The 72089-nt window shown below is 38.5% G+C and overlaps 1 long non-coding RNA gene across 1 annotated transcript; it reads right to left on the reverse strand.

Moving 5' to 3' along the window:
* Positions 1-47408: 47408 nt before the first annotated feature.
* LOC140179813 (uncharacterized) lies at positions 47409-50261 on the reverse strand. The gene is made up of 3 exons (XR_011873632.1): positions 50061-50261; positions 49839-49900; positions 47409-47514 (listed from the first exon to the last, which is right to left on the reverse strand). It is a non-coding gene; the product is annotated as an uncharacterized lncRNA (long non-coding RNA).
* Positions 50262-72089: the final 21828 nt, after the last annotated feature.

Consider the following 72089-nt stretch of genomic DNA (forward strand, 5'->3'; position numbering starts at 1 on the left):
AATCAAAAAGAGATGAAGTGAAAAAGAAATTCACTAGCATTAATCCATCAAGTACAACAGAGCTCCCTCCCCCAATGAGAGGGAGTTTAGCTACTCATAGCTTAGAGAGAGTACAAGAGATGGAAGAAGATGAAAGTAAAGTAAAGTGGAGTAAAAGTTCCAAACCCCTTTTCAGTACTCTTCAAGGGGTATTTATACTTTTCCTATTCTAGAAATGAAAAATTACAAAAAGAAAAGAAAATTACAATTGAAAACTAAAGGGAATAACCATTCATTAGAGGCATGTGAGGGGCGAGTGAGTGGCGTGCCATGCCCAAAAGGTGAAGCTGGCCTGGCGTGCCACGCCCAAATCTCAAGTGGCACGCCCTATAGTGAAGCTGGCTTGGCGTGCCATGCCTAACTCTCAAGTGGCACGCCCATGATGATGATTGGCCTGGCGTGCCACGCCCAAAACTCAAGTGGCATGCCCCATGGTGCTGTCTTCCATCTTCTTCTCTGGAAATTTGAATTGGCGTGCCATGCCCAGACCTGGCATGCTACGCCCTCAGCAAAATCTTCATTCTTCTTCTCTTGAAGGTTGGCTTGGCGTGCCACGCCTAGGTCTGGTGTGCCACGCCCTTTGTTGGTGCACAAACATTCCTCTCTGGTCCAGTAAGCTGGCGTGCCATGCCCATGGTGCTAGCAAGGTTAGCGTGCCACACCCAAGTCCTAAGTGGCACGCCCATTGATAGTTATCTTGTCGTGCCACGCCTAGAGTCTCAAGTGGCATGTAACAACCCTAGTTTTTGAAAATCAAATAATTAGTTATTTGTGATTTATTTTATTTGTTGATAATTTTATTTTAAGAAAATTATTTTACTAAGGGTAATTAAATGGAGTTTCATCATAATTGAAGTTTAAATTAATTAGAATTTTTATATAATCTTTATTAGATATTTGGTATAATTGAAATTATAATTTTGATAATTGAAAAATAAGAAGAATTGTATAATTTAATTTAAAAAAATTCTATTTTGAATGAATTGTTATTAATTTGAACTCCTAGAAATTATTTTATTAGAAATGATTAGATTGATATTTATAAATACTTTAAGTTTAAGTCAATTAATATTTATGTACAATTTATATTATAATATTTTATAAATTGAAATTAAAGTTTCAGAGATAGAAAAATAATAGAGATTTGTATGATTTAATCTAGAAAATTGATATTTGAATTAAAATTGTACTTCACAAAATATAATTAACTTGTTCATTTTATAATTTAAATTAGAAATAATTGATTGAACTTAGCAATATGTTGATAAATAATGTTCCTAAATATTTTTAATAGAGAGCTTGCTCATCGCAGGAAGCATAGCCACGCCATCGCTGTTGAGCCTAGATACCATCGATGGAAGCCACCGCTGCCGCCTGAGAAGAACCCGCAGAGAGAGAGGGAGCCCGAGAGAGGAACGCAAACCTCTGTATTGCGCCGTCATTCTGTCGCTGTTCTGCTGGGTTGATGCCGCCTTTGCTGTCCAAGCTGTCACCATTGTAGAATACACACAGAGGAGAGGGAGAAAGGATCTCCGCCGCTGTCAAGGTCGTTGGTGAGTCTTGTGCCACCATCAGAGTTGCTGTTCTGCCACCATCAAGTTTGGAGGAGGACGCTGCTACTGTCACCATTGAAGCTTGCCGGGGAAGGAGATATTGACAGAAGAAACTGCTGCTGCTTGGCTGAAGCTGAGACCTTTCACCATCGCTGGAGCTGCCCATAATCATCATGGTAGCTGCTAAGAGAGCAGAACGGATGTTAGAACTGCCAATGGTGTGTTGTTATGAGTGGGTTTCTCTATGGTGTGTTGCTAGCCCTCCTTACATGCTCCAAGGCCTTCAAAAATGGACCAAAAGCTTCCCAAAATGCGAGCCACGCGACTTTTTAATAAAGTCATGCGCAAGGACTTGTTCGTACGCACACATGCTGATTTCCTCTTGTTCGTACATACAGAAAGTTGTGCGTACACACAGTTGGCTGTGTGCTTCTCCTTTATTAAATGTAACACTCTAATTAGCCTAAGCTTTACCTCACGTCGTAAAGCAAAGGTTAATCAAAGGATACGACAGTTCTAAGCTCGTACATATAATATATACAAGAAATAATATAATCTAGAAGCCCGATGAAAGATATAGCTTAAAAATAGGATTTGAAAAGCGCAAAATGTACTAACGGAGCTACCAGATTAAAGCACAAGATATATATATATATATATATATATATATATATATATATATATATATATATATATAGCAAAAGATAAGAGTATAATATCATAAGAATCTAGCCACGGCTTGCGAAGTTTAAGCCGGCTATCCATACACAAACTATACAGAAACTCGACAGTAAAAATCAGCTTATACAAGTTTTTCTCTCTTAAATACAAGCCTCTAGGCAAAACAAAATACAAAATGAGAGATGTATAAACAAAATAAATCAAAAAGATTCCAAGAGTAATAGGAACCTCCGCTTCTGTCACCATCCAAGCAACTCACCGAGGTGGGTTGCGACCTGCATTTGAAAAATACAACAGAAACATGATATGACAACCCGAGGTTTTCAGAATGGTAACAGTGCCCAGTGATGTAGGATATAAGACCCTGGGATGCCAAAGGCAATCCTAGACTTCATATCCATCACAAGATCTCATCTTAAGGCATAACTTAAACGATAAGGCATATATATAAACCTTAACATAGCTCAAAGCCTTAGCAGTACAAAATGGGTATTCTAACTTAAAGGATTCTCTAGTCTAACAATTCTCCGCTGTCCCATAGCCTTCACCAACCTATCCTCCATGCGATCCCATCACTGCGGCCTTCCGAACCTCCTCAATCCCAGCAGAAAATACAATTATATACAATGCAAGTAAGACACAAGTAGAAGCATATAAAGCAAGTAGTCAAGTAAGCAAGTAGGCATGTTATTCAAATAGGCATACAATTTCAAGTCGGCAAAGCAAACAAACAGATAGAAAATGCACAAGATGAATGCCTGCATTACTGGCTGTGATATCACATTGTCGGTTCAACTACCAACCCAACACATCTCCATGGAAATGTCGCCCTTCGGAATCGTCATTGGGAACCCCCGAGATATAGTGCTCGGATCACTGTCCAGGGTTTTGTACCTGCACACTCTATTGATCCGAAGGGATGCGAGCGGGATACTCTTGCCTCAGACCTCACATCTCAACGTAAGTAGGATTTAACCACCGTCCTTACGCCGCCACCGCTACCTCAACAGGCGGGATCCAACCGCCGTCCCTGCCGGACGCATACCGTCTCATAATCTCAATATAAAATCGTAGTTCAGTGGTTTTTAGAAAATATTTTCAATACATCAATGATTTATCATTGCACATTCGAGTCCTCGACTCATCTCAACCACTGTCACATCAACATTTTCATTTTCGAGTCCTCGACTTATCTCAACTACCGTCAATTCACATTTCAGTTCCGAACTCAGCAGTTCATCAGTTCTCATTGATGACATGTCACCATGTCATGTTTTTCTATGCTTTTTCATACAAGAAATTGATGATTTGTGCTTAAATATTGAATTCTTTTGTGCTTAAATGTTATATTTCTTTGATCTTTTAATTTTATAAATCTTGTAGGAAATAAGAAGAAAAAGAAGCAAAAAGCACAAAATAAGCTAAAAAGGAGAAAAAAAAAAGAGCTTTGGGGCACACTTTGAAAATTGGAGCACACTTTGGAGGCTTAGGCCACACTTTTAAAAGCGTGGCCCATGACCAAATTAAAGGAGATTGGCAATCAGCACACAAAGCTCAGCTCTTGCCAAGAGCAGAGCTTTATCGTGATGCAAAATGAGCTTGGAAGCAAAATTTTCGCTAAGTTAAAACCTGGGCGCTCACAGCATGACTATGCCTCCTTCAAAGGGCCATAACATGAGCTACAGACGTTCGATTGATGTGCTTCCAGTTGCGTTGGAAAGATGACATTTAGAGCTTTCCAACGATATATGGAAATCAATATTTGGCATGAAATTGAGGCACGAGTGAAATGCATCTTTAAGGGTAAAAAATAAGCAAAAAAATCAGCCAATGCTTCCACCAAGGTTCGAAGCTGGAGCCTCACTCCAAAGCAAAGTAGCGCTCACTTGGAGAGCACAACGCTCTCTCGGAGAGCATTGTCGTGCTCTCTCCCAAAGAAAATGCAAGGAAACTAAGCCAATATGGCTTCACTAGGATTTGAACTTGAGGCCTTCCACTCAAGGCAAGGTGCTACCTCTTTTTGCTTCACAAATAAATTGCTCCCCAAATGCTTTCACCAAGGCTTGAACCTGGAGCCTCACCAAGGAAGCAAGGATGCTGCACTCTTGGGGAGAGCTGAGCGCTACATTGAAGAGCTGCCCAACAAAAACCTTGTCACGCACCAAAAGGGCCAAGGAAACAAGCACTAATGCTGCGCTCTCCCCATGAGCCGAGCATTGCCCTGGGAGCAACACCCATATGCAAAAATTCAATAAAAATTCCATTTTAATTCAATTCTTCACCAATTGAACCAAGGCCATCCAGATCCACTCTTCCTTAAATCCAAAGCAAGCTAAGCCCATTATCATCACTCAAAGGAACAAGGATTAGTTAGCTTAGGAATTTATTTTTTAATTGTAATTTGTTTAGAATTTCAATTTCATTTTTTCATTTTCATTTTGTAAAGCCTATATAAGGCATCATTGTCATTTTAGAGAGGAGGCTAGCTCTACTAGAGAGCACTAGGGGGAATTGGGATTGAGAGCTGAGTTCTCTCCTACTTGTTCTTGCTTTTGCATTTCTTACTTTTTGTTTTGAATCTTGGGTAGAGAATTGAAGAAATTATGTTTCAATCTCACATTGAATTCTCTCTTGCTCTCTTACTGCATAATTCAAATTTTCATTGGCTGTTGTTAATTTTCTTCTTCTGCAACTTATGCTCTTCTGCCTTGGATCTTGAATTGAGATTGAAGAGCTCCATTGATTCAAATTCTGAGAATCATCTTTCACTCTTCCTCTCAATTGATCTAAGGATTTGATTTTAATCTTCTCTGCTATTTTTAAACCTCATTTTCTTCTGCAATATATTTTCTGACTGAGCAAAGGAGAATAGAGATCCAGATTTGCTTTCTGAGTTCATTGCTCTTCTTGGATCCTCAAATTCTCTTTTAGATTTTACAATTGAGCTAAGTTTCTTTCTGTCTTGTTCTTCAAGCAAATTTTCTTTTCTGTTTGAATCTGCTGCACTTACTTCATCTTTTACTTCTCTGCTTGATTGCACTTTACATTTTCTTGTTGAAGTTTTAATTCCCAGCACCCAATCCCTTTTACTTTTCATGCAATTTACTTATTCTGCAATTGTTCTAAGTTCTGCTTATTGCTTTCCTTTAAATTTTTTGCACCCAATCCCCTTTATATTTGATGCAATTTACATTACTTGTCATTTAAGTTTCTGCAATTTATATTTCTTGCTCTTTAAGTTCCTGCCTATTTACATTCTGCAACTTTAAATTCACTGCTATTTACTTTCTGTTGGCTACATTACATCCAATTTCACTTCAATGTTAGCTTGACTAAACTAATCACCCACTAAATTTTCTTGATCCATCAATTCCTGTGGGATCGACCTCACTCTAAGTGAGTTTTACTACTTGATGCGACCCGGTACACTTGCCGGTGAGTTTTAGGTGTTGGAAATCCATTTCCAATCCATCAAGTTTTTGGCGCCGTTGCCGGGGATTGATTTAGATCAACAATGATTAAATGGGTGAGAAGTCTAGATCAAGCATTTTCTTTGTTTTTGTTCTCTGTTTTAAGTTGATAGCAAGGTGTTTGAGCTATTGCCTCACTTAGAAATTCTTTCTCTGTGACATGAATTTCAAATTTCATTGATGTTGCCTTTTACAAAATTCAAATGTAGTTCAACTCATCTTATGGTCAAACAAAATTTTATGGGATATTACCCACCATCACCAATCTCTAATGGTAGCTAGGAATATCAGCAAGAAAATACAAATTCTAAGCACTCCAATCCATGGAGATTTGCTTCAGAGACACAAGATGAGCAAGAAAATCATATGAGATATTTCCCTCCACCACAAAATGATGCAAGTCATAATTCTAATGGTGGCTGGGAAGGAAATTCTAATTCTCCATATGATATTCATCCAAAGATATCATCACTTGACCATACTTCAACAGAAAGCCCCTTTCAAAACTTACCACCCACACAAACTTCCAGGAGCCAAAGGCTCTCAAAGCTTGAGTCCATGCTCAAAAGATATGAGCAAAAGACAACGAAAGTCTGGAAAGAACAAGAGAACTCCCTCAAAAACATGGAAGTGCAGGTAGGCCAATTGTTGAATGCAAGGAAGGAGGAAATGGAAAAACAAGAACACAAGGTCCCTGTGTCAAGTGAAATTGTAAAAAAGGAAGAGGTGGTGGAAATATTTGAACCTGAAACTGCACTTGAGATGACGAGAGAACCTGAACACTCACAACCTCCTCAAACTCCCCTGGACCAAAAAGTCTCAACAATTGAATCTGAGATTAAAAGATATGAAGAGGAGATGAAGAAATATTGGGAGGATCAACAAACCTCCTCCATGAAAAAGCTATTAATTCAAATGTTGAGTGCAAGGAAGGAAGTGGAAGAGCAAGAAAGTGAGGAAGACAACCAAAGAATTCTAAACTCAAGTGAAGCAGAGAAGTACATAGAGGAAAAGCTCATGGAACCACCAATTCAAAAGGCTCTGTATGAATATAAAACTCCAATAATCACACAGCAACCATGTCTTGAAATCAAAGAAGTGAAGGCAACTAGCAAGTGCACCAATTCTGTCCCTAATCCAGCAAGCAAGCTCAATCAACCCATTTGCAAAAGGAAGCTTGCTGAGGAAAGGCCAAGATAAGGGACAGTAGCTGAATATTCTCCCCCCTTGAGGTCATTCCTCTTAACAAACTGTAAGAAGAGGAAGAAAGTGAAGAATAACATGTCAACAATAGGTAATATTTCTCTTCTTTCCTTTGTTTTCTTTCTTTGCTTTGTTTAAATTCAATAAATTGGCATATGGTTACATTCTAAGTTTGGTGTTACCCTGCAACAATTGTTTTCAATCCCTTTGGATGATTGCATCAATTCTACATGGAAGTGTCACACTAAGATTCTAAGTTTGGTGTGCCACTTATTTTTTCTATGCAAGTCATCCAGCAGCACCACTTGTCTGCTTAATCACAATGCCTCTGCAATTTTATCTTTCTTTTGGTTTAACATTTTAGTTTTCTCTTTGTTTTAGTCATTTCCTTGTTTTAATGCTTTCTTCTATTAACTGTTTTTTAATACATCACCAAGAGATCCTTACTCATGACAGATTCTTGGCTTGGTGATTGTATTTAACATACAACAGTTTCATTTAGTCCTAGTTCAAATAAAATGGACATATGATTGTATTCTAAGTTTGGTGTTGCTATGCAACAAAAATTTGCTTCCAATCTTTACTGGATACTTGCATCAATTTCAAGTGTAAGTGTCACACTAAGTTTGGTGTGCCACTTACTTTCTTTATGCAATGTATTGTGCTCACCTTCTTATGTTTGCAATCAAAATATCTCTGTCTCTTATGCCTTGATTGTTATCTTTAAATTTTGCTTACTTAGAACACATGTACTACTAACTTTTCATTATGTAAGACATTCATGATCCATCTTAGCCCCAGAGCCATTGTTCTAATTGTTGCTTGAGGATAAGCAAACATTCTGAGTTTGGCAAGGGAAAGAGGAAGAATAGAGGAAAAAGGACAACAATAATGAAGATGAACTACAAGGTTGTAGAGTTCCTTTTCTTCTCATTTATTTCCAGCACTTAAATTGCATGATTGTCTTCATCTTCTCTGTTTACATGTGTGTATGAATAAAGCATAGCTTGAATCTTGATTTGTAACATGTTGCTGTGGCATTATGACTACCAACTTGAGTTTTGTAAGTTCAAAAGCAATAAAGCATCATGATCATAAACAAACAAGGAATTAAAGAAGAGTTTAGCATGTGCATACAAGTATTGGAAAGCTAGTATGATTAATTGTTGCTCAATTGCATTGGATTTTATTTAATTGAAATTTTCATCTAGGACATTTTATGAAATCTTTGGAAATCATGAAAACCTTGAAAAAGCAAATGCAAATTAAGGCAAGAAAAGAAAAAGGGAAAGAATGAGAAAGCTGAAGGCTCTATGTACCAATGATAATTCCATTGTTAAGTACTTATGGTGTTTATGTATCAAGCAAAAAGCTTGAAAACAAAACACTTAGAAGTCAAGGTTAGGCTCAAAGTGCAAAAGCACTCCCTCAAAGCTCAAGGCTTTGAGCATCAATGATTAGAGAATCAAGAAAAGAAACAAATGAGCTTAATGAAGTCCTCTAATTAAGTGCTTGTGGTGCTTATGTATCAAGTGGTAATACTTGAAAACAAAGCATTTAGAGTCATAGCTTTGTTATCAACTCATGGGGCAAAGCACCTAAAAGGAGAAGCTAATAAGAAAATCAAAAGCCTGTTTCAAGGAAGAAATATAAGAAAAAGATTTCATAAATTGAGCTAGATAGAAACATCAATCATTTACATTTCTTTTGTGATCGTAGCATGCTTAGAAAACTAGCTTAACATGAACATTGAGTTGCTATTCTTCTTACCTTGGATTGTCAATCTTAATTGCATGATCTTTTCTTGCTTGGGGACAAGCAAGGTTTAAGTTTGGTGTTGTGATGACATGTCACCATGTCATGTTTTTCTATGCTTTTTCATACAAGAAATTGATGATTTGTAAGTGAATTTTACTACTTGATGCGATCCGGTACACTTGCCGGTGAGTTTAGGTGTTGGAATTTCGGTTTTAACCCATCACTCATCTCATGTTCCAATCTACCTTCACATATCATCAAACCCATCCTCAGTACACCAGAAACCAAAGCCTCCATTTTCTAATTTTTCATAATAATATCAACTAAAACTCTTAAATTATTTTCCATGTTCTCATACTCAAAATTAAGCCCAAAAGTCTTAAAATGGTGTCATAGAAGCTTACAATCTTGTTGGAAAGGTGAAATAGTTGAAAACAAAAAAGTTAAATTTGAGAAACATGACATATGCGTACGCACAGGGGTGTGCGTACGCACGCCCAGGAGATTTTTAAAAGTGTGCGTACGCATAAAGGTGTGCATATGCATAGGTACCAAATTTTACAAGGTCTGTTCGCTCGCACAAGGTGTGTGAGTGCCCTCAACAGACTCCCCCTCCCAACTTGTGCGTGCGCACAGGGCTGTGCGTGTGCACAGGCTGCAAATCCTCGTTGGTCTGTGTGCTGTTGTGGGAAATCGTGATTCACACTTTTCACAACTCCGCACAACTAACCAGCAAGTGCTCTGGGTCGTCCAAGTAATAAACCTTACGTGAGTAAGGGTCGATCCCACAGAGATTGTCGGCTTGAAGCAAGCTATGGCCATCTTGTAAATCTCAGTCAGGCGGATTCAAATGGTTATGAGGTTTTGATAATTAAAATATAAATAAAACATAAAATAAAATAAAGTTACTTATGTAATTTATTAGTGGGAATTTCAGATAAGCGTCTGGAGATGCTTTGTTGCTTCTGAACCTCTGCTTTCCTACTGCCTTCTTCTAGTCATGCGTGCTCCCTTCTATGGCAAGCTGTAAGATCCTCTCAGTGAAAATGGTCCTCTACGGTTTCTACACGGCTAATCAACTGTCAGATTTCTTGTTTCGGATGAAAAATACTAGGCACAGCTACCGCATGGCTAATCATCTGTCGGTTCCCGCTAGCGTCGGAATATAATCCATTGATCCTTTTGCACATTATCACTGCGCCCAACATTCGCAGGTTTGAAGCTCGTCACAGTCATCCATTCCCGGATCCTACTCAAAATATCACAGACAAGGTTTAAACTTTCCGGATCCCAAGAATGCTGCCAATGATTCTAGCCTATACCACGAAGATACTAATCTCATGGACTCGGTCCGTGTATTAGATATCCAAGAGATACACACTCAAGCTGTCGCCCAATGACTACGTTGAGCTCAAATAGAACGGAAGTGGTTGTCAAGCACGCGTTCATAGAATTGAGAATAATGATGAGTATCACGGATCATATCATTCTCTAAATTTAAGTACGAGTGAGTATCTTAGAATAGAATTTCTCTTATAAAAATAAGGACTTCCTTGTAAGCATAGCTCCAAACCAACAAACAACTCTCACATCAAATTAAAATATGGTGTTGTCACAAGTACAAACCCCAATAAGAATTAACCGAAGTATTTGAACTCCGGGTCGTCTCACAAGGAATTGCAATGAAGTGCTCAATTATTGGCTATGAAGAACAATGGGGGTTTGATTTTAAAGTTTGACAAGAAAAGTAAATGACAAGAAGGTAAAATGACAAGAACTAATAAAATAAAGGAAAAGAGCTCTTGGCTAGACATAGGTAATTGAGATCACCATCCTTGTCTACAAACCATATATTGATAATTATGAGAGGCCAACCTATTAAGTCTACTTCCAAAGCCTTAAGTACGTAATATCTACTCCTAGGCTTGAGGTACGTCAAATAGGCTTGATCACATCAACCCATAAGTCCCAACCTACCTAATAATTAGACTAGTAGTGGGATGGCATCAATGAGTATCAAATTGGTCACCAAGGGTTCTCAAATCACCAATTCAATAAGACCCAATGACTCAAGGTCACTCAATTCCCTTAGCCTAGGACAAGAGTCAACAAAACTACTCTAAAACTAGAAGAAACATTTTAACAAACACTTAGAGTGCAAGAAAAGTAAACATCATAAAATGCTAGAATTAGTGAAACCCATGACTACCACAAACAAGAAATCAACAATAGCAATCAAGATCAACATAAAAGATATATGGAAACATAAAATTGCATTAAAAGAAATCAAGATTCAACAATGGTTCATAAACATAAAAATTGAAAAAAAGGGAAATTAACAAGAAGAACTAGAAGAACAAAGGTGTAATAACAAGAAATTAAGAGTGAAAGCTTAATCAAAACAAGAATTGAAAATTGGATTTGAGAAAATTAAACCTAAACTACCCTAAATTCTAGAGAGAAGGGAGAGCTTCTCTCTCTAGAATTCTACCTACAACATGATAAAAACTAAACTATGACTACTTGGTTCATTCTCCCCTCAATCCTTGGGTTCAATAGCATCAGAAATGAGTTGGATTGGGCCCAAAATGAGCTAGAAATCGCCCCCAACAAAGTGCAAAAAGTGGACCCACGCAGCTCCATTGGTGCGTGCGCGCCCCTGAACGTGAAGCAACATATGGCAAATTTCATATCATTTCGAAGCCCCGGATGTTAGCTTTCCAATGCAACTAGAGCCGCCTCATTTGGACCTCTGTAACTCAAGTTATGGTCGATTGAGTGTGAAGAGGTCGGGCTTGACAGCTTTACGGTTCCTTCATTTCTTCATGAGTTCTCCCACCTTGCATGCTTTTCTCTTCACTTCTTCCATCCAATACTTGCCTTATGAACATGAAATCACTCAAAAAACATATCAAGGCATCGAATAGAATTAAAGTGAATTAAATTTAGCTATTTTAAGGCCTAAAAAGCATGTTTTCACATTTAAGCACAAATCAAGGGAGAATTGCAAAACCATGCTATTTCATTGAATAAATGTGGGAAAAGGTGATAAAATCCCCCAAAATAAGCACAAGATAAACCACAAATAAGGATTTATCAAATCTCCCTACACTTAAATCAAACATGTCCTCATGCTAAGAATAAAGAAGGACAAGAAGAGGGTATGAACATTTATTCAATGCAAATAAGTTATATGCACCTATCTTCATGAATGCAACTAAATGCAAAATGACTCTACCTACTTGGTCAAAAGCAAATCAATCTCCAAGAACATGTATGAACAAGTAGGGCTAAGATCATACGATGATTCATGAGTCCAACCAATTCAAATATTAAAATGAAGTTCAAATAGACTTGCAAGAAGAACGCTCATGAAAGCCGGGAACAAGGAATTGAGCATCGAACCCTCACCGGAAGTGTATCCGCTCTAGTCGCTCAAGTGTATAGAGTCGATTCACTCAATTCTCTTCTACTCATGCTTTCCAAGATTTGTTTTTCTTCTAACAATCAACAATTATTCAATGCATGCATACATTCATCATGAGGACTTATTCATAGGTTGTAATGGGGCTAGGGTGAAGGTAGGGATGTATATGGTCAAGTGAGCTTGAAATTTGAATCTTTGATTAACCTAAGCTCTCACCAAACACATATGACAACCTATACAATTCTAATACACAACCTAGCTACCCATGATTCCCACTTTTTCACATGCTCATGCATTCTTTTTAATTCACAATCCATATGCATTGATTTTTATTGAACTTTTCTTTGGGGCATTTTTGTCCCGTCCTTTTTATTTCTTTTTCTCTCTTTTTTTTATATATTTTTTTCCTTTTATATATATATATATATATATATATATATATATATGTTTTTTTATTTTTCTTTATCATTCATTTTTTTAAAGTATATACAAACGTATCAATGCATATGGTTTTACATATTTAATGCATAAGCGTGTACCCAATCCCTTATATTTTTAACAAAAATAAAAATTACACTTTTACCTCAACCAATGTCCCAAGTTTCCCATACCCAAATGATACACACCCTCACTAGGCTAAGCTAATCAAAGATCCAAATTAAGGACATTTATTATTTTTTCGCTTATGGGTAGTGATGTGCTACAATTAAGAACAAAAGGGATTAAATAGGCTCAAAAGTGGCTAACAATGGTTGATGAAAGGTAGGCTATTTGAGTAAGTGAGCTAAATGAAATGATGGCCTCAATCATATAAATGCATATATACATTGAATAATGGAATATAGAATTAAACAAATCAAAGATTACAATCATAGAAAGAGAATGCTGCACACAAGAATGAAAATAAGTGGTTATATGATGTAACCACACAATTGGGCTCAAAACTCACATGCTTGTGTTCTTAGCTCAAAAACCATGTTCCAAAATAAATTCTTCAACCAAGTTCATCACAAAAATTTTTTTCAAATTGGTAGGGTGCCCTAAAAACAATTTTTCTTGGAAAAGAAATCATCACCCTAACCAAGTAGTCCTAACATAAAAAGAAGTGGTAAAATATGTACAAATTCTAACTAACATGCAATGCAACAACTAACTAACAAGGACAAAAATTAAGAATTGGTGTTGAAAAAGGAAGTTGTTACCCATCAAGGACGGTCGGACGACCTCCCCACACTTAGAAATTTGCACCGTCCTCGGTGCATGCAAAGAAGAGCAAGGTGGACGGGTTGCTACAATTGATGAGCTCCTTCAAAAGGTTGTGCGGGTGAACTTGTTTGTTGCCCCATTTGAAGTTTTTCCATCCCTTTCCTTCTTGGGGGCCAACCTAAACGAAAAGAGAAAGAAAGGAAATTAAGCCTACAACAAAGATATCAAAGCAATAAAACATAGGCAGGGGCGAATTCCAAATAAGAGTAAGGTTCTCACTACATGGTAGCTACAACATGTGAGTAATAAAACAATATAAGCTAAGGCATATTATCTAACACTTGATGCAAGAGTAAAGTCAAAGCATAGGCAAATGACATGAAGAGCATGTTGCATCAAGCTTAATCAATAATTGACACAAACAAGATTAATGATACGCATGAGAGCATTTGGTCCCATCCTAACTCAATGATGATGAGGTATAAAAACAAGGGGTCATGAGTTAGGAAGGACTAAAGCACTAATCTTGTGTGTAGAGAAAATATCACAATTAATGTCAAACAAGTCACAAAGCACCAAGATTAACCAAGAAATTCTCAACAATTGAATATAAGAATCCAACACCATTATTAAAACAACGAACTTAGAAAAGAAAACATGAACAAGCTATAAAAACAAAATTAAAATGCAATGAATGATAATATGCAAATGCAACATATAAAAGAAGATGAAAATAAGAAAAATAAAGAGTGAAAATTTTGAAAAGAAAGTAAGAAAGGAAGAAGAAGAAGAAAGAAAGAGGAAGAAACTAGAAAAAAAGAAGAGAAGAAGGGAAAAAGAAAACAGGGTAGAACAGGGGAAAAATAGGGCACGGAGGGTGATGCGTACGCGCCACGCACGCGTGCGCGTGGGTGGGCAGGCGAGACAGGCGACGCGGACGCGCATAGCACGCATACGCGTGCATGTGAAGTTGGCGACAGACGCGGACGCGTCATGTACGCTTGCGCGTGGGTCGCGAACACGGAGTAGGCACAACTTTGGCATAACTCTCTGGTTTTTGTAGCAGGAGTGCGATATGCACCACCGTCGCGCGCGCGCATAGTGCGCTGGTGCGTGGATGCCCTTTTTTTTTAAGAAGCATAAAAATAGAATTTAACACTCTCCTAACCTATAAACATTCTAAAGCAACCACAAATTAAATTTAACAACAAATCTTTTTAGTTTTTGAAAAATTTTCAAACATACTAAAAACAAAACTTATACAACAAACAAAATGCAATCTAACAACAACTATTCTAATCAAAGCATGAATGCAACAAACAACCTATCAATAAAAGCAAAATGCATAAGAGTATAGAAAATAACAAAAACTACCTACAATGGTAACTCAAATCATTTATTAACCAAATCTAAAATAGAGTGGAAAGAGTTTACCATGGTGGGGTGTCTCCCACCTAGCACTTTTATTTTAAGTCCTTAAGTTGGACATTTAGTGGGGGTCCTTGCTAAGGTGGTTTATGCTTGAATTCATCCTTGAATCCCCACCATTGTTTGCATCTCCAATGTCCACCGGTATCCCAAATTAGGTGCACAAGGCCTTCAAGTAAGCTCAAGTGAATGATAAGACCCCAAGAGTGTTGAATGTTGAAATGGATTCCGGGGTCCCAAACCTTGTTCTTGCACCCATCTTTTCGTTGACTACCATAGTTAAATTTGGGTGATAAGGCTTGTGAATTCTCAATTAAGCATCCAAACATTCTCCTAGACCCGTTCTACACCAACCATTGTACTTAAGCCTTGATGACTCAACCATAATGAACCTTGGATTGTAATGCCTACCACCAACCAATTCTCTCCTATTCTTAACTCCACAAAGAGCTCTAAGTTTTCCATCCGTCTCAATTAAACCATACTCAAGTGGGAAAGTAAAGATTAGAGATAAAGATTTTACCCACTTGAATGTTATGTTGGATGGTGACTTAGGAAGGGACATCTCCAATGGTCTTGTAAGTTCCATTCTCTTGTGTTCTTCTTTGACTACCTCCACCTCTTGGCAAGCTTTTTCAACTTCAATTCCTTGCCCACCAACTTCTTTCACACATTCTTCATTGGTGGAGCTTGCCTCTTGATCATCCTCTTCCAATCTTTCATCATTCATACTATGCCTTGGAGGTTGCGTATTATCCTCCTCAACACTAAATTCAAACTCATTGGAAGAAGGTTCAACAACTTTCACAAAATCATCAACAATGTCACTTAGTGTGGAAGTGCTCTCAAGTTTGAAATCCACCTCTTGCTCAACTTCGCCTAGCTCTTCAACCACTTCTTCTTCTTCAACAATCTCTTCCTCCTCCACTTGTTGCAAGACATACCCCATCTCCTTATCCTCATGTTAAGATTCTAAAATCTCCTTCATGCTCCTTTCTTCGATTGATTTCTCACATTCATTCGTGGAGATGCTTTGCTTGTTGCATGAGTCCCATGAGTCCAAGTTGGCTTTAATTTTGGCAAGGTTAGCCTCAATAGCTTCATAATTCTTTTGGGCTTCCTCTTGCTCCTTTTGACGGATTATTGCTTGAAGCTAATCCATTGCTTCATTGAGACGATCCATTGGCTCTTGGATGGATGGGTATAGGTATTCTTCCATAGAAGGTTGTGGTGGAAAGGAAAATTCATTTTGTGGTTGAAAGTTATCATCCATGGGAGGTGATTCATCTTGGTGATAATATGGAGGTGGTGGTTCTTGAGGGTATTAGTGGTGGAATTGGGGTGGTTCTTCATATGGTTCATATGGTTCACAAGGTGGTTGGTATGGTGGATATGGGTTGGGGTCATATGGGGTGTTTGGTGAAAAGGGGCTTGTGAGTAAGGTGGTGCAAAATTATGTTGAGGAGGTGGTTCATAGGCATATGGTGGTGGTTGTTGACAATCACAATAACGGTCACCATATCCATTAGATTGATATGCATTAGGATGAGAGTTATACCCATAAGAATCTGGAGGTTGTTGTTGCCAAGAAGGTTGATCAATCCCTTGAGGCTCCACCCATCTTTGATTGTTCCATCCTTGATGCATATTGTCATTATAGTTTACATTTCCTACAACATAATTTGAGCCAAAGTCATAGCCAAAGGGGTGAGAATTCATAGTAACAAATAAAAGCAAAAGCTAACAAAAATAAGCAACAAAGTCCTAAAGCTAACAAAAACTAACAAATAAGCAAAACGCAAACATATTCACAATATTCACAATAGCCAATAATGTAACACCATTGCAACTCCCCGGCAACGGCGCCATTTTGATGAACTGACTTTTGTGTGGCCTAGAATTCCACTAATGAATTCTCATTGTAAAGTATAGTTTCTAAACCAAACAATAGTCCTTTCATACAAAAATTTGGTTGTCACAAGACAAACCCCAAATAAGAATTAACCGAAGTATTTAAACTCCGGGTCGTCTCACAAAGAATTGCAATGAATTGTTTAATTATTGGCTATGAAAGAACATGGGGGTTTGATTTGATAATTGGCAAGAAAATAAATGACAAGAAAGTAAATGATAAGAACTTAATAAAATAAAGGACAAGTACTCTTGGCTAGACATAGGTAATTGAGATCACCATCCTTGTCTACAAACCAAATATTGATAATTATGAGAGGCCAAGCTCATTAAATCTACTTCCAAAAGCCATTTGACGTACTTCAAGTCTAGGAGTAGCTATTACATACTTAAGACTTTTGGAAGTAGATTTAATGAGCTTGGCCTCTCATAATTATCAATATTTGGTTTGTAGACAAGGATGGTGATCTCAATTACATATGTCTAGCCAAGAGTACTTGTCCTTTATTTTATTAAGTTCTTATCATTTACTTTCTTGTCATTTATTTTCTTGCCAATTATCAAATCAAACCCCCCAGGTTCTTTCATAGCCAATAATTAAACACTTCATTGCAATTCCTTGTGAGACGACCCAGAGTTCAAATACTTCGGTTAATTCTTATTTGGGGTTTGTTAATTGTGACAACCAACTTTTTGTATGAAAGGACTATTGTTTGGTTTAGAAACTATACTTTACAATGAGAATTCATTAGTGGAATTCTAGACCACACAAAAGTCAGTTCATCAAGAATCAAGTGTGATTGAATAGAAACACAGTAGTAATTGCATTAATTCATGAAGAACAGCAGAGCTCGACACCTTAATCTATGGGGTGTAGAAACTCCACCGTAGAAAATATATAAGTGAAAATAGTCTAGGCATGGCCGTGTGGCCAGCCTCCAAGTCCAAGTCTCAGATCTAAAAATGATCAAAAGATGGTAAAGTCTTTCTCTAAAAGTAGTTTTTATACTAAACTAGTAACCTAGGTTTACAGAAAATGAATAACTAAGTGCAGATGGTGCATAAATCCACTTCAGGGGCCCACTTGGTGTGTGCTTGGACTTAGCATTGAGCTTTACACGTGCATAGGCTGTTCTTGGAGTTAAATGCCAGCTTGGGTGCCAGTTTGGGCGTTTAACTCCAATTCTGGTGCCAGTTTAGGCGTTTTACGCCAGGAAGTTTTAGGCTGGATTGAGCACCAGTTTGGGCCATCAAATCTCGGGCAAAGTATGGACTATTATATATTGATGGAAAGCCCAAGATGTCTAATTTCCAACGCAATTAAGAACGCGCCAATTGGGCTTCTGTAGCTCTGGAAAATCCACTTCGAGTGCAGGAGGGTCAGAATCCAACAGCATCTACAGTCCTTTTTCAGCCTCTAAATCAGATTTTTGCTCAGGTCCCTCAATTTCAACCATAAAATACTTGAAATTATAGAAAAAGACATAAACTCATAGTAAATTCTAGAAATGTAATTTTTGAATAAAAACTAATAAAAATATAATAAAAAGTAACTAAAACATACTAAAAACTATGTAAAAACAATGCCAAAAAGGGTATAAATTATCCGCTCATCAGAACACGAAACTTAAATTGTTGCTTGGTCCCAAGCAACTAAAAACAAAATAGGATAAAAAGAAGAGAAAATATAATAAATTCCAAATTTATCAAAGAAGATTAGTTTCAATTAGATGAGCGGGACTAATAGCTTTTTGCTACTGAACAGTTTTGGCATCTCACTTTATCCTTTGAAGTTCAGAATGATTGGTATCCATAGGAACTCAGAATTCAGATAGTGTTATTGATTCTCCTAGTTCAGTATGTTGGTTCTTGAACACGTCTACTTTATGAGTCTTGGCCGTGACCCTAAGCATTTTGTTTTCCAGTATTACCACCGGATACATAAATGCCACAGACACATAACTGGGTGAACCTTTTCAGATTGTGACTCAGCTTTGCTAGAGTCCCCAGTTAGAGGTACCCAGAGCTCTTAAGCACACTCTTTTTGCTTTGGACCACGACTTTAACCGCTCAGTCTCAAGCTTTTCACTTGACACCTTCACGCCACAAGCACATGGTTACGGACAGCTTGATTTAGCCGCTTAGGCCAAGATTTTATTCCTTTGGGCCCTCCTATCCATTAATGCTCAAAGCCATGGATCCTTTTTACCCTTGCCTTTTAGTTTAAAGGGTTATTGGCTTTTTCTGCTTGCTTTTTCTTTTTCTTTCTTTATTTTCTTTATTTTTTTTGGCATCTTTTTTTTCACAAGCTTTGTGTTTCACTGCTTTTTCTTGCTTCAAGAATCAATTATATGATTTTTCAGATTATCAATAACATTTCTCTTTTTTCATTATTCTTTCAAGAGCCAAAAATTTTAACATTCATAAAAAACAAATTCAAAAATATGCACTGTTCAAGCATTCATTCAGAAAACAAAAAGTATTGCCACCACATCAAAATAATTAAACTAATTTCAAGATAGAATTCGAAATTCATGTACTTCTTCTTCTTTTTCAAAAAACATTTTTTATTTAAGAAAGGTAAAGGATTCATGGAATCATTCATAGCTTTAAGACATAGATACTAGACACTAATGATCATGTAATAAAGACACAAACATAGACAAAACATAAAGCATAAGAACCGAAAAACAGAAAAATAAGAACAAGGAAATTAAAGAATGGGTCCACCTTAGTGATGGCGGCTAGTTCTTCCTCTTGAAGTTCTTATTGAGTGCTTGAGCTCCTCTATGTCTCTTCCTTGCCTTTGTTTCTCCTCCCTCATGGCTCATTGGTCCTCTCTGATTTCATTGAGGAGAATGGAGTGCTCTTGGTGCTCTATCATTAGTTGCCCCATGTTAGAACTCAGTTCTCCTAAGGAGGTGTTAATTTGCTCCCAGTAGTTGCGTGGAGGAAAGTGCATTCCTTGAGGTATCTTAGGGATTTCTTGATGAGGAATTTCCTAATGCTATTGTTGAGGTCCATGAGTGGACTCTCTTGTTTGCTCCATTCTCTTCTTAGTGATGGGCTTGTCCTCATCAATGAGGATGTCTTCCTCTATGACAATTTCAGCTGAATTACATAGGTTACAGATGAGATGAGGGAAGGCTTACCTTGCCAAAGTGGAGGGCTTGTCCGCCACCTTGTAGAGTTCTAGAGGTATGATTTCATGAACTTCTACTTCCTCTCCATTCATGATACTATGGATCATGATAGCCCGGTCTATTGTAACTTCAGACCGGTTGCTAATAGGAATGATAGAGCATTGGATGAACTCCAACCATCCCCTAGCCATGGGTTTGAGGTCAATCCTTCTCAGTTGAACCGGCTTGCCTCTTGAGTCTCTCTTCCATTGAGCTCCTTCCACACAAATGTCCCTAAGGACTTGGTCTAACCTTTGATCAAAGTTGACCCTTCTAGTGAAAGGATGAGGATCTCCTCTCATCATTGGCAAGTTAAATGCCAACCTCACATTTTTTGGACTGAAATCCAAGTAATTCCCACGAACCATTGTGAGCCAATTCTTTGGGTTCGGGTTCATACTTTGATCATGGTTCTTAGTGATCCATGCATTAGCATAGAACTCTTGAACCATTAAGATTCTTACTTGTTGGATTGGGTTGGTGAGAGCTTACCAACCTCTTCTTCAAATCTCACATCAAATCTCCAGATATTCACTCTTTTTGAGTATGAAGGGGACCTCGGGGATCACCTTTTTCTTGGCCACAACTTTATAGAAGTGGTATTGATGGACCTTTGAGATGAATCTCTCCATCTCCCATGACTCAGAGGTGGAAGCAATTGCCTTCCCTTTCCTCTTTCTAGAGGTTTCTTCGGCCTTTGGTGCCATCGATGGTTATGGAAAAACAAAAAAAAGCAGAGCTTTTTCCACACCAAACTTAAAACGTTTGCTCGTCCTCGAGCAAAAGAAGAAAGAAAGGAGTAGAAGAAGAAGAAATGGAGGAGATGGAGGGGAGTAGTGGTTTCGGCCAAGGGGGGTTAAGTGTGTATGAAGTGTGAAATTGAAGGTTGGAAGGAGGGGTATTTATAGGGTAAGAGAGAGAGGGAATTCGGTCATGAAGGGGTGGGTTTGGAAGGAAAATGGTTTGAATTTGAATGGTGAGGTAGGTGGGGTTTATGATGGATGAATGTGAGTGGTGAAGAGAATATGGGGAAGAGGGTAGGATTTGATAGGTGAATAGTGTTTGGAGAAGGGGTAATGATGTGATTGGTCAAGGGTATTTGGGGAAGAGTGTTATGGAACGGTGTGAAGAGGAGAGAAGAAGAGGTGGGGTAGGTGGGGATCCTGTGGGGTCCACAGATCCTGATGTGTCAAGGAATTCTACTCCCTACACCATCCTGGCATTTAAACGCCCTCTGTGTGCCATTCCTGGAATTTAACGCCAGCCCTGCTACCTTTCCTGGCGTTAAACGCCAGTCTGTTGCCTCTTTCTGGCGTTTAACGCCAGCCAGACACCCTTTTCTGGCGTTAAACACCAGTCTGTCTGCCATTTCTGGCGTTTAACACCAGCCAGACGCCAGACACCCTTTTCTGGTGTTAAACGCCTAGAATGCTGCCCATTTTGGCGTTTAACACCCTGAATGCTGCCAGACTGGGCGTTAAATGCCCATTCTGCTATCCTTACTAGCCTTTAAGCCTGTCCTCTAGGGTGTGCTATTTTTAATGCTGTTTTTTATTCCGCTTTAATTCTGTAGTTGTTTTTGTGACTTCACATGATCATCAACCTAAAGAAAATATAAAATAACAATGGAAAATAAATAAATATAATTAAATAGCATTGGGTTGCCTCCCAATAAGCACTTTTTTAATGCCAATAGCTTGATAGTGAGCTCTTAGAGAGCTTCACAGAAACTCAGAGCTTAATGGTGGCCTCCCAACACCAAACTTAGAAGTTGAGTGTGGGGGCTCTGTTTTACTCTGCATTGAGAGAATTCTTTCATGCTTCCTCTCCATGGTTACAGAAGAAGATCCTTGAGCCTTAAACACAAGGTAGTCCTCATTCAATTGAAGGACTAACTCTCCTCTGTCCACATCAATCACAGCTCTTGTTGTGGCTAGGAAGGGTCTTCCAAGGATAATGGATTCATCTTCATCCTTCCCAGTGTCTAGGATTATGAAATCAGCAGGGATGTAAAAGCCTTCAACCTTCACTAAGACATCCTCTACAAGTCCATAAGCCTATTTCCGTGAATTGTCTTCCAACTCTAATGAGATTCTTGCAGCTTGTACCTGAAAGATCCCTAGTTTCTCCATTAGAGAGAGTGGCATGAGGTTTATACTTGAACCAAGGTAAAACAGAGCCTTCTTAAAGGTCATGGTGCCTATGATGCAAGGTATTAAGAACTTTCCGGGATCCAGGTTCTTCTGAGGTAATTTCTATTGAACCAAGGTATTAAGTTCATTGATGAGCAATGGATGTTCATCCTCCCAAGTCTCATTACCAAATAACTTGGCATTTAGCTTCATGATTGCTCCTAGATACTGAGCAACTTGCTCTTCAACAATATCTTCATCTTCTTCAGAGGAAGAATACTCATCAGAGCTCATGAATGGCAACAGTAAGTTCAGTGGAATCTCTATGGTCTCTCTATGAGCCTCAGATTCCTTTGGTTCCTCAATGGGGAACTCCTTAGGGGTCAGTAGACATCCATTGAGGTCTTCTTCACTGGAAATCACTGCCTCTTCCTCCGCTATAGGTTCGACCTCTTTGGTTATATTGATGGCCTTGCACTCTCTTTTTGGATTCTCTTCTGTATTGCTTGGGAGAGTACTAGAAGGAGTTTCAGTCACTCTTTTACTCAGTTGACCCACTTGTGCTTCTAAATTTCTGATGGAGGACTTTGTTTCAGTCATGAAGCTGAGAGTGATCTTAGATAGATCAGAAACTATGGTTGCTAAGTTCGAGAGGCTCTGCTTAGAATTCTCTGTCTGTTGTTCAAAAGATGATGAAAAAGGCTTGCTATTGCCAAACCTATTTCTCCCACCATTATTATTAATGAAGCCTTAATTCGGCTTCTACTGATCCTTCCATGAGAAATTTGGATGATTTCTCCACGAAGGATTATAGGTGTTTCCATATGATTCTCCCATGTAATTCACCTCTTCTATTGCAGGATTCTCAGGGTCATAAGCTTCTTCTTCAGAGGAGGCTTCTTTAGTACTATCGGATGCAGCTTGCATTCCAGTCAGATTCTGAGAAATCATATTGACTTGCTGAGTCAATATTTTATTCTGAGCTAATATAGCATTCAAAGTATCAATCTCAAGAACTCCTTTCTTCTGAGTCATCCCATTATTCACAGGATTTCTTTCAGAAGTATACTGAACTGGTTATTTGCAACCATCTCAATGAGTTCTTGGGCTTCTGCAGGCGTCTTCTTCAGATGAAGAGATCCAACAACAGAGTTGTCCAATGACATCTTGGACAATTCGGATAAACCATCATAGAATATACATAGGATGCTCCATTCTGAAAGCATGTCAGAAGGACACCTTCTGATCAATTGCTTGTATCTTTCCCAAGATTCATAGAGGGATTCACCTTCCTTCTGTCTGAAGGTTTGGACTTCCACTCTAAGCTTGCTCAACTTTTGAGGTGGAAAGAATTTGGCCAAGAAAGTGTTGACCAACTTTTCCCAAGAGATCAGGCTTTCTTTAGGTTGTGAGTCCAACCATATCCTAGCTCTGTCTCTTACAGCAAAGGGGAAAAGCATAAGTCTGTAGACCTCAGGATTAACCCCATTGGCTTAACAGTGTCACAGATTTGCAAGAATTCAGCTAAGAACTTGCAATTCTGTTGCATTAGAGAAACTAATTGAGGCTTAAGCTCAAAGTTGTTTGCTCCAATTGTAGGAATTAAGATGCTTCTTCCATAGAAGTCAGAAGTTGGTGCAGTAAAGTCACCAAGCACCTTCCTTGCATCTCCATCATTGTTGTTATTTTCGGCTGCCATCTTTACTTCATTTTTGAAAATTTCTGTTAGGTCCTCTCCAGAGTTTTGTGCTTTAGCTTTTCTTAGTTTCCTCTTCAGAGTCCTTTCAGGTTCAGGATCAGCTTCAACAAGAATGTTCTTATCCTTGTTCCTCCTCATATGAAAAAGAAGAGAACAAAAAAGAAGAGGAATCCTCTATGTCACAGTATAGAGATTCCTTTATGTGAGTAGAAAAATGGAAAAATAAGAAATTCGAACACAGAGAGGGGGAGATGGTTCGAATTTTTAAGAAGAGGGATGTTTGTGAATAAATAAAATAAATAGAAAGAGATGAGAGAGAAGGGGTATTCGAATATTAATTAAAATAAAATAAAAATATTTTTGTTTTTATTTTAATTATTAGTTAGAATTTGAATGTATTAAAAGAAATAAAATAAAATTAGAATTTAAAACAATTAGTTAATAAAAAAAGAATTTTGAAAAAGTTGTTAGTGGTTTTCAAAAATTAGAGAGAGAAAAGTAGTTAGGTGGTTTTGAAAAAGATAAGAAATAGAAAAACAAACAAAAAGTCAAGTAGTTAATTGAAAAAGATTTGAAAATAAATTTTGAAAAGATAAGAAGTTAAAAAAAAAGATTTTGAAATTAAGTTTGGAAAAAGATATGATTGAAATTTATTTTGAAAAAGATTTGAAGAAGAAATTTAAAAAGATTTGATTTTGAAAATTAAAGTTGAGTACTTGACTAATAAGAATCTAAAAGATATGATTCTAGAATTTAAAGATTGAACTTTTCTTAATAGGCAAGTAACAACTTGAAAATTTTTGAATCTAAACATTAAATGTTAGTAATGAATTCGAAAATCATGAAATAAAAGTAAGAAAAAGGTTTTGAAAATCAATTTTAAAATTTTTGAAAATATTAAGAAGAGAAATGAAAAAGATTTGATTTTTGAAAAAGATTTGAAAAGATAGAATTTTTAAATTGAAATTTTGACTTGACTAACAAGAAACAACTAACTTTTAAAAATTTTTGACTAAGTCAACCCAAAATTTCGAAATTTATGAGTAAAATAAGGGAAAGATATTTTTTTATTTTTGAATTTTTAATGAGGAGAGAGAAAAATAACATAATGACACAAAACATAAGAAATTAGATCAAAACAACTAATGCATGCAAGAATACTTTGAATGTCAAGATCAACACCAAGAATACTTTGAAGGTCAAGATGAACATCAAGAACATATTTTTTAAAATTTTTAAGAAAAGAAACACATGCAAGACACCAAACTTAAAAATTTTTTATGTTTAGACACTATGAATTCGAAAATGCACATGAAAAACAAGAAAAAACACAAAACAAGAAAATTATAAGATTAAACAAAGAGAATCATCAAGAACAACTTGAAGATCAAAGAAGAACATAATGCATGAATTTTCGAAAATTAAAGAAAAATTAAAACATGCAATTGACACCAAACTTAAAATTTGACACAAGACTCAAACAAGAAACACAAAATTTTTTGTTTTTATGGTTTTATTAATTTTTTCGTTGTATTTTTCGAAAATTATTTTGGAAAAAGAGAAATAAGAAATTCAAAATTTTTAATAAGAATTCCAAGATTCATGCAATGTTTAGTCTAAAGCTTCGGTCCAAAAGAATTAGACATGGCCAAATGGCCAGCCAAGCTTCAGCATAACCAGTACAGATATGTCCTTTCTGCAATGGAAAGTGGAATCCTCGGTCCAAAAGATTAGACATGGCTTAACAGCCAGCCAGACTTCAACATATCTCAAGAAGCTCTAGAATTCATTCTTAAAAACTCTGAAGAACCAATTTTTTTTTGAAAATTTTTATGAATTTTTTGAAAACTAGATAAATTTTTTTTTGTTTCGAAAATAAAAAACAAAAAGCTTAAACATAAAATAAAATTACCTAATCCAAGCAACAAGATGAACCATCAGTTGTCCAAACTTGAACAATCCCCGACAACGGCGCCAAAAACTTGGTGTGGGAAATCGTGATTCACACTTTTCACAACTCCGCACAACTAACCAGCAAGTGCACTGGGTCGTCCAAGTAATAAACCTTACCTGAGTAAGGCTCGATCCCACGGAGATTGTCGGCTTGAAGCAAGCTATGGTCATCTTGTAAATTCCAGTCAGGCGGATCCAAATGGTTATGAGGTTTTGATAATTAAAATATAAATAAAACATAAAATAAAATAAAGTTACTTATGTAATTCATTGGTGGGAATTTCAGATAAGCGTCTGGAGATGCTTTGTTGCTTCTGAACCTCTGCTTTCCTACTGCCTTCTTCCTGTGATACGTGCTCCCTTCCATGGCAAGCTGTAAGATCCTCTCAGTGAAAATGGTCCTCTACAATTTCTGCACGGCTAATCAACTGTCGGATTTCTCTTCTCGGATGAAAAATACCAGGCACAGCTACCGCATGGCTAATCATCTGTCGGTTCCCGCTAGCGTCGAAATAGAATCCATTGATCCTTTTGCACACTATCACTGCGCCCAACATTCGCAGGTTTAAAGCTCGTCACAGTCATCCCTTCCCGGATTCTACTCAGAATACCACAGACAAGGTTTAGACTTTCCAGATCCCAGGAATGCTGCCAATGATTCTAGCCTATACCACAAAGATACTAATCTCACGGACTCGGTTTGTGTATTAGATATCCAAGAGATACACACTCAAGCTGTTGCCCAATGACTACGTTGAGCTTAGATAGAAAGGAAGTGGTTGTCAGGCACTGATGAGCGGATATTTTATACGCTTTTTGGGGATAATTTCATATAGTTTAGAGTATGTTTTAGTTAGTTTTTAGTCTATTTCTAGTAGTTTTTAGGAAAAATTCATATTTCTGGACTTTACTATGAGTTGTGTGTTTTTCTGTAATTTCAGGTATTTTTCTGGCTGAAATTGAAGGAGCTGAGCAAAAATCTGATTCATGCTGAAAAAGGACTGCTAATGCTGTTGGATTCTGACTTCCCTGCACTCAAATTGGATTTTCTGGAGCTACAGAACTCGAAATGGCATGCTTCCAATTGCATTGGAAAGTAGACATCCAGGGCTTTCCAGCAATATATAATAGTCCATACTTTGCACAATGATAGATGACGTAAACTGGCGTTCAACGCCAGTCCTCTGCCCAATTCTGGCGTCCAGCGCCAGAAAAGGATCAAAAACTGGAGTTGAACGCCCAAACTGGCACAAAAACTGGCGTTCAACTCCACAAATGGCCTCTGCACGTGAATTGCTTAAAGTCTCAGCCCCAGCACACACCAAGTGGGCCCTAGCACACCAAGTGGGCCCCAGAAGTGGATCTCTGCATCATCCATCATAGTCCACTCATATTTTGTAACCCTAGGCTACTGGTTTAGTATTTAAACAACTTTTAGAGACTTATTTTGTATCTCATGACATTTCAGATCTAAACTTTGTATTCTCTGACGGCATGAGTCTCTAAACCCCATTGTTGGGGGTGAGGAGCTCTGCTGTGTCTCGATGAATTAATGCAAGTATTTCTGTTTTCTATTCAAACACGCTTGTTCCTATCTAAGATGTTCATTCGCGCTTAACTGTGATGAAGGTGATGATCAGTGACATTCATCACCTTCCTCAACCCATGAACGTGTGCCTGACAACCACCTCCGTTCTATATCCGATTGAATGAGTATCTCTGAGATCTCTTAATCAGAATCTCCGTGGTATAAGCTAGAACTGATGGCAGCATTCATGAGAATCCGGAAAGTCTAAACCTTGTCTGTGGTATTCCGAGTAGGATTCAAGGATTGAATGACTGTGACGAGCTTCAAACTCCTGAAGGAGGGGCGTTAGTGACAGACGCAAAAGGATAGTAAATCCTATTCCAACCGGATCGAGAACCAACCGGTGATTAGCCATGCTGTGACAGAGCGCGTGAGCGTAGTTTTCACTGGAAGGATGGAAGGTAGCCATTGACAACGGTGATCCACCAACACACAGCTTGCCATAGGAGGACGTGCGTGCGTGAATCAGAAGACAGAGGAAAGCAGAGATTCAGAAGACAAAGCATCTCCAAAACTCCAACATATTCTCCATTACTGCATAACAAGTAACCTTTAATTTATGCTCTCTCAGTCATTCACAATTCAACTGATAAACATAATTGACTTCCTGACTAAGATTTACAAGATAACCATAGATTGCTTCAAACCAACAATCTCCGTGGGATTCGACCCTTACTCACGTAAGGTATTACTTGGACGACCCAGTGCACTTGCTGGTTAGTGGTACGCGTTGTGAAAAGTGTGATTCACAATTCGTGCACCAAGTTTTTGGCGCCGTTGCCGGGGATTGTTCGTGTTTGAACAACTGACGGATTATTCTGTTGCTTAGATTAGGAAAAATCTTTCTTTTTTTTTGGTTTAGAGTCTTTCATTATTTATCCCTTGTTAAAATACTTTAAACTTATAGCTCAGTTATTTAGAACGTGGTGTTTATGTTCATGATAATTGGCTATCATATTTTTTTAAAAACCTTTTTCAAAAATAATTTTTCTATTAAATCCTGTGCCAAACTTTAAGTTTGGTGTTTTCAAAAATAATCTTTCTTAAAATTTTTGAAGGTCCCATAACTCATTTGGCTAGAGCGTTAATCTGTGTTCTTGGTAATTGGGTTAGAATCTTTTATACTCTTTTTGAAACCTTCTTTTTCATAAATAATATTTTCTCTATTAAATTGTGTGCCAAACTTTAAGTTTGGTGTTTTCTTGTTGAATCCCCCTTGGTTTTCAAAAATTTTGGTGGTTTTCTAAAAAAAAAATTTTAAGTTTGGTGTTCTTTCTTCATGTTCTTGTGTTCTTGTGAGTCTTCAAAGTGTTCTTGAGTTTTCCTTGTGTCTTGATCTTAAAATTTTTAAGTTTGGTGTTCCTTGGTGTTTTCCCTCCAAATTTTTCGAAAACAAGGAGCATTAGATCTAAAAATTTTAAATCTTGTACTATCTTATTGTTTTTCTCTCTCCTCACTAAATTCAAAAATATCTTTTCAAAATATCTCTTCTAACTTCCTAACTTCTTATATTTTCAAAATTTGTTTCAACTAACTAACTAACTTTTTGTTTGTTTCTTAACTTTTTCAAAACTACCCAACTAACTCTCCCTCTCTCTAATTTTCGAAAATATCTTCCCTCTTTTTCAAAAATTTCTTTTTTTTTAACTAATTAATTTCTTTTTTTTTATAAACGAAAAAAAAAATATTTTTTTTTACTTCAAAAATTCAAATTCTTTTTAGTTATTTTATTTTATTTAAGTATTTACTTCTTATAAAATAAAATAAATAAAAAGGTAAATCAGTCCAAGTTATATCCATAGATCCATCATGGACATAAGTGGAAATGAACAGTCCAGGAGGACTCTGGGGTCATATTCTAACCCCTCTACTGCTTCATATGGGAGTAGCATCTGCATACCCTCCATTGGAGTCAGTAGCTTTGAGTTGAATCCTCAGCTCATTATCATGGTGCAGCAAAGTTGCCAGTATTCCGGTCTTCCACAGGAAGAACCTACAGAGTTTCTAGCACAATTTTTACAAATTGCTGACACAGTACATGATAAGGAAATAGATCAGGATGTCTACAGACTATTACTGTTTCCATTTGCTGTAAAAGATCAAGCTAAGAGGTGGTTAAATAACCAACCTAAGGCCAGCATAAGAACATGGAAACAGCTGACAGAAAAATTCCTGAATCAATATTTCCCTCCAAAAAGGATGACACAGCTAAGGCTGGACATCCAAGGCTTTAAACAAGGAGATAATGAATCTCTTTATGATGCCTGGGAGAGATACAGAGAGATGCTACGAAAATGCCCCTCTGAAATGTTTTCAGAGTGGGTTCAGTTAGACATCTTCTACTATGGGCTTGCAGAAGGAGCTCAGATGTCTTTAGATTACTCAGCTCGTGGATCTATCCATATGAGAAAGACAATTGAAGAAGCTCAAGAGCTCATTGATACAGTTTCCAGGAATCAGCATCTGTATCTAAGCAGCAACCCTTCCATGAATGAAGAGGTTAAAACAGTAACTGCTGAATTCAGTACTGTAAAACAAGCTGCTGAATTCAATCAGCAATTAGATTTTCTAACAAAACAGCTAGCTGAATTCAAAGACAGGTTACAGGAGACAAGGATAGCTAATATACATATGGAAGAACAGTTTAAGCAAACAAAGCAGCAGCTATCAAAGCAAATAGCAGAAGAATGCCAAGCAGTTCAATTAAGAAGTGGGAAAACATTAAATACCCCACCTCAAGGCATCAAAAATTCAAAAAATGAGCAACCCACCAAAGATTCCCCTGAGGACAGTAAGAGCCCAGGGAAAAATAATTCTGGCACTAAAACGCCAGAAAATGGGTGGAAGGCTGGCGCTGAACGCCCAGACCATGCCCAAAACTGGCGTTCAGCGCCAGAAACAAGGCAGGATTGGCATTCAACGCCAGAAATGGGCAAGAATCTGCCGTTGAACGCCCAAATGGGGCAGAATCCAGCGTTGAACGCCCAACAGGGGCACATTTCTGGCGTTCAGGCGCCAGGAACAGACAGTGAGCTGGCGTCTAACGTCACTCCAGCTTCTGACTCTGGCATTCAATTGCCAGTGAGGGATCAGACACACACAAGTGCTGACAACAACCCCTCTAAAAAGGCTTCTTTAACCACTAAGGTTGAGGAATATAAAGCCAAGATACCTTATCCTCAAAAACTCCGGAAAGAGGAGCAGGATAAGCAATTTGCTCGCTTTGCAGATTATCTAAGGACTCTTGAAATAAAGATTCCATTTGCAGAGGCACTTGAGCAAATACCTTCTTATGCCAAGTTCATGAAAGAGATCTTGAGTCATAAAAAGGAGTGGAGAGAAACAGAAAGGGTTCTCCTCACTGAAGAATGCAGTGCAGTCATTCTGAAAAGCTTTCCTGAAAAGCTTAAAGACCCTGGGAGTTTTCTGATACCATGCATATTAGAAGGTGATTGCACCAAGACAGCTTTATGCGATCTTGGGGCAAGCATCAACCTAATACCTGCATCAACTATCAGGAAGCTTGGCTTAACTGAAGTAGTTAAACCAACCCGGATATGTCTCCAACTTGCTGATGGTTCCACTAAATAACCATCAGGCGTGATTGAGGACATGATTGTCAGAGTTGGGCCATTCGCCTTTCCCACTGACTTTGTTGTGCTGGAAATGGAGGAGCACAAGAGTGCCACTCTCATTCTAGGAAGACCCTTCCTAGCAACTGGACGATCCCTCATTGACGTCCAACAAGGGGAAATAACCCTGAGAGTCAACGATAACGAGTTCAAGTTGAACGCTGTCAAAGCCATGCAGCATCCAGACACATCAACAGACTGCATGAAAGTTGACCTTATTGACTCTTTGGTAGAAGAGATCAACATGGCTGAGAGTCTCGAATCAGAGTTGGAAGACATCTTTAAAGATGTTCAGCTTGATTTGGAGGATTCAGGGGACATGAAAGAGCCTCTGAACTTTCTTCTGAAAGAGGAAAAACCTCCTAAACCAGAGCTCAAGCCACTGCCACCATCCTTGAAATATGCATTTCTAGGAGAAGGTGACACCTTTCTAGTGATCATAAGCTCTGCTTTAAATTCACAGGAAGAGGAAGCACTTATTCAAGTGCTAAGGACACACAAGACAGCTCTTGGGTGGTCCATAGGTGACCTTAAGGGCATAAGCCCAGCTAGATGCATGCACAAAATCCTACTGGAGGATAATGCCAAACCAGTGGTTCAACCACAGAGGCGGCTAAATCCAGCCATGAAGAAAGTGGTGCAGAAAGAGGTCACCAAATTACTAGAGGATGGGATTATTTATCCCATTTCTGATAGCCCCTGGGTGAGCCCTGTTAAAGTCGTCCCAAAAAAGGGAGGCATGACAGTGATTCATAATGAAAAAAATGAACTGGTTCCTACAAGAACAGTTACAGGGTGGCGCATGTGTATTGACTACAGAAGGCTCAATACAGCCACCAGAAAGGATCATTTTCCTTTACCATTCATAGACCAGATGCTAGAGAGACTAGCAGGTCATGATTATTACTGCTTTTGGATGGCTACTCAGGCTATAACCAGATTGCAGTAGATCCCCAGGATCAAGAGAAAACAGCATTCACATGTCCATCCGGAGTGTTTGCTTATAGAAGGATGCCCTTTGGGCTATGCAATGCACCTGCAACCTTCCAGAGATGCATGCTCTCTATTTTCTCTGATATGGTGGAAAAATTTCTGGAAGTCTTCATGGATGACTTCTCAGTATATGGAGACTCATTCAGCTCCTGTCTTGATCACCTGAAACTTGTTCTGAAAAGATGCCAAGAAACCAACCTAGTTTTAAACTGGGAAAAGTGTCACTTCATGGTGACTGAAGGAATTGTTCTTGGGCATAAAATTTCAAACAAGGGAATAGAGGTGGATCAAGCAAAAATAGAGGTAATTGAAAAATTACCACCACCTGCCAATGTTAAGGCAATCAGAAGCTTTCTGGGGCATGCAGGATTCTATAGGAGGTTTATAAAGGATTTTTCAAAAATCGCAAAACCTCTAAGCAATCTGCTAGCTGCTGACACGCCATTTGTGTTTGACACAGCATGCCTGCAGGCGTTTGAAATGCTGAAAGCTAAGCTGGTCACAGCACCAGTCATTTCTACACCAGACTGGACATTGCCATTTGAGTTAATGTGCGATGCCAGTGATCATGCCATTGGTGCAGTATTGGGACAGAGGCATGACAAGCTTCTGCATATCATTTATTATGCTAGTCGCGTTCTAAATGATGCCCAGAAAAATTACACAATCACAGAAAAAGAACTACTTGCAGTGGTTTACGCCATTGACAAGTTCAGATCATACTTAGTAGGATCAAAAGTGATTGTGTATACTGACCATGCTGCTCTTAAATATCTACTCACAAAGCAGGATTCAAAACCCAGGCTCATCAGATGGGTATTGCTTCTGCAAGAGTTTGATATAGAAATAAGAGACAGAAAAGGGACAGAGAACCAAGTAGCTGATCATCTGTCCCGGATAGAGCCAGTGAAAGGGACGTCCCTCCCCTTTCTTGAGATCTCTGAGACGTTCCCTGATGAACATCTATTTGCCATTCAGGAAGCACCATGGTTTGCCGATATTGCAAACTATAAAGCTGCAAGGTTCATACCCAAGGAGTACAATAGAATACAAAAGAAGAAATTAGTTACTAATGCAAAGTACTACTTGTGGGATGAACCCTATCTCTTTAAGAGATGTGCAGACGGAATTATCCGTAGGTGTGTCCCCAGAGAGGAAGCACAGAGAATCCTATGGCATTGCCACGGATCTCAATATGGAGGCCATTTCGGAGGTGAACGAACAGCCACCAAGGTCCTCCAATGTGGCTTCTATTGGCCCACACTCTATAAAGATTCCCGAGAGTTTGTACGTAATTGTGACAGTTGCCAAAGAGCTGGTAACCTGCCTCATGGTTACGCCATGCCTCAACAAGGGATCTTGGAAATAGAGTTGTTTGATGTATGGGGAATTGACTTCATGGGACCTTTTCCACCATCATACTCAAACACTTATATTCTGGTGGCAGTTGACTATGTATCAAAATGGGTTGAGGCTATCGCCACACCCTCCAATGATACTAAAACAGTGCTGAAATTTCTCCAGGAACATATCTTTAGCAGGTTTGGTGTCCCTAGAGTGTTAATCAGCGATGGGGGCACTCACTTCTGCAATAAACAGCTTTACTCTGCCATGGTTCGGTATGGAATTCGCCACAAAGTAGCCACTCCATATCATCCACAAACCAACGGGCAAGCTGAAGTCTCTAACAGAGAATTAAAGAGAATCCTGGAACGGACAGTAAATACCCGTAGAAAGGATTGGGCAAGGAGCTTGGATGATGCTCTGTGGGCTTACAGAACAGCATTCAAGACCCCTATAGGGACCTCTCCATACCAACTCGTGTATGGTAAGGCATGCCACTTGCCCGTGGAACTGGAACATAAGGCCTACTGGGCAGCCAGATTCCTAAACTTAGATGCCAAATTAGCAGAAGAAAAACGATTGCTCCAGCTAAATGAGCTAGAGGAATTTAGATTCACAGCTTTCGAAAATGCCAAGCTTTATAAAGAAAAATAAAAAAAATGGCATGACAGAAAGCTGTCATCTAGAATCTTTGAACCAGGACAAAAAGTCCTGTTGTTTAACTCTAGACTCAGGCTATTCCTCGGGAAACTGAAATCCCGGTGGAGGGGACCATACGTGATTACAAGTGTGTCCCCATATGGTTATGTGGAGCTTCAAGATATTGATTCTGATAAGAAGTTCATTGTCAATGGACAGAGAATCAAGCATTATCTTGAAGGCAACACTGAGCAAGAATGCTCAAGGCTGAAGCTAGATTAAAAGCTCAGCAAGGTCCAGCTAAAGACAATAAAGAAGCGCTTGTTGGGAGGCAACCCAGCCATGGGGCAACAATCCTCTAAGCATTTTGCCCTATTTCTATCTTTATTTTTTATATAGAGTTTATTGACAACAAGGTAAATAATCATTTACAGAAGACCTCGGCACACAAAATAGAGTAAAAGAGCTCAATGGCAAGAAAACGCCAGTAAAGGGGCATTTTGGGCGTTCAGCGCCCAAAATGGGCATCCACTGGGCGCTGAACGCCAGTAATGGCAGCATTTGGGCGTTCAACGCCAGAAATGGCCACCCACTGGGCGTTGAACGCCAGGAATGGCAGTAACTGGGCGCTGAACGCCCAGGAGATCAGCATTTGGGCGCTGAACGCCCAAAACAGGCAGTGTTTGGGCGTTCAAACGCCAGGAGGACAGGGAGGAGCCAAATCCAGTAATCCCACACGTATTTCCATTCTAATTTATAATTTTATGATTCAATACATGATTTTATTTACATAAACATGTCAAGAACCCTGATTTCTAAAAATCCTACCCTCAAAATATCAAATGTATCTTAATTCATAAGCACACACCCTCTTTGCAAAATCAATCCAACTCTTTTCAAATCTTTTCCAAAAACAAATCTATCTTTTTCACCCTAAAATCTTTTCAATATCTTTTTCATATTATCTTTTTCAAAAACCCAGATTTATCTTTTTCAAAAATCTATCCTATCTTTTCAAAATCTAACTATATCTTCTATCTTATCTTTTTCACTCTAAAATCTTTTCAATATCTTTTTCATATTATCTTTTTCAAAAACCCAGATTTATCTTTTTCAAAAATCTATCCTATCTTTTCAAAATCAAACTATATCTTCTATCTTATCTTTTTCAACTCAATCTTTTTATCTTATCTCTTCCAATTTTTCGAAAATCCACCCCCCACCCCTTTAAATTGGGTTCGGCCTCCCCCCTCCTCCATCAACAAGTGCACCTCAATCTCCTTCTATCCCTCTCCTTTCTTTTCTTTTGCTTGAGGACAAGCAAACCTCTAAGTTTGGTGTGTTTATCCGAGATCACTACTAAGATTATGGCTCTCAAAGGGAAACAACACACTCCAAGAGGCAAGAAAGAGAGCGTTCCAAAACCACTTTGGAATCAAGGGAAGTTCTTATCTAAAGAACATTCAGACCATTATCTTAAAGTAATGGGTCTGAGATCAGTGATCCCGGAAGTTAGATTCGATCTGAAAGAAGACGAATATCCGGAGATCCAGGAGCAAATTCGAATCAGGAACTGGGAAGTCCTAGCTAATCCTGAAACGAAAGTAGGAAGGAACATGGTCCAGGAGTTCTATGCTAATATGTGGCAGACTGACAAGCAAAGACTATCTGGAACTGCCTGCTACGAATTTCGGACCATGGTCAGGGGAAAAATTGTTCATACCACCCCTGATAAGATCAGAGAGATACTAAAGCTACCTCAGCTAAAGGATGATCCAGACTCCTTCAACAGAAGGATGATGAGAGCAGACATTGGCCTGGATAAGATTCTAGAGGACATCTGTATCCCTGGAGCCAGGTGGACCACCAACACAAAGGGCGTCCCAAATCAACTCAAGAGGGAGGATCTCAAACCAGTTGCCAGAGGATGGCTGGACTTCATTGGGCGTTCTCTGTTGCCCACCAGCAACCGTTCTGAAGTCACAGTTAAAAGAGCAGTGATGATTCATTGCATCATGATGGGAAAGGAAATGGAGGTTCATCAGCTGATTTCAACAGAGCTCTATAAGATTGCTAACAAAAATTCAAGAGAGGCCAGGTTGGCTTATCCAAGCGTGATTTCTCTGCTCTGCAAGGACGCTGGAGTCAAGATGGGAATAACTGAATATATCCTAATTGAAAAGTCAATCACCAAAGCATCAATGGAGAGACAACAAGCACAGGAGGAACATATCAAGAAGAGAGCACAGGAATTCCTCCCAGAGATTCCTCAAGCGGAATATTGGGAATATCTTGAGACGTCTGTCACCAAGATACAGGAAGCTATGGAGCAAATAATAAAACAACAGAAGGAACACAGTCAAATGCTGACCCATATGCTTAAAGAACAAGAGGAGCAGGGACGTGACTTAAGGGAACTGAAGCGCCAAAAATCTTCTGTGATACCAAGCCTCCCAAGGATCAGAGGAACCCCCATACCCCCAGAATAAAGGTTGTTAATTTCCAATTTCTGCCTTAACTCTGTGACAGTGTCCTTATAAAAGTACCTTAGAAGTCATATAGTAGTAATTAGTATCTATTTTGATTTTATCTCCAATTAAGCTATAGTTTATTTTTCTCATCATCATTAAACATGAATAAAATAGTAGATCTTTTGAATAAGAAGCAATAAAATTTCGAGTTTAAATAAAACAAATTCTAATTGGTTAAATGTGGTGGCAATGCTTTCTGTCTTCTGAATGAATGCTTGAACAGTGCATATGTCTTTTGAATTTGTTGTTTAAGACTGTTAAATATGTTGGCTCTTGAAAGAATAATGAACATGAGACATGTTATTGATAATCTGAAAAATCATAAAAATGATTCTTGAAGCAAGAAAAAGCAGCAAAGAATAAAGCTTGCAGAAAAAAAAAAAAAAGCAAGCAGAAAAAGCCAATAACCCTTAAAACCAAAAGGCAAGGGCAATTAAAAAGGATCCCAAGGCTTTGAGCATCAGTGGATAGGAGGGCCTAAAGGACTGAAATCCTGGTCTAAGCGGCTAAACCAAGCTGTCCCTAACCATGTGCTTGTGGCGTGCAGGTGTCAAGTGAAAACTTGAGACTGAGCGGTTAAAGTCAAGGTCCAAAGCAAAAAGAAGAGTGTGCTTAAGAACTCTGGACACCTCTAATTGGGGACTTTAGCAAAGCTGAGTCACAATCTGAAAAGGTTCACCCAGTTATGTGTCTGTGGCATTTATGTATCCGGTAGTAATACTGGAAAACAAAGTGCTTAGGGCCACGGCCAAGACTCATAAAGAAGCTGTGTTCAAGAATCATCACACTGAACTAAGAGAATCAATAACACTATCTGAATTCTGAGTTCCTATAGATGCCAATCACTCTGAGCTTCAATGGATAAAGTGAGATGCCAAAACTGTTCAGAAGCAAAAAGCTACTAGTCCCGCTCATCTAATTAGAATCTGAGCTTCAATCAAAAACTCTGAGATATTATTGCTTCTCAACCTATTAGTCTTCTATTTTATTTGTCTAGTTGCTTGAGGACAAGCAACAGTTTAAGTTTGGTGTTGTGATGAGCGGATATTTTATACGCTTTTTGGGGATAATTTCATATAGTTTAGAGTATGTTTTAGTTAGTTTTTAGTCTATTTCTAGTAGTTTTTAGGAAAAATTCATATTTCTGGACTTTACTATGAGTTGTGTGTTTTTCTGTAATTTCAGGTATTTTTCTGGCTGAAATTGAAGGAGCTGAGCAAAAATCTGATTCAGGCTGAAAAAGGACTGCTAATGCTGTTGGATTCTGACTTCCCTGCACTCAAATTGGATTTTATGGAGCTACAGAACTCGAAATGGCATGCTTTTAATTGCATTGGAAAGTAGACATCCAGGGCTTTCCAGCAATATATAATAGTCCATACTTTGCACAAGGATAGATGACGTAAACTGGCGTTCAACGCCAGTCCTCTGCCCAATTCTGGCGTCCAGCGCCAGAAAAGGATAAAAAACTGGAGTTGAACGCCCAAACTGGCACAAAAACTTGCGTTCAACTCCACAAATGGCATTTGCACGTGAATTGCTTAAAGTCTCAGCCCCAGCACACACCAAGTGGGCCCCAGCACACCAAGTGGGCCCCAGAAGTGGATCTCTGCATCATCCATCATAGTCCACTCATATTTTGTAACCCTAGGCTACTGGTTTAGTATTTAAACAACTTTTAGAGACTTATTTTGTATCTCATGACATTTCAGATCTAAACTTTGTATTCTCTGACGGCATGACTCTCTAAACCCCATTGTTGGGGGTGAGGAGCTCTGCTGTGTCTCGATGAATTAATGCAAGTATTTCTGTTTTCTATTCAAACACACTTGTTCCTATCTAAGATGTTCATTCGCGCTTAACTGTGATGAAGGTGATGATCAGTGACATTCATCACCTTCCTCAACCCATGAACGTGTGCCTGACAACCACCTCCGTTCTATATCCGATTGAATGAGTATCTCTGAGATCTCTTAATCAGAATCTCCGTGGTATAAGATAGAACTGATGGTAGCATTCATGAGAATCCGGAAAGTCTAAACCTTGTCTGTGGTATTCCGAGTAGGATTCAAGGATTGAATGACTGTGATGAGCTTCAAACTCCTGAAGGAGGGGCGTTAGTGACAGACGCAAAAGGATAGTAAATCCTATTCCAACCGGATCGAGAACCAACCGGTGATTAGCCGTGCTGTGACAGAGCGCGTGAGCGTAGTTTTCACTGGAAGGTAGCCATTGACAACGGTGATCCACCAACACACAGCTTGCCATAGGAGGACATGCGTGCGTGAATCAGAAGACAGAGGAAAGCAGAGATTCAGAAGACAAAGCATCTCCAAAACTCCAACATATTCTCCATTACTGCATAACAAGTAACCTTTAATTTATGCTCTCTCAGTCATTCACAATTCAACTAATAAACATAATTGACTTCCTGACTAAGATTTACAAGATAACCATAGATTGCTTCAAACCAACAATCTCCGTGGGATTCGACCCTTACTCACGTAAGGTATTACTTGGACGACCCAGTGCACTTGCTGGTTAGTGGTACGCGTTGTGAAAAGTGTGATTCACAATTCGTGCACCAGGCACGCGTTCATAGAATTGAGAATAATGATGAGTGTCACGGATCATATCATTCTCCAGATTTAAGTACGAGTGAGTATCTTAGAATAGAATCAAGCATGATTGAATAGAAACACAGTAGTAATTGCATTAATTCATGAAGAACAGTAGAGCTCCACACCTTAATCTATGGGGTGTAGAAACTCCACCGTAGAAAATACATAAGTGAAAATAGTCTAGGCATGGCCATGTGGCCAGCCTCTAAGTCCAAGTCTCATATCTAAAAATGATCAAAAGATGGTAAAGTCTATCTCTAAAAGTAGTTTTTATACTAAACTAGTAACCTAGGTTTACAGAAAATGAATAACTAAGTGCAGATAGTGCAGAAATCCACTTCAAGGGCCCACTTGGTATGTGCTTGGGCTGAGCATTGAGCTTTACACGTGCATAGGCTGTTCTTGGAGTTAAATGCCAGCTTGGGTGCCAGTTTGGGCGTTTAACTCCAATTCTGGTGCCAGTTTGGGCGTTTTATGCCAGGAAGTTTTAGGCTGGCTTTGAGCGCTAGTTTGGGCAATCAAATCTCGGGCAAAGCATGGACTATTATATATTGCTGGAAAGGCCAGGATGTCTACCTTCCAACGCAATTTAGAAAGCGGTAATTGGGCCTCTGTAGCTCAAGAAAATTCACTTCGAGTGCAGGAGGGTCAGAATCTAACAGCATCTGCAGTCCTTTTTCAACCTCTGAATCAGATTTTTGCTCAGGTCCCTCAATTTCAGCCAAGAAAATACCTGAAATTATAGAAAAATACACAAACTCACAGTAAAGTCCAGAAATGTGATTTTTGAATAAAAATTAATAAAAATATAATAAAAAGTAACTAAAACATCTAAAAACTATGTAAAAACAATGCCAAAAAGGGTATAAATTATCTGCTCATCATGCACGCACAAGCTGTGCTAGCACTGCAAACAGAAAGCCCTTCCCTTCCTGTGCGTGCACACAGGTTAAAATTTTCACAGGGTTGTGCGTGCGCACTAACGTTGCGGAAATTGGCGGATTAAGAAATTAATATAAGAGATACGTTGCAGGTACAGTTCTTAACCAACAAAAATCCGCTTATCAATTTAGAAGGTTTGTCACAAAATTAAAATTAAAATACTGAGAGTATGAATCCCAGGTCGTCTCCCAACGAGTTGCAGAAAGATGTGCTATTTTATTAATCAGATGTTTTCCAAAATGGTTTTGAGTTTGATAAACAGGAAATTAAATCAGAGAATTTATGTAATTTAAATAAGAATCTTGACCAGGAGTAGATTAATCGGAAGTTCTATCCTTGTTGGAGTTCTCCCAAGATTAATTGATAATTGAAGGTTGTTCTGTTCAGTTATCCTTTACTAGGTAGAGGAAAGTCAAGTAAGTTGGAAGTCTACTTCTATTCACAAGTTCTAATCCTCTCCCTTGGGAAGGATTAGTGTCAGTGACTAGAGAGCCATCCAACAATAAACCCAATTACAATTTCACTCTTGAGCATTCCAACTCAAGGTTCTCCTTTCAATCAACTCCCAATCAAGTTAGAAAACTACTCGCTCATTATGAATGTAAACTTCACAAAATAAGAAAGGGAAATAAAGGAAGACATGATAAATAATAATCAAAAAGACCAATAAAAAAATAAAAATAGTTCTTGAATTATTAAATTCAAAAAATAATCCAATAGTAATTCTGAACAAATTAAGGATATGAAAGAGTAAGTGACAAGTAAGGAAAACAAACTAGAATGATGAAGTCTTGGTGGAGGTAATAACTCTTCTCAATATCCCAATCCAAAAAGCAATAAAAACAAAATCCTAAGAACTATGAATGTGTAGAGAGAAAACCTAGAGGAGGAGTAAAGTCAGATCTAAAACAAAAAATTATGCTAAATGAATGTCTCCCCTGGTCTCTGCATGTTCCCTGGCTCTAATCTGCTTTTCTGGGCTGATAACTGGGTCAAAACATGGCCCAAAATTGCCCCCAGCGAATTCTGCAAATTCTGCAGATCGCACACGTCACGCGATCGTGTCATCCACGCGTTCGCGTCATCCAGCGTTTTGCCTTGCCACGCGTGCGCGTCGTCCACGCATTCGCGTCACTCATGCAGTTTCCAATCCATGCGTTCGCGTCAGGCGCTGATGCGAGCAGAAATTGGTGAATTAAAAATTATTAGAATATATGTGTTGCAAGTATAGTTCTTAACTCGCCAGAAATCCACCGCTCAATTTAGAAAGGTGTCACAAAAAATTGAAATTTAAAATACTGGGAGTATGAATCCCAGGTCGTCTCCCAACGAGTTGCAGGAAGGGATGCTAATTTATTAGTCAGATGTTTTCGAAAAGGTTTGAGTTGAGTAAACAGGAAATTAAATTGATGAAATTGAATAATGTAAATAAAATCCTTGACTGGGAGTTGACTACATGGAAGCCCTATTCTTGATGGAACACTCTTAAGATTAATTGACAATTGAGAGTTATTTCGTTTAGTTATCCTTTACTAAGTAAGGGAAGGTAAAACAAGTTGGAATACTATTTTATCCACAAGTCCCAATCCACTCTTGGGAGGATTGGTGTCAGGAACTAGAGAGCAAACCAACAATAACCCAATTACAATCTTTCTCTTGAATCTTCCAACTCAAGGGTTCCTTTCAATCAACTCCCAATCAAGTTAGGAAACTACTCACTCATTGTAAAGGTAAAATTCATAGCATATGAAAAGGAATTAAAGAAAGACATTGTAAATAAAAATTAAAATAGTCAATTAAAAGTAAAAATGATCCTTGTATTATATAATCCTAAAAATATTCCAATGGTAAAATTAGGCAAAGCAAAGAACATGGAAGAGTAAGCCAAGTAAAGAAAACGAACTAGAATGACGAAGTCTTGATGAGGTAATAATTCTTCTCAATATCCCAATGCAAAAAGCTAGAGAAACTAAAATCCTAAGAACTATCAATGTCTACAGAGAAAAACCTAGGGGAGGAGTAAAACTAGATCTGAAAACTAAAACTTGAGTAGAATGAATGTTGTCCCTAGTTTCTGCATGTTCTCTGGCTCTAGTCTGCTGTTCTGGGCCAAGAACTGGGTCAAAATAGGGTCCAAAATTGCCCCCAGTGAATCCTGCAGATTATGCAGATCGCGCATGTCACGCGATCGCGTCATCCATGCAGACGCATCATTCGCGCTTTTCCTTGCCATGAGTTCGCGTTGTCCACGCCTCCGCGTCGCTCGTGCTTTTCCAGTCCGCGCAGTTGCGTGAGCCATACGGCCGCGTCGCTGCGATTTCTCCTCTTTCGCGCGGTCGCATGAGCCATGCGGCCGCGTCATTTCTCGCTGGCTATCTCCTCAATTTCTTGTGTTCCTTCCATTTTTGCTAGCTTCCTTTCTAATCTCCAACTCATCCATACCCTATAAAGCCTGAAACGCTTAACACACAGATCACGGCATCGAATGGAATAAAGGAGAATTAAAATGCATAATTAAAAGTCTCTAGGAAGCAGTTTTCAATCATGTAATAATTTCAGGAAGGAAATATAAATGCATGCTAAATTAATGAATAAGTGGGTAAAGATCATGATAAAACCACACAATTAAACACAATATAAACCATAAAATAGTGGTTTATCAACCTCCCCACACTTAAACATTAGCATGTCCTCATGCTTAATTGAAGGAGATAAAGTAAATAAGTATGAACATGCAGAAACTCATGCAATGCAATGCAATCCTATATATATGAATTCAAATATATGATTCCTGTCCACTTGATCAAAAGTAAATAAGCTCTTCAAAACAATTACAAATCAAATTCCACTAATTCTATTATTATACAGTAAGACAGATAAAAGTGCAAAAAGATAGCTCATGAAAGCAGGGAACATGGAAATTCAAGCATTGAACCCTCACTGATGATGTATGTATGCTCTAACCTCTCTAGTGTATAGCGTAATCACTCTATCCTTCTCTAATCTTGCTCTCTAACTTTTATTCTTCTCCTAACCAATCAACAACAGTTAATATACCAATGCAAACATCATAAGGTCTTTTCAAGGTTGTAATGGGGCCATGGTAGGTAGGGATACATGTATGGTCAAGTGAGCTTATAAATTGAATCTTTAATTAACCCAAGCTTCAACCCAACCTATATAACTTGCATAACCTTAGAATTCATACCTAGCTACCCAGAATTCCCCTTTTACATTCCATACTCATGTATCAACTTTTTATTTTAATTTTTATCATATGTGCATTGATCTTTGAATTCTCAATTCAGCATTGGGGTAATTTTTGTCCCCTTATTTATTTATTGATTTTTTTTAGACATAAAAATAAACATAGCTTATCAATGCACATAGATTTTTAATTCTTATAGTTTCACATGAGTAGGTATCCAAATTCCCATTAAATTATCATGACACATTCCCTTAATAACTTTTGTTCCCATAATTTCCCATATTTAACTAGCACACACAATTCTATCTTAAGCTAACCAAAGATTCAATTTGGGATATACAATTGTTTTTCCGCTTAAGGCTAGTAATGTGGTGAAATATAGAACAAATGGGATTTAAAGGCTCAAAGTGGTTAACAAAGGTAATTGAAAAGGGTAGGCTTAATTTGGATAAGTGAGTTTAAACAAATAATGGCCTCAATCATATGCAAGCATATAAATATAATAAATATTGGACATATAAGATAAAACAAAATATAGATTACAATCATAGAGAAGTAAACATACAAGAAAAAAATAATTATGGTTAAATAATGTAACCATGCATAAAGGCTCAAATCTTCACAGGTTGTGTGTTCTTTGGCTCAAACATCATGTTCCAAATACAACTTCAAGCAAATTTATCATAAAAATGTGAAAAATTAGTGAAATTTTGTTCCAAAGATAGAGTCTTAGAAGAAACTTATTGTCTTTTCAATCAAGTGGAGCATGCATGCAACTAACCTATTACTATGCAATTTATCCTATTCTATAAAAGAAAGAAAATCTAACTAAATATCCTAATTTATTGGTGCTAGGGAAGAGAAATTACCTGCGGAAGTCAGGTACTGACCGACCTCCCCATACTTAAGGCTTTGCACCGTCCTCGGTGCCATCTGTCAGGAACAGGGGTGGGCTGGTAGCAGTATCTCCACAGTCGGGACCATCATGGCTCCCTGTGTTGGTAAAAGAAGTGGAGTCCGGGGTGTCTGAGTCCTTGAAGTGTCCCTTGAGTAGCTCCTTGAGGTGTTTGAATTGGCGCTCGTTACGGCGCTCTCTTAACTTCGCTTTCTGTTCTTGCCGATCCAACCTTTTGATTATCTGCTGGAGCAGTTCATCTATTGTAGGTGCTTGTGGTGCTGAAGAAGGAATATCTTCAACCGGTACAGTAGGAAGGCTTGTAGTGGCTGCTGAAAGTCGGAGGTATTTCCCATTAGGGACATACTGATCATCCCGTGGAAGCATGGCTTTGGTGTCTCCATCTCTGTAGAAAACTCCGGCTGCTGAGACAAGATCTGAGACCAAGGCGGGAAAAGGTAAGTTGCCTGCAATTTGTACGTGTCCCATGGCATTCTGGATATGTCTTGGTAGATTCAGAGGCTGGTTTGTAAGGATGCACCATAGTTGAACGGCCATGTCTGCAGTGAAGGAGGACTTGTGAGTGCTCAGAAAGACGTAATGGGACATGATCTGTGCCCATACGCGAGCCTCTAAGTTGAGTGCTGAAGCTGATATTCCCTTAGGGCGGGTACGATGGTATCCGTAGATCCAACGGCTGCCAGGTAGTGTGATAACTCTGAGAACAGCTTCCCAGTCAAATTGGTACATCTGGCGCTTGAGTGCGGCTTCTTGAAAGGCATCCAATCCTTCTGGAATAGGGGGAAGACTCAAAGCTTGTTGAATAGCCTCTTCTGTAATGGGGACTTGCTTCTGACGGACAAAGACAGACCGCAAGGTAGGCAGCACTACAAGAAAACACGTCTTTTGCCACGCTTTTAAAGCGTAGCGAAAAGCTGAAAAAAACGTGGCGATAGCTTTTCGCCACGCTTTTTGAGCTATCGCCACGCTTTCGAAAGGGTCGCCTATCAAAGGGTGGCGGTTGCTCTATCGCCACGCTTTTTGCAGTCTATTGCCACGCTTTTTGTTTGCCACGCTTTTTTACAAACGGCCACTTGTAAAAGCGTGGCTATAGGTGGGAAATACGGCAACGCTTTTAAAGCGTGGCGATAGGCAGAGATATGGCCACGCTGTAAAAGCGTGGCGATAGGGTAGATCTGGCCACGCTTTTCAAGCGTGACAGTAGACCAGATATGGCCACGCTGTAAAAGCGTGGCGATAGGGTAGATCTGGCCACGCTTTTTAAGCGTGACAGTAGACCAAATATGGCCACGCTTTTAAAGCGTGGCGAAAGCGTGGTAGAGGAGATTTGGCCACGCTTGAAAAACGTGGCGAAAAAGCTTAGATACAGCCACGCTTTCTAAGCGTGGCAATAGACAGAGATATGGCCATATGGCCACGTTTTTAAAGCGTGGCGAAAAAGATGGTCAGTAACCTAATTCCCTTTTTAATCTTCATAAATATATAAAACCTAATATGAATTCATAGATAATTTTATAATTTAGTCAATAACCAATTATCAAGTAATCCAACTTTCATAAAATTGGCACCAAAATAAGTGTGTGATCACATAACAACATACACTAACAAAATACCAAAAGTGAAAATCATAACTACTCATGAATTCCTAATACATGAATTAGAATTCCTAATCAAAGTCATCTTCAAAATACCAAAAGTGTGAAATTCCTAATACATGAATTAGAATTCCTAATCAAAGTCTTCTTGTACTTCATGCATCATCATTGCAAGGTAAATTGTTTTAACCTGTGCCCTGCAAAATAAAACACACAAATGAACAACTACAAATTGTTTTAACCTGTGCAGTAGTAGTGGATTGATAACTATCGAAAGCCTGAACAAAAATAGACTAAGACTTAAGTAAATATTAAAATATAAATATGTTTAATATTTTTTAGTATAAATAAATCATTTTATGTTCAGTGTGGATGAAGCTACTACTTTGGTCCAGGCTCCACACCTTAAAACTAAGCAATAAACTGCAAAATCTGTGACTAATGGCAGAGAAGACTGAGTAGGGAATGACAGAGACGAAGGCACCAGCAGGGAGGAAGGACCAAAGCCAAAACAGTGGAACCTCTTCAAACTTGTTCTTCTTCTCTCTCAATAGCTTCAGTGTTGTTATTGGTTGTTACTGCAAAAATAATACTTCCAATGTTATTCTATATATTTTCAGGCTTTTTTTTTGCTAAAAGAAAAGAAAAGGACGTGTGTACTATACTTGAATTAACAATAGACAATATAATAATAGTGCATGATTGAGAAATGCAAATACAAATTCAAATGGCTGTTCAGAATTTCAGATTATATTAGATAATGGCAACACAATGCAAGCATCAGAAACCACATCAAAGTAGGGACACAATGTTTTCTATCACAAACAAATGAATAACCTCAATCTCTCAGAATTAGCAGAAATCCTTCTCACTGAAAACATCAATTTAATTTCTATTTACTTTCAGATATCCAATGTTTTAGGCCACAGACCCATGTGCTTTTGTACAATGTGAAATTAATTTAATTATTTACTTAATAGTGAAAAGAAAATGAAAAATAAGATCCATGAATAATTGTTGCAAAAGAATCCAAGTGCAATTGCATGATCACACAACAATTTCCCAATGCCAAGCAAATTTAGGCAAACCCCCCCCCCAAAAAGAATCCAAGAATGAACATCATATATGCATGCATAGAAAGTGAGCAGAAGAGGAAATGCAAATTGAGAAATCAGCAGCAGCCAATGATTAAGGATGTAATGAGCATGAATGCATAATAAGCACAAAGAATCTCAACAAGGAAACGAGTTGCTAACACATGGCACAAAGCAGCAACACTTAATAAACAGCAGCAGTAAATAGCATGTTTCCCAAGTTCAAGCAAGCACCAAACAGAATTCATATGACTTAACCAGTTCCACAAACTGAAATCATTGCAGTTCATATAATATGGACCAAGCAACAAGCAGAGCAGAACTCAGCAACAACAAACCAAGAAAAATTAATGAAACAGTAACACTTCCACAGCATCTATTTTGGACAATGAAATAAAATACAACAAACAGCAATCACAGGTCCAGAATTCAACACCAAAACAGCACAATAAACAAGTTCATCCAGGACAACTTTCAGATGAAAGACAAATTTATTCCGAACAGCAGCAGTAAACAAAACAAAACCTACATCCACTAACCAGTCCAGATTCTCTAACCACCTAATTCAACTAAACTAAATTAGTTGAACTAAACAAGCTAAACATAATGAGCTAAACCAGATTAATCAAACAGAAATAAAATCAAATGACATCAAAGGGAAACCTGGAAAGCAGAGAATTGGAGCAGGGGAAGGGAAGGGAAAACAGTAAAACAGGGTCTCGTAGTGGCTCTTAACAGAATCTTGGACAAGTGCCCCGAGAGTGCCATGCTGAAAAAGAATAAAGGTAACTAATTAGTTCAAATAAACGACATCATATCAAGTATTGATAAGTAAGACGATTGTATGAATATCTTAAAATTCATTCACAAAGTCACAATCCACCAATAGAAATGACATCATATAAAGTCAGTAACTTAAAATCTCTTTAGGGGAAAGCTAATAATAAATAAGGCCATTAGAGGTGAAAATACTGTTTAGGCAAAAGGCAACAAACAGTGAGAATTAATGGAATACCAAAACCAGCAAGAAAACACACTTTTTATGTGACTTCAGCATCTTTCATCAGAAGCGAGTTTTTATGCAAAGTGGAGAGAAGAATCCAAAACAAAATACAATTGACGCTAATAAGTAACGTTAAATAGTCCTTAAAACAGGACAGAAAGTTTGAACCATGTTAGATAACATTTATATTTAATAGAAATGAGTGATGTTAGTCCCTTTAAATGAGCACGGGAGTTTCAACCATATCATCTCACAGACGCACACACACACTGGCACATATAATCACTTAACAAGCATCAAGCGGAGAATTAAAAAGAAATTAAAAAAAATGCTAAGATGCTGGTCTTAACAATGCAACTGTTTTAGGCTCCCAGGCCACCATTGTATTATTCAAGACACACAAACAAAGTGATGATGAAATAATGCTCATTCATCATCGTCCATACAAATTAAGTAATACTCTTAACTTAAAAAACACCGATCCACCAAATAAAATTAAAATAAAAAAAAACTAGTATAAAATTAATGTTTGGTTCTAGTCAACTTCTATAATTCGATTTATCAGCATAAAACATGGTTTTGACTTCAATCATTCACAACTGCACAAGGAAGAAGATAGATTTCACTCTTTCTGACACCAACACGAGTAAATTACAGAAACCTTGTGTCTCACGTGGCTGAGACATTTCATTCATCATCATCAGCATTCATCATAGTAGGAAAAAGTCCATGGAATCCATTATTACCCGCGAACAACATATATTAACAGTCAACATAAGATATCGAAAAAAACCAAGAAGTAATTATAACGTCGAACTAATTATTTTACTGGTAGAGAGAGTACTTGATCCTTTTTCGTGGTCAAGAATACGGAGAACAAGATGGTGAACAACTGCTAATGATCGTATTGTAGGATAGAAAATCTTCTAACAATTTGAAAAACATCTCTCAAACAAATTTTAGATAGAACTTATATACTCAAACTTTAACCTTAGAAAATGGATTTATTAGAATATGTTTCGGTATGGGCTTCTACCTGAGACAACTGAATCTTTCAGAGTTGTGTTTAAGGCATCCGGCAGAGGAGGGCTGCCATCTCTGAAACATATTATTGGCAGTGAGCTTTTTGGAATTCGATCGACCCTTGAAAGATCCTGAAAAAATAATTAAGAACATCTGAGTTTCATCAGAACTAAACCATTAGCATCTCCGGATCATGCCATATGAGGCAGAATAAGACTAAAATCAATGTCAAAATAGAAGCAAATGACATTAATTTAATCTAAAAGAAATGGCTTCCCAGCAAGATCCACCAACACTGAATATCAATGCTAGTGTTCTAAGGTGCTCCTATGTAAAACATTTAAAAAAAAAAAAAGTTACAGATATACTTACAAGATCTACATCTGAGTTCAATGCTATGGACACAGCAGAAAACGATGGCGGTATATCAACTGCAACATAAGAAACCATCAAGAGACAAGTCAGTAAGATCATCGATAAGTCTAACAAAGATTTTATTCCTCCAAATTAACAGTGCTTAGTAACTTATACCAAATTGAATCACTCAAACATTAGAAAAGAAAAATGTTACAGAAGTTAGATATAAATTATAAACACAACATTATAAGAAGTGCCAGTGGTTTTAAACCTATCCATACATACATTTGATTCTTGAATAACTAAGCAATGGTAGGTAGGTAAAGAGAAAGAGGCACAAAAATGAGGCAGCACAATGATCACAAATCAACTATCACAAACTTACAATCAGAACTATATCAACAAGTCATCAAGGCAAAAATTAATTCAATGGCCCCACAATAATAGGCTATGCCATCAAAATATTCATCTACTTCTTCAATGTCAACTTACACAAAAGTTACCAGAAAACCAAAACACTCATATGATCAAAAGGGTTTAACTTTGACCTTAAACCCTTGTCATAGAAAGATCAAACATGAAAATTGCATAATTAAACAACTACCCAATTCCTCAGAGTTCAAACCAACAACAATTTGAAGACTAGGAACTATATACCACTATAAAACATCAACAGAAAATCAAAGGAGAATATAGTGAATAGAGTGCACCTTTGTGGCTTTCTCATTCCAGAAAAAAACCACGTACGTCCACAGCATCGCAAGCAACGCGTCTTCAGCATTATCATTTAACCAGGGACATGAAAATGAAAATGAAAAGGAACATGCAATCAGAGAGAACGAATCAGGGGAAAATGAAAATGAAAAGGGAAAGCCCTAAACGTAAAAACAACGGAAAACTCGAGAAAATAAAAAGAGGAAAATCGATCATACCTATGGAATTCGAGGGCTTGGAGGAGAAGAAGAGGGAGGAGCTTGCCGTCGCCCATGTTTGCTGGAGCTTGAAGGTGAACAGAGAGATCCTCACTGATTCGAAGAAGAACAAGAAAGAGAAGAAGGGTATGAAGATTACCAAGATGAAGAAGAAGTGGTTTCCATCAGTGACGAAGGCGAAGGCGAAGGGCGACGGGCGAAGGGCAACAGGCGAAGGGCGAAGGGCGAAGGGCGAAGGGCGAAGGGCGAAGGGCGAAGGGCGAAGGGAGGAGCTCGGACGGCGAAGGGCGAACGGCGAAGGGCGAACGGCGAAGGGCGAAGGGAGGAGCTCGGATGGCGAAGGGCGACGGGCGAAGGGAGAAGGGCGAAGGGAGGAGCTCTTCGATACAGGCGAGTAGGGTTAGTGGCTTCGAAGGGGAAAGAGAGATTAGGGTTGGGGACCGGGTTGGGGGCCGGGTTTGGGTCGGGTTGGGAGCCGGGTTTGGGAGCCGGGTTTGGGTCAACCGGTTTGGCCCATCTCGCCACGCTTTTAAAACGTTATTCTTGCTCTCTACGGCCACGCTTTTGAAGCGTGGAAAAAAAGAAACTTTTGGCCACGCTTTTAAAGCGTGGCAAAAGTGTACCAGCATATAGCCACGTTTTGTAAGCGTGGCCATAATGAAACCCTGTGGCCACGCTTTTAAAACGTCCTTGTTTCTATCTACGGCCACGCTTTTGAAGCGTGGCAGAAAAAAAACGTAGCCTTTTCTCTAATCAATTGCCACCCTCACAAAAGCGTGGCCGTTGATCCTTTTCGCCACGCTTTTGAAGCGTGGCAAAAAAAAATGTGGCCAAATCTCTAATCTATCGCCACCCTCATAAAAGCGTGGCCATAGACCACTTTTGGCCACGCTTTTGAAGCGTGGCAAGAAAAAAGCGTGGCCATAGGCCTTTTTTCTTGTAGTGCAGGTAGAAGTTAGAGTAGAACTCGACTACCCAAGAAAGATTGACCTGCTTCTATTGTCTCTGTAGGAAACCCCATTGTCTTCGTTCAATTTGTGGCTCAACAAAAGTAGCAATATTGGGCGGGAGGATAAGAAGGTGTTCGTTGTTGTAACTCCTTTCAGCCAGGATGGGGAACATATGCTCACAGTAGCGATTGGAAAATCGCGCAGTGTCCTTTGCTTGAAAGGCTTTCTCCTTTTCATCGACCTTTATGATCCTCTTAACTCTTTTTGTTGAGGGCTTGACTGCAGTTGAAGAAGGCTCTGCCACTAGTGCTCTTTTAGTTCCTCTTCTTGCTGGAGGTTTGGGAGTAGCTTTCTCTTTTCCTTTCTTGGTGGCCATCCTGAAAAGGGAAGAGAGAGTAAATTAAATTCAAAGAGATATATAGCAATGAAGAGAACAAAAAAGGATGGTTATAAATGCACATTAAAAGGTAAATGATGTTAACACACGCTCATGAGTACATGTGAAAGATCATTAATGGAAAATAGTTAGTGCATATGATGACAAGTGAATGCAAGGTGTTTATTGGCATGCCGGCAAAGGGCATGAGTAGCATAGATCAAGCATCACTTTGTAGCAAACCATCACGTTTGTATTGACAATTAAATTCAATTAATATAATAGTAAAGGGAATTTGTGAAAAGCAAGCATTGAATAGTAGAATAACATAGAGAAGTGCATAATGCCATACGGGATTTTTCACAAACACATAGCATGCATGGTGAAGAAGGTATAGAAAGTATTAAAATGAACATGCAAGCAACCCTTTAAAGAAAATAATATATAATTTCCAAACAATTTGCAACAATCCACAAGCATATAATGAAGAATAATGACTCAAATAAAATTCCAACACCATGTAAAAAGGAAAGAAGAAGAAAGAAAATATGAATAATGAAAAGAAAAAGAAAAAAAAGAAAATAACATATAAAATAAGAAGAATGATAGAAAAGAAAAGGGTGAAGAAGAAAATAAAACCTTGTTAATGGAGGTGAGGGAGAGAGAGTGAAAGGTGAGATAGAAGGAAGAAGGGAGGAGGAAGAAATAAGGAGGGAAAAGAAAAACTAGGATTTGGAGAAGAGAAAGATAAGATATTTGGCAATTTAGGTTGAGCTGTGCGGCGCAAGCGACGCGATCGCATGGGGCACGCGGTCGCGCGACTTGCGCTTAAGGTGATGGACGCGGTCACGTGACCCAGTTTGTGCCAGTGGCGCGAGGGTTGCCTCGCACTCGCACAACTCTCTGTTCAAAATCATTAAATTCCAAATTTGAGGTGACGCGATCGCATGGGGCATGCGATCGTGTGAGTGGGTAGTTTATGGGGTACGACGCGGCCGCGTGGGGCACGCGGTCGCGTGAGGGGGATTGCGCGTCCAGTGCCAGTCCAGCACCGCTCTAGCACAACTTTCAGCTGTGCATCCTTTCTACGTCAAAAATCAGGGCACGTGGTCACGTAGGGCACGTGGTCGCGTGGGAGGTCATTATGCCCATACGACGCGGACGCGTCACTGACGTGGTCGCGTGGGCTGATTTGTGCCACTGGCACTCCTCCAGCCACGCTTCAGCGTGACTCTCTGTTCGTTTTTATTTTTCTCCCCTGTCCTTGTGATGCGGACGCGTCGCTGATGCGGTCGCGTCGCGTGGCATTTTTCTTTTTTTTTTTAAATAAAAATATGTAGATGCAGATGCACGAAATCTACTAATAAAGAGAAGAGTTATTGGATAAGAAAACTAGAAATAGAGAAAAGAACAATCATACCATGGTGGGTTGTCTCCCACCTAGCACTTTGCTTTAACGTCCGTAAGTTGGACGCTCCACTAGCTCAGTCTTTGGCTATGTGGGGATCTTCCAAGAGGAAGATCTCGAGTTCCTTGTCTTTCTTCCGTTTTTCTCCATGGTACAGCTTTAAACGATGTCCGTTAACTTTGATAAGCTCCGAGCTCGAAGGATGGCTAAGGTGATAAACTCCGTACGGTTTGGCCTTCTCTACTTTGTATGGACCTTCCCATCTTGATCTCAACTTGCCTGGCATGAGCCTCAGTCGAGATTTGTAAAGGAGGACCAAGTCCCCAGGTTGGAACTCTTTCCTCTTGATGTTCTGGTCATGTACAGCCTTCATCTTCTCCTTGTGTAGTCTTGAGTTCTCATAAGCTTCTAGGCGAAGGCTCTCCAGTTCTTGCAGTTGCAACTTTCTTTCAGCTCTGGCTTTCTCAATTCCCATGTTGCACTCCTTGACTGCCCAAAAGGCTTTGTGCTCTATTTCCACCGGGAGATGACAAGCTTTTCCATAAACTAAGCGAAAAGGACTCATCCCAATGGGTGTTTTGTATGCTGTTCTGTATGCCCAGAGTGTATCTTGTAGCCTGGTGCTCCAGTCTCTTCTATGAGGCTTTACTATCTTCTGCAAGATACGCTTTATCTCTCTATTTGATACCTCGGCTTGCCCATTGGTCTGAGGATGGTATGCTGTCGCAACTTTATGAATTATCCCATGCTTCTTCATTAGTCCTGTTAGTATCCTGTTACAAAAATGGGTGCCTTGATCGCTCACGATTGCTCGTGGGGATCCAAAGTGACAGATAATATGGTTTCTCACAAAGAAAACAACAGTGTTAGCATCATCAGTGCGGGTAGGAATTGCTTCCACCCATTTGGAAACGTAATCCACAGCTAACAATATATAAAGATAACCATTAGAATTTGGAAATGGACCCATGAAGTCAATGCCCCAAACATCAAAAATTTCACAGAAAAGCATATATTGTTGAGGCATCTCATCCCTCTTGGATATATTACCAAATTTTTGGCATGGGGGGCAAGATTTACAAAATTCAGCAGTGTCTCTTAAAAGAGTAGGCCACCAGAATCCACAGTCTAAGATATTTCTAGCAGTTCTTTGAGGGCCAAAATGTCCTCCACTCTCAGATGAGTGACATGCCTCTAAGATGGACTGGAATTCTGATTGAGGCACACACCGTCTAATTACCTGATCAGCGCCATATCTCCATAAATATGGGTCATCCCATATATAATATTTAGACTCACTTTTCAGCTTGTCTCTTTGATGCTTAGAAAAGTTTGGAGGAAATGTGCGGTTAACTAGATAATTAGCTACAGGTGCATACCAAGGGGATACTTCAGATACTGCTTGCAGGTTATCAAATGGAAAATTATCATCTATAGGAGTAGAATCATCCTTAATGTGCTCAAGGTGACTCAAGTGGTCTGCCACTAAATTCTGGTTACCACTCCTATCCTTTATTTCTAAATCAAATTCTTGTAATAGCAGTATCCAACATATAAGCCTTGGTTTGGACTCCTTTTTAGATAATAGATACTTTAAAGCTGTATGGTCCGAATACACTACTACTCTAGTACCAAGTAAATAAGCTCAGAATTTATCCAGAGCAAAAACAATAGCAAGAAGCTCTTTCTCAGTAGTAGTATAATTGGACCGGGCAGCGTCTAAAGTCTTAGACGCATAAGCAATAACAAAAGGATCCTTACCTTCGCGCTGAGCCAGTGCTGCTCCTACTGCATGGTTGGAAGCATCGCACATGATTTCAAACGGCTAGCTCCAGTCTGGTCCTCTCACAATTGGAGCTTGAGTCAGGGCGGCCTTCAGCTTATCAAACGCTTGCTTGCAATCTTCACTGAACTCGAACTCAATATCCTTCTGTAGTAATCTGGATAAGGGAAGTGCTACCTTACTAAAGTCCTTAATAAATCTCCTGTAAGAACCTGCATGGCCAAGGAACGAACGAACTTCCATCACAGAGGAGGGGTAAGGTAAACTAGAAATAACATTCACCTTTGCTGGGTCTACAGAAATGCCATTATTAGATACCACATGTCCTAATACAATCCTTTGTTTTACCATAAAATGACACTTTTCAAAATTCAATACAAGGTTTGTATTAACACATCTATCTAATACTCTAGATAATCCATCTAAGCAAAGGCTAAAAGAATCACCATAAACGCTAAAATCATCCATAAAAACCTCCATACAGTCCTCAATAAGATCAGAGAAAAGACTCATCATACACCTTTGGAAAGTAGCTGGTGCATTGCACAAGCCAAAGGGCATTCTCTTGTAAGCATAGGTCCCAAAAGGACATGTAAAAGTGGTCTTTTCCTGATCCTCAGGAGCTATATGAATTTGGAAATAACCTGTGTAACCATCTAAAAAGCAATAATGTGATTTACCTGACAGGTGATCCAGCATTTGATCAATGAATGGAAGTGGATAGTGATCCTTACGGGTAACTTGGTTGAGATGCCTGTAATCAATGCAGACTCTCCAAGCATTCTGAACTCTAGTTGCTATGAGCTCTCCATGCTCATTCTTCACTGTAGTGACTCCAGACTTCTTGGGCACCACTTGTACTGGGCTAACCCATTCACTGTCTGAAATGGGATAGATGATACCTGCTTCCAATAGTCTAGTCACTTCCTTTTTGACAACTTCCAAGATAGTGGGATTCAATCTTCTTTGGGGTTGACGGATAGGTCTTGCTCCCTCTTCTAAAAATATTCTGTGCTCACATACTTGAGGGTTGATGCCTACTATGTCTGCCAAACTCCACCCAATTGCCTTCTTGTGCCTCCTCAGTACATCAAGTAGCTGCTCTTCTTGTTGAGAAGTAAGTTCCCTTGCAGTGATAACTGGAAACTTCTGCTCATCTTCGAGATAAGCATATTTGAGATGTGGAGGAAGAGGTTTTAATTCCAACTTCTGATCATGGGCAGGCTCTGGATCGTCTGGAACTTGTGAAAATGCCGAAGTGCCCTCATTGTCAGTCAAGAGGATCCCCACACTTGGACCATGTCCAGTATGCCTCTCTTCTAACTCTTCCTTGTGAACTGTAGCTACAGTTTCATCTATGACATCACACTGGAAGATAGAATGATCTTCTGGAGGGTTGTTTATGACTCCATTCAGATTGAAGATTACTATGCGGCCATCTATTTCAAAAGAGTATGTTCCTGAAAAAGCATCCAATCTGAATTTTGATGTCTTCAGGAATGGTCTTCCAAGTAGGATTGATGATGGCTTATATGAGTCATTATGGGGCATCTCCAAGATATAAAAATTAGTGGGAAATGTAAGCCCTTTAATGTTCACTAAAACATCTTCAGCAACTCCAGCCACTGTAATAATGCTTTTATCTGCTAACACAAAACGAGCTGCTGACCTTTTTAAGGGAGGGAGCCTCAAAATATCATATATAGACAAAGGCATTATACTAATACACGCTCCTAAATCACACATGCAATCATAAATTACTACTCCACCAATAGTACAACTAACTATACAAGGACGTGGGTCACTACACTTCTCAAGTAATCCTCCCATTAAAGCAGATATGGAACTACCTAAAGGAATAGTTTCTAATTCATGAATTTTGTCCTTATGTATACATAAATCTTTTAGAAATTTTGCATATTTAGGTACTTGTTGAATAACATCAAAAAGAGGAACGGTTACCTCAACCTTTTTGAATATTTCTACCATTTCGGGATCGGGTTCCAGCTGCTTCCTGGGCTTCCTTGCAAGTTGTGGAAATGGAATGGGAGTGGTATTTTTTGCAGTGTCTGCGCCTCTTGGTACTTCCTCCTGTGGTTGGGCTTCTTCTTTTTCAGTTATGTCCTGTATGTCCTCTTCCTCTTCAACATTGGTGTACGAAATTGTGACCCCTGGTAATGGCTCCAAAAACATGGTGCACTAATCTTAATTCATAATTTGTCACAACTTCGATACAACTAACCAGCAAGTGCACTGGATCGTCCAAGTAATAAAACCTTACGTGAGTAAGGGTCGATCCCACGGAGATTGTCTGCTTGAAGCAAGCTATGGTCACCTTGTAAATCTCAGTCAGGCGGATATCAAATGGTTATGGAGTTTTCGAATAATAATAATAAATAAACAGAAAATAAAGATAGAAATACTTATGTAATTCATTGGTGAGAATTTCAGATAAATGTATAGAGATACTTTCGTTCCTCTGAACCTCTGCTTTCCTACTGTCTTCATCCAATCCTTCCTACTCCTTTCCATGGCAAGCTTTATATAGGGCATCACCGTTGTCAATGGCTACATCCCATCCTCTCTGTGAAAAAGGTCCAAATGCTCTGTCACGGCACAACTAATCATCTGGAGGTTCTCGATCATACTGTAATAGGGTTCACCCTCCTTTTGCGTCTGTCACTATCCCCAGCACTCGCGAGTTTGAAGTTCGTCACAGCCATCCCTTCCCAGATCCTACTCGGAATACCACAGACAAGGTTTAGACTTTTCGGATCTCAAGAATGGCCATCCATGGGTTATAACTTATACCACGAAGATTCTAATATCTCGGACTCGGTCCTCTGTATTAGATATCTAAGAGATACTCATTCTAGATTATTTGCATGTAGAACGGAAGTGTTTGTCAGACACGTGTTCATAAGTGAGAATGATGATGAGCGTCACATAATCATCACATTCATCATGTTCTTGGGTGCAAATGGATATCTTAGAAGCGGGATAAGTTGAATTGAATATAAAACAGTAGTACTTTGCATTAAATCATGAGGAACAGTAGAGCTCCACACCTTAATCTATGCAGTGCAGAAACTCTACCGTTGAAAATACATAAGTGATAATGGAGTTCATTGGTCTCAGCCCCAGAGGGGAACCGGAGTAACCAAGACTTTGAATACAATGATAAAAAGTTCTATATATACTAGACTAGCTACTAGGGTTTACAGAAGTAAGTAATTGATGCATAAATCCACTTCCGGGGCCCACTTGGTGTGTGCTTGGGCTGAGCTTGAAGTTTACACGTGCAGAGGCTTCTTCTGGAGTTGAACACCAAGTTGTAACGTGTTTTTGGCGTTCAACTCTGGTTCGTGACGTGTTTCTGGCGTTTAACTCCAGACTGCAGCGTAGAACTGGCGTTCAACGCCCTTTTGCATTGTCTAAACTCGGAAAAAGTATGGACTATTATATATTTCTGGAAAGCCCTAGATGTCTACTTTCTAACGCAATTGGAAGCGTGCCATTTTGAGTTCTGTAGCTCCAGAAAATCGACTTTGAGTGCAGGGAGGTCAGAATCCAACAACATTAGCAGTCCTTCTTCAACCTCTGAATCTAATTTTTGCTCAAGTCCCTCAATTTCAGCCAGAAAATACATGAAATCACAGAAAAACACACAAACTCATAGTAAAGTCCAAAAATGTGAATTTAACATAAAAACTAATAAAAACATCCCTAAAAGTAACTAGATCCTACTAAAAACATACTAAAAATAATGCCAAAAAGCGTATAAATTATCCGCTCATCAAACATCTTATATTCCTACGACCTCTTCAGCTGAGGCGTGTTCTGGTGGGCTTGGCTCCTCCTGATTCCTCTCCTAAAGTGTGGTTCCGGACCTTAGGGTGATGGCATTAATGCCCCCCTTTGGATTGGGTAATGGTTGAGAGGGGATTCCAGTGGAGCTCGAAGGTTGGTTACTGGAATTTTGCATTGATCCAATCTGTGAGACAAGAGCTTGCAAAGTAGCGATTAGACCATTCAGACTGGCATTAATGTTATTTTCCATGGTCTGTTGACTTCGCTCAAAAAATTTTAGTAACTCTTCATTAGGAGACGAAGAAGGGTGAGTAAATTGAGAGGTCTGCTGTTGGGTATTCTGTGGTCCTTGGGACTGCCTCAGGTGAGGTGCTCCGTAAGGTTGGTTCTGCTGCCTGTTGTTGTTATTATTCCATATCTGATTTCTCTAATTATCTCTGCCTCCTCTGTTATTGTTGTCCCTCCAATTCTGGTTAGAATTGTCCTGCCATCCATGGTTATTATTTCCACCTTGATTGTACCCTTGGTTGGGGCGGTGATAGAAGTTATGAGTGGATGCCACCATGTTGTCTTCCTGTTGGAGTTGCGGGCATTCATCAGTATAATGGCTATAATCAGCACAAATTTCGCAGACTCTCTATGGGACTAACTGTTGGTTTTGCTGTGGTCAAGGAGGTTGAGTGATGAGCGGATAATTTATACGCTTTTTGGCATTATTTTTAGGTAGTTTTTAATATGTTTTAGTCACTTTTTATTATATTTTTATTAGTTTTTAAATAAAAATCACATTTCTAGACTTTACTATGAGTTTGTGTGTTTTTCCGTAATTTCAGGTATTTTCTGGCTGAAATTGAGGAAGCTGAGCAAAAATCTGATTCAGGCTGAAAAAGGACTGCTGAAGCTGTTGGATTCTGACTTCTCTGCACTCGGAATAGATTTTCTGGAGTTACAAAAGTCCAATTGGCGCGCTTCCAATTGGGTTGGAAAGTAGACATCCAGGGCTTTCCAGCAATATAAAATAGTCCATACTTAGCTCAAGGATAGATGACGTAAACCGGCGTTCAACGCCAGTTCCATGTTGCAGTCTGGCGTTCAGCGCCAGAAACAAGTTACAAGTTGGAGTTCAACGCCAGAAACAGGTTACAACCTGGCGTTCAACTCCAGAAACAGCCCAGGCACGTGAGAAGCTTAAGTCTCAGCCCCAACACACACCAAGTGGGCCCCAGAAGTGGATTTTTGCACTATCCATCTTAGTTTACTCATTTTTTATAAACCTAGGTTACTAGTTAGTATTTAAACAACTTTTAGAGACTTATTTTGTACCTCATGACATTTTAGATCTGAACTTTGTAATCTCTGACGGCATGAGTCTCTAAACTCCATTGTTTGGGGTGAGGAGCTCTGCTGTGTTTCGATGAATTAATGCAACTACTTCTGTTTTCTATTCAAACACGCTTGTTTCTATCCAAGATGTTCATTCGCACTTCAACATGATGGATGTGATGATGCGTGACAGTCATCACCATTCTCAACCTATGAACGCGTGCCTGACAACCACCTCCGTTCTACCTTCGATTGAATGAATATCTCTTGGATTCCTTAATCAAAATCTTCGTGGTATAAGCTAGAATCCATTGGCAGCATTCTTGAGAATCCGAAAAGTCCAAACCTTGTCTGTGGTATTCCGAGTAGGATTCAGGGATTGAATGACTGTGACGAGCTTCAAACTCGCGAGTGTTGGGCATAGTGACAGACGCAAAAGGATCAATGGATCCTATTCTGACATGATCGAGAACCGACAGATGATTAGCCGTGCGGTGACAGCGCACCTGGACCTTTTTCACTGAGAGGACGGATGGTAGCCATTGACAACAGTGATCCACCAACACACAGCCTGCCATAGGAGGAACCTTGCGTGCATGAAGAAGAAGACAGGGAGAAAGCAGAGATTCAGAAGACAAAGCATCTCCAAAACTCCAAAATATTCTCCATTACTGCAGAACAAGTATTTATTTCATGCTCTTTTATTCTTCGCAATTCAAACTGATAACTATAATTGATATCCTGACTAAGAGTTACAAGATAACCATAGATTGCTTCAAGCCAACAATCTCCGTGGGATTCGACCCTTACTCACGTAATGTATTACTTGGACGACCCAGTGCACTTGCTGGTTAGTGGTACGAGTTGTGAAAAGTGTGATTTACAATTCGTGCACCAAGTTTTTGGCGCCGTTGCCGGGGATTATTCGAGTTTGAACAACTAACGGTTCATCTTGTTGCTTAGATTAGGAAAAATTTTGTCTTTTGAGTCAGAGTCTTTTACTTTCTTTTCAAAAATCTTTCAAAAAAAATTTTTATTTTTCTTTATTAATCTGTGATTTATCTTTGAGTCTTTTATTATTGTTCTTGTTAAAATTTTAGAATCCTTATTTCCTTTTTCAAAATTTTTTTCGAAATTTGATTTTTTTTACTAATAATTGAGTTTAGCTTTACATTTTAAGTTTGGTGTCAATTGCATATTTTATATTTTCCTTTAAATTTTCGAATTTGTGTCCTTTGTTTTTCCTGGATCTTCAAGTTGTTCTTGTTTAATTTTCTTGTTTGATCTTTAATTTTTCTTGTTCTGTTTCTTTTCTTGTTTTTCTTGTGCTTTTTCAAAACATTAGCTTTCAAAAAAAATTATTCTTAGTTATCAAAAATATTTCTTCAAAACAAGTGTTACATTTACAGCTCAATTGGCTAGAGCGTTGGTCTATGTTCTTGGTAACTGGGTACCTTCTTTTTAAAATCTTTTTCAAAAATAATTTTTCTTTGATTAAATCTTGTGCCAAACTTTAAGTTTGGTGTTTTCTTGTTAATCTTTCTATAATTTTCAAAAATTTTATTGAGGTTTTCTAAAAATTTTAAGTTTGGTGTTCTTTCTTCATGTTCTTGTGTTCTTCTGAGTCTTCAAAGTGTTCTTGAGTCTTCCTTGTGTTTTGATCTTAAAATTTTTAAGTTTGGTGTTCCTTGGTGTTTTTCCTCCAAAATTTTCGAAAGCAAGGAGCATTAGATCTAAAAATTTTAAGTTGTGTGTCATTTGTGTGTTTTTCTCTTTCATCATAAAATTCAAAAATAAAAAAAAATATCTTTTCTAGCTATTTTTAAGCAAATATTTCGAAATTTTTTTAAAAAATTCAGATTTCAATTTCAAAATTTTATCTTATCTTAGTTTTAAAAATTTCAAAATTCAAATCTTTTTCAAAAAAATTCATATCTTTTTCAAAATCTTATCTTATCTTATTTCAAATTCAAATTTCAATTCTCAGCTTCCAAAATTCAAATTTCAAAATTCAAATTTCAAAACTTTTTACTTTAAATTCCTTATCTTTTCTTACCTAGCTTATCTTATCTTTTCTAATCTCAAATCTTAAAATCAAATCTTTTTCATATATTTTATTTTATTTTATTTTATTTTATTTTCTTTTCTTACAAGTATCTTTAATTTTAAGATATATCTTTTTCAAAACTTCCTAACCAATTTCTCTCTCTTCAATTTTTTTCGAAAATCCTCACCCACATCTTTTTCAAATCTTTTTAATTAATTAATTTAGTTTTCAATTTTCTTTTATTTATTTTTCTTCAAATTTTCGAAATCATAATCAATTTTTCACTTATTTTATTTTATTTTATTTAGATTTCGTTTTTTTTTTAAATATATATATATATATATATATATATATATATATATATATATTATTTGCAATTCACAACATCTCCATTTCTCCATCATGGACCTAAGTGAAAATGAACAGTCCAGAAGGACTCTGGGGTCATATGCTAACCCCACTACTTCTTCATATGGGAGCAGTATCTGTATACCCTCCATTAGAGTCAGTAGCTTTGAGTTGAATCCTCAGCTCATTATCATGGTGCAGCAAAGTTGCTAGTATTCCGGTCTTCCACAGGAAGAACCTACAGAGTTTCTGGCACAATTTTTACAAATTGCTGACACAGTACATGATAAGAAAGTAGATCAAGATGTCTACAGATTATTACTGTTTCCATTTGCTGTAAAAGACCAAGCTAAGAGGTCGTTAAATAACCAACCTAAGGCTAGCATAAGGACATGGAAACAGCTGTCAGAAAAATTCCTGAATCAATACTTCCCTCCAAAACGGATGACACAGCTAAGGCTGGACATCCAAGGCTTTAAACAAGGAGATAATGAATCTCTTTATGATGCCTGGGAGAGATACAAAGAGATGCTAAGAAAATGCCCCTCTGAAATGTTTTCAGAATGGGTGCAGTTAGACATCTTCTATTATGGGCTTACGGAGAAAGCTCAAATTTCTCTAGATCACTCAGCTGGTGGATCTATATACATGAGAAAGACAATTGAAGAGGCTCAAGAGCTTATTGATACAGTTGCCAGAAATCAGCATCTGTACCTAAGTAGTGAATCTTCCATGAAAGAAGAGGCTAAAACAGTAACTGCTGAACTTAGTCCTGTAGAACAAATTACTGAATTCAATCAGCAATTAGACTTTCTAACAAAACAGCTGGCCGAATTCAAGGAGATACTACAAGACACAAGAATGGCTAATATAAATATGGAGGTACAGTTAAAGCAAACAGAAAAATAGTTATCAAAACAAATAAAAGAAGAGTTCCAAGTAGTTCAATTAAGAAGTGGGAAAATATTAAATACCTCACTTCAGAGCAGCAGAAAGCCAAGAAAAGAACAATTGATAGAGGATGAGCAAAATACTATCCAAAATCCCTCTGAGGACAGTAAGAGCCCAGAGAGGAATAACTCTGGCGTTCAAACGCCAGAAAAGGGTGAAAAGCTGGCGTTAAACGCCCAACCCACGCACAGTTCTAGCATTCAAACGCCAGGAACAGGCAAGGAGCTAGCGTCAAACGCCCAATAGAAGCTCAGTTCTGGCGTTCAAATGCCAGAAATAGGTAGGAAGTTGGTGTCCAACGCCAATCAAGCTTCCAACCCTGGCATTCAAACGCCATTGAGGGATCAAACACACACAAGTGCTGATAACAACCCCTCTAAAAAGGCTTTCCCAACCACTTCTGTAGGAAATAAACCTGCAGCAACCAAGGTTGAGGAGTACAAAGCCAAGATACCTTATCCTCAAAAACTCCACCAAGAGGAGCATGATAAGCAATTTGCTCGCTTTGCATACTATCTCAGGACTCTTGAAATAAAGATTCCGTTTGCAGACGCACTTGAGCAAATACCCTCTTATGCCAAGTTCATGAAAGACATCTTGAGTCATAAGAAGGATTGGAGAGAAACTGAAAGAGTTCTCCTCACTGAAGAATGCAGTGCAGTCATTCTGAAAAGCTTCCCAGAAAAGTTTAAAGATCCCGGGAGCTTTATGATACCATGCATATTAGAGGGTAATTGCACCAAGACAGCTTTATGTGATCTTGGGGCAAGCATCAACCTAATCCCTGCATCCACCATCAGAAAGCTTGGCTTGACTGAAGAGGTCAAACCAACCCGGATATGTCTTCAACTTGCTGATGGCTCCATTAAATACCCATCAGGCATAATTGAGGACATGATTGTTAAGGTTGGGCCATTTGCCTTCCCTACTGACTTTGTAATGCTAGAAATGGAGGAGCACAAGAGTGCAACTCTCATTCTAGGAAGACCATTCCTAGCAACTGGACGAACCCTCATTGACGTCCAAAAAGGGGAGATAACCCTGGGAGTCAATGAGGATGAGTTTAAGTTGAATGTTGTCAAAGCTATGCAACATCCAGACACATCAGACGACTGCCTGAGCGTTGATATTATTGACTCCCTAGTGGAAGAGGTTAATATGACTGAGAGTCTCGAATCAGAGCTAGAGGACATTTTTAAAGATGTTCAGCCTGATCTGGAGGATTCAGAGGAATTGAAAGAGCCTCTGAAACTTCCTCAGGAAGAGGAAAAACCTCCTAAACCCGAGCTCAAACCATTACCACCATCCCTGAAATATGCATTTTTGGGAGAAGGTGACACTTTTCCGGTAATCATAAGCTCTGCTTTAAATCCCCTGGAAGAGGAAGCGCTACTTCAAGTGCTAAGGACACACAAAACAGCTCTTGGATGGTCCATAAGTGACCTTAAGGGCATCAGCCCAGCAAGATGCATGTACAAGATCCTATTGGAGGATGATGCTAAGCCAGTGGTTCAACCACAGAGGCAGCTAAATCCAGCCATGAAGGAAGTAGTGCAGAAAGAGGTCACTAAGTTACTAGAGGCTGGGATTATTTATCCTATTTCTGATAGCCCCTGGGTGAGTCCTGTCCAAGTTGTCCCTAAGAAGGGAGGTATGACAGTAGTTCATAATAAAAAAAATGAACTGGTTCCTACAAGAACAGTTACAGGGTGGCGTATGTGTATTGACTACAGAAGGCTCAATACAGCCACCAGGAAGGATCACTTCCCTTTACCATTCATAGACCAGATGCTAGAAAGACTAGCAGGTCATGAATACTACTACTTTTTGGATGGCTATTCAGGTTACAACCAAATTACAGTAGATCCTCAGGACCAAGAGAAAACAGCATTCACATGTCCATCTGGAGTATTTACATACAGAAGAATGCCTTTTGGTCTGTGCAATGCACCTGCAACCTTTCAGAGGTGCATGCTCTCTATCTTCTCTGATATGGTAGAGAAATTTCTGGAAGTCTTCATGGATGACTTCTCAGTATTTGGAGACTCATTTAGCTCCTGTCTTAACCATCTAGCACTTGTTCTGAAAAGATGCCAAGAGACTAACCTGGTTCTAAATTGGGAAAAATGTCACTTTATGGTGACTGAAGGAATTGTCCTTGGCATAAAATTTCAAACAAGGGAATAGAGGTGGATCAAGCTAAGGTAGAGGTAATTGAAAAATTACCACTACCCACCAATGTTAAGGCAAACAGAAGCTTTCTAGGACATGCAGGATTCTATAGGAGGTTTATAAAGGATTTTTCAAAAATTGCAAAACCTCTAAGTAATCTGCTAGCTGTTGACACGCCATTTATGTTTGACACAGAGTGTCTGCAGGCGTTTGAAACTCTGAAAGCTAAGCTGGTCACAGCACCAGTTATTTCTGCACCAGACTGGACATTACCATTTATTTGAACTAATGTGTGATGCCAGTGACCATGCCATTGGTGCAGTACTGGGACAGAGGCATAACAAGCTTCTGCATGTCATTCATTATGCTAGCCGCATTTTAAATGATGCCCAGAAAAATTACACAACCACAGAAAAAGAGCTGCTTGCAGTGGTTTATGCCATTGACAAGTTTAGATCATACTTAGTAGGATCAAAAGTGATTGTGTACACTGACCATGCTGCTCTTAAATATCTACTCACAAAGCAGGATTCAAAGCCCAGGCTCATAAGATGGGTGTTGCTTATGCAAGAGTTTGATATAGAAATAAGAGACAGAAAAGGGACAGAGAATCAAGTAGCTGATCACCTGTCCCGGATAGAACCAGTAGTAGGAGCATCCCTCCCTCCTACTGAGATCTCTGAAACCTTTCCGGATGAGCAATTGTTTGCTATTCAGGAAGCTCTGTGGTTTGCAGACATTGCAAACTATAAGACACAAGGTTCTCCTTCTGTAACCATGGAGAGGAAGCATGAAAAGCTTCTCTCAATAAAGAGTCAAACAAAACCCCCACATTCAAACTCTAAGTTTGGTGTTGGGAGGTTCCAACCTTGCTCTGATTATCTGTGAGGCTCCATGAGAGCTCATTGTCAAGCTATTGAAATTAAAGAAGCGCTTGTTGGGAGGCAACCTGATAAACCCCGATTTTGTGGTTTATCTTCTGCTTATTTTGGGGGATTTTATCACCTTTTCTCACATTTATTCAATGAAATAGCATGGTTTTGTAATTCTCCCTTGATTTGTGCTTAAATGTGAAAACATGCCTTTTAGGCCCTAAAATTGTTGATTTTAATTCACTTTAATTCCATTTGATGCCTTGATATGTTTGTTGAGTAATTTCATGTTCATAAGGCAAGTATCGGATGGAAAAAGTGAGGAGAAAAGCATGCAAAATGGGAGAACTCATGAAGAAATGAAGGAGCCGTAAAGCTGTGAAGCCTGACCTCGTCGCACTCAATTGACCATAACTTGAGCTACAAAGGTCCAAATGAGGCGGTTCCAGTTGCGTTGGAAAGCTAACATCCAGGGCTTCGAAATAATATAAATTTTTCCATATGTTGCTTCGCGTTCAGGGGCGCGCACGCGCCGATGCTGTCCGTGGCCCACTTTAATGAAATCGCCCCCAGCGATTTTGCAGCTCCTTTTGGGCCCAATCCAACCCATTTTTGATGCTATTGAACCCAAGGATTGAAAGGGAAAGGAAGAAAGTAGTCATAGTTTTAGTTTTCATCATGTTTTAGGGTAGAATTCTAGAGAGAGAAACTCTCTCCTCTCTCTAGATTTTAGGGTAATTTTAGTTAATTCTTCTTGGATCCAAGTTTTAATTCTTGTTTTGATTTAGTTTCTCCTTTTAATTTCTTGTTTCTACTACTCTATTCTTCTTAGTTCTCTTGTCAATTTTACTTTTATGTCTCTTTTATGTTTATGAATGCTCATGTTGGATCTTGTTTACATTTAATGAATTTAATGTTTGATGTTCTTTTTATTGTTGATTTGAGTTGTGTTCTTACTCTCCTTGCAATTTGTAGCTGGTAGAATTTACTATTTCTTGTCATTTATTATGCTTTCCTTTTATGCCTTCCAAGTGTTTGACAAAATGTTTGGTTGGATGTTAGAGTAGATCTTGAGCATTCTTGGCTTGGAAAGAGTAATTGGGCAATCTTGAGTCATGAAAACCCAACTTATGTTGGTGATCTAGAGTTGTTAGCTAATATTGTTTCCATTGAGGCTAATCTTTTGCTAGTTTAATTAGTAAGTTGGTTAGGACTTTTGGATTGAGATTAGCTAGTCTCGTTAGACTTTCTCCCTATTTGTTGGAGTTGACATAATGAGATAAATTCTTGTTTATATTTGTGATATGATTAATTAGTCTTGTTTGACATTCTCCCGATGTGTGAGTTAACTAAATAAGATGAATTAATCATGCATGACTAGGATAGAAAGCCTATGATCTCAATCCATTGCCATGAATGTCTCTCTTTATTACTTACTTTTTTTTAATTAATTGCTCTCTTTACTTTTCTTGCCATTTATTTTCTTGTCCTCTTATCAACCAAACCCCCTTTTGCATTTTCATAGCCAATAATTAAACACTTCATTACAACTTTTCGTGAGACGACCCGGAGTCTAAATACTTCGGTTATAAATTCATTGGGGTTTGTACTTGTGACAACTCAAATTTTTTATGTAGGAATTGTTTGTTGGTTTAGAACTATGCTTACAACGAAGTTCTTATTTCTAGAAGAGAAATTCTAAACCATCGAGCAAAACTCACTCATCAAAATGGCGCCGTTGCCGGGGAGTTGCAATGGTGTTATATTGTTGGCTATTGTATATATGTTAATATGCTTCTTTGCTAGTTTTTGCTTGTTTTAGGAGTTAGTTTTTATTCGTTCTTACTAGTCTTGTTTTTATTTTCTCTTGCTATTATGAATTCTCATCACTTTGGCTATGAGTTTGGTTCAAATTATGTTGTAGGGAATAAAAGCTACAATGAGGATGTGCATCAAGGATGGAACAATCAAAGGTGGGAGGAGCCTCAAGGGATTGATCAACCTTCTTGGCAACAACCCCCTCCGGATTCTTATGGGTATAACTCTAATCCTAATGCATATCAATCTAGTCGATGTGGTGACCCTTATTGTGATTGTCAACAACCACCACCACATGCCTATGAACCACCCCCTCAACATGACTTTGAACCACCTTACTCACAAGCCCCCTTTTCACCAAAAACCCCCCTATACCCCTCATAGCCAATAATCATACAATTCATTGCAACTCTTCGTGAGACGACCCAGAGTCTAAATACTTCGGTTATTTTTCATTGGGGATTGTTATTTGTGACAATCAAATTTTTTATTGAGAGGATTGTTTGTTGGTGTAGAACTATACTTGCAACGAGATTTCATTCATTTGAGGAAATTCTATACCAACACGACAATTTTGTTAAAATCACAACCCAATGTTATTTAATCATATCTATTTTATTTTCTTTTTGTTATTTCGTGATTTATTAGGTTGATGATCATGTGAAGTCACAAAAACTACTGAAAAATCAAAAACAGAAAGAAAAACAGAATTGAAAATAGTACACCCTGGAGGAGAGCAGTCTGGCGTTTAAATGCTAGAAACAAGCATCTGTCTGGCGTTTAACGCCAGAAATAAGCACCAAGCTGGCGTTTAACGCCAGAAATAAGTATCTGCCTGGCGTTAAACGCCAGAAATAGGCTACATTTGGGCGTTTAACGCCAGAAACAAGTAGCAGTCTGGCGTTAAATGCAAGGATTGCACAGCAAGGGCATTTTACACGCCTAATTGGAGCAGGGATGTTAAGTCCTTGACCCCACTTGATCTGTGGACCCCACAGAATCCTCTACAGGATCTGTGGACCCCACAGGATCCCCACCTACCTCAGCATTCCAATTCAAACCATTTCCCTCCCATACCCACCCATTCATACTTCTCCTTCTACTCCCTTCTATCTTCTTGTGCTCGAGGATGAGCAAACCTTTTAAGTTTAGTGTGGAAAAAAGCGTTGCTTTTTGTTTTTCCATAACCATTTATGGCACCTAGGCCGGAGAGACCTCTAGAAAGAGGAAAAGGAAGGCAGTTGCTTCCACCTCCGAGTCATGAGAGATGGAGAGGTTCATCTCAAGGGTCCATAGTTCAGTGGTAGAGCATTTGACTGCAGATCAAAGAGCTATGAGGGAGGAGCAACAAAGACAATGAAGAAACATAGAGGAGCTCAAGAGCACCATTGGTTCTTCAAGAAGAGGAAGATGCCACCCTCATTAAGGTGGACCCATTCCTTAATCTCCTTGTTCTTATTTTCCTGTTTTTCATTTACTATGCTTCATGTTTAATTATGTTTGTGTCTTTACTATACGATCACTAGTATCTAAGTGTCTATGTCTTAAAGATATGAATGTCCTATGAATCCATCACCTTTCTTAAATGAAAATTGTTTTCTGAAAAAGAAAAAGAAGTACATGAATTTTGAATTTTAAAATAGTTTAATTATTTTGATGTGGTGGCAATACTTTTTGTTTTCTGAATGAATGATTGAACAGTGCATATGTCTTTTGAATTTGTGGTTTATGAATGTTAAAATTGTTGGCTCTAGAAGGAATGATGAAAAAGGAGAAATGTTATTTGATAACTTGAAAAATCACAAAAATGATTCTTGAAGCAAGAAAATGCAGTGAAGAACAAAGCTTGCAGAAAAAAATGCGAAAAAAAAAGAGAGCAAGAAAAAGAAAAGCAAGCAGAAAAAGCCAAAAGCTCTTTAAACCAAAAGGCAAGAGCAAAAAGCCAATAGCCCTTAAAACCAAAAGGCAAGGGTAATAAAAAGTATCCAAGGCTTTGAGCATCAGTGGATAGGAGGGCCTAAAGGAATAAAATCCTGGCCTAAGCAGCTAAACCAAGCTGTCCCTAACCATGTGCTTGTGGCGTGAAGGTGTCAAGTGAAAACTTGAGACTGAGTGGTTAAAGTCGAGGTCCAAAGCAAAAACAGAGTGTGCTTAAGAACCCTGGACACCTCTAACTGGGGTCTTTAGCAAAGCTGAGTCACAATCTGAAAAGGTTCACCCAGTTATGTGTCTGTGGCATGTATGTATTCGGTGGTAATACTGGAAAACAGAGTGCTTAGGGCCACGGCCAAGACTCATAAAGTAGCTGTGTTCAAGAATCAACATACTGAACTAGGAGAATCAATAACACTATCTGAATTCTAAGTTCCTATAGATACCAATCATTCTGAACTTCAAAGGATAAAGTGAGATGCCAAAACTGTTCAGAAGCAAAAAGCTAATAGCCCCGCTCATCTAACTAAGACTGATCTTCATAGATGTTTTTGGAATTCATTGTATATTCTCTTCTTTTTATCCTACTTTGTTTTTAGTTGCTTGGGGACAAGCAACAATTTAAGTTTGGTGTTGTGATGAGCGGATAATTTATACACTTTTTGGCATTGTTTTTAGGTAGTTTTTAATATGTTTTAGTCACTTTTTATTATATTTTTATTAGTTTTTAAATAAAAATCACATTTCTGGACTTTACTATGAGTTTGTGTGTTTTTCTATAATTTCAGGTATTTTCTAGCTGAAACGCTTAACACACAGATCATGGCATCGAATGGAATAAAGGAGAATTAAAATGCATAATTAAAAGTCTCTAGGAAGCAGTTTCAATCATGTAATAATTTCAGGAAGGAAATATAAATGCATGCTAAATTAGTGAATAAGTGGGTAAGGATCATGATAAAACCACACAATTAAACACAATATAAACCATAAAATAGTGGTTTATCAGGCGCACGAGCGCATCACTACGATTTCTCCATTCCGCGTGGTCGCATGAGTCATGCGTCTGCGTCGCTTCTCGCTGGTCATCCCCTTAATTTCTTGTGTTCCTTCCATTTTTGCATGCCTCCTCTCCAATTTCCAAGTCATTCATGCCCTATAAAGCCTGAAACACTTAACAAAGGGATCACGGCATCGAATGGAATAAAGGAGAATTAAAATACATAATTAAAAGTCTCTAGGAAGCAAGTTTTCAACCATGGAGTAATTTTGGGAAGGAGTTGTAAATACATGCTAATCATATGAATAAGTGGGTAAACATTTGATAAAACCACACAATTAAGCACAATATAAACCATAAAATAATGGTTTATCACGCACATACCAGAAATCATAAAATTCTGCAACTTTGCAAAATTTCAAATTTCGACACCAATCTTTGAATGATCATAACTTCCTCTACAAAAGTCCAAACTTTACAAACTTTATATCGATTTGAAGAGTTTTCAATGGACTTTAATTCTAAACAAATTTCAACAATTCTTAAAAAAAGGAGGCATAATTTATGATCAGACAAACTTTACCAATAACCAACTTTTACCAAAAGTTCACAATAACCAATTTCCCAATTTTCACAACTCAAACCAACCAAAACCAAATAAAACCATTCCAAACTCCATTTCTCATCAAAATCTACCTTTATAACATATTGCACCATTCTTACTACTTTTTCCTTTACATTTCATCATTCTCAACCTCAACATCAAATGTATCACATTATAATCAATCCTCATTCACATTTTCCAACCACATTACCATTTCATAAATTTTAACCTACACATGTATCATTACCATTCACTTTTTAATCCACATACTCATTTATCATCATCATATTATCACCAATCATCATAATTACTCAAATTCATCAACCCTTTATAAATCATCATACATCATCATTCAACAACTCAACAATCATTTCAAATTCAACCTATCCTATAGGTCACTAGCCTAAGTGTCCATGAATATTATATACTATATAGAGAAAACCGAAACCATACCTTGGCCGATTCCCAATATGTCCTTAACCCAAATTTGAGCAAAAGCTAGGCGTCCAACCACAATCAAACCACGAATGTAACTCCAACAAGCACCAACAAGCTCCAAACTCACAATAATCAAGCTATATATACATCAATCATCATAAATCAACCTAGAGCTCATCATAAATAAAATTTCACAA

The sequence above is a fragment of the Arachis hypogaea genome, chromosome 16, assembly GCF_003086295.3.
Source record: "Arachis hypogaea cultivar Tifrunner chromosome 16, arahy.Tifrunner.gnm2.J5K5, whole genome shotgun sequence".
Classification (NCBI taxonomy): domain Eukaryota; kingdom Viridiplantae; phylum Streptophyta; class Magnoliopsida; order Fabales; family Fabaceae; genus Arachis; species Arachis hypogaea.